This window comes from Adiantum capillus-veneris, chromosome 7, assembly GCF_014529385.1.
Source record: "Adiantum capillus-veneris isolate H3 chromosome 7, ASM1452938v2, whole genome shotgun sequence".
Classification (NCBI taxonomy): Eukaryota; Viridiplantae; Streptophyta; class Polypodiopsida; order Polypodiales; family Pteridaceae; genus Adiantum; species Adiantum capillus-veneris.
The window spans coordinates 26,749,778-26,821,866 of record NC_140937.1 but is presented as its reverse complement, the minus strand read 5'-3'; the positions used below and the strand labels follow the sequence as shown (position 1 = coordinate 26,821,866).

General features: G+C 43.1%; 3 pseudogenes; 2 read left to right on the top strand and 1 right to left on the bottom strand.

Moving 5' to 3' along the window:
* Positions 1-19,323: 19,323 nt before the first annotated feature.
* Positions 19,324-32,477, top strand: LOC147453594 (uncharacterized; annotated as a pseudogene).
* Positions 32,478-32,487: 10 nt separating this feature from the next.
* Positions 32,488-33,206, top strand: LOC147453593 (uncharacterized; annotated as a pseudogene).
* Positions 33,207-34,884: 1,678 nt separating this feature from the next.
* On the bottom strand, positions 34,885-37,182 carry LOC147453592 (uncharacterized; annotated as a pseudogene).
* Positions 37,183-72,089: the final 34,907 nt, after the last annotated feature.

The window sequence follows — 72,089 nt, the reverse complement described above, 5'->3', positions numbered from 1 at the left end:
GCTTAAAAAATTGTCCATTTTGATGATAAAGTTAATAATCGTGATTATTTACTTTTTGGCCAAAATGGGGATTTGCAATTTTGACATCATGGGACCAAAGCACATGATGTCCTAAGCCCACTAATCAAGTTTGAACAAATTTGGAGCTCAAAATCTCAAAAATCCTTCACATCTACTGTTTCAGAGACCTAAAGCCCAAATCTGGCACCATTTTCACCCTATGCACCCAAATGAGGCCATATTTTACTCAGAGTATTTAATTGATGTATACTTCAAGCCTGTAATGCCAAATTTGCAAAAAGTTGAAAAAAATACTCAGCTGTAAATAATTGCGATTATTTACTTTTGTTGCAATTTTTGTTTGAACTTCATAATTTTGATCTTTACATGTTTTTATGCATCTATGCATGTTCAAAAATTGATTTGAAGCAAATTGGACTCAATTTGTCAGCAATTCAAATTGAAGGACATTTTAGAGAAGAATCTGCCAAATTTGCTAACTTTGACACTCTATTCACTTAACAAGAGCCATGCAAGCTACAGAGAAGACCAAGAAGAGGGTCTCACAAAAGGAGAAGCTACAAGAACTACCACCATACCAAATGGAACCCAGTTTAGTCAAGCAACCTACCTGTTGAAAGAACAGCTTGAAGAGCATAACACAATGATTTTCACAGGTAGATTCAAAAGCGAAGAAGGACATCGGGTAGAACCGCAACTTCTACCAAAAGAAGTCTATGATGTCTCCGCAAAGCTCGAGACAAAAGAAGCCAACAGAAGGCTTGGCCTCAGAGAGTTTTACGAGCAAGAGCCATGTGGAGTGGATTCCCAAAAATCTTATGAGCTCTTGTCCACAATCAAAGAAGATGGAACCGCCCAAATCTCTGACCAGTAAGGGAACAAAGTCAAAGTGGCGATTACAAAAGAGATAGTGGTAGAAGCTCTCAAACTGCCAACAGAAGGAATGACCATGAGGGCAAGAGATAGAAAGACGGTAGGAACCTTCAGCAAGGAGACCGCTGCTGCCATGTTTGCCAATCTTATCCAGAAATGACCATGAGGGCAAGAGATAGAAAGACGGTAGGAACCTTCAGCAAGGAGACCGCTGCTGCCATGTTTGCCAATCTTATCCAGAAACAAGTGGAATAACCTACAAGATTGTATCACCAACACTTCCATTTCCTCGCCAAGAGACCGCCAAGGTACACGACACCCAATCATGTGGTTTCCACCACATTTACACAAGTTCTAAATTCCACGACCAGGCAACCAATTGACCATGCACAATATGTTTTTTCCACATTGAAAGGGACAAAGAAAGAGGGTAAAATCACATATTCTGGAGCACAAGAGGTTCTTACAATAATTGCCTACCATGCTGTCGTCATGGCAGATAATTTTCCACCTGCCCCGGATTAGAACACGTGGATACTGTAAGCACAAACATCTCCAAGAGCCACAAGATCTACCAAAAGAACATATAAATCTAGTGAAGAATCTGCCGAGAGCTCTCCAGAACGGCATAGCAGTGAAAGCTCGGACAATGAGGAGAAAAGAATCAGACATGAGGAGATGAAAATAAAAGCAGTAGCAGCAAACCAGGAGGAGCCATAGCATAAGAAAGCAAGATTTGAGAGAGAGAAACACTCCTATGAACGCAGCCACCAAGCTCAAGGCAAGGACCCTGCAAAGTGGGTACCTATTGAAGTGAAAGGACCAAGAACAAAGCACCATGCTAGGAAAGAACTAGAAGATCCAAAGGATCTATTAGAAAGAATGTATAATGAAGCAGAAGCATTGAAGCTGAAGGAAGCTTAAGCTAAAGAGATGGTGGAGCAACAAAAACAAGCAAAAGAAGCAATCGCACAAAGAGAAGCCCAATATGAACAAGGTGACATGTCTCCCTACAGAACAACATGATTGCCCCATGCTAAGGCCACCACCATCACCAGCAGATAGAACCACCAAAACTGAGCCCACAAAAGAAACAGAGCCTGAAAAAAAAGAAGCAGTAGAATCTTCACAACAAGGAACCACTACACAAGAGCAACACAAAGAATAAGAACCAGAGTCGAAAAGGGCAGCAAGTCCTGCACCAGAGGAGACCACAAAGTTTGAACAAACACAAGAACATGGAACAGAGGAAACACCTTCTACCTCCACACAACACGAAACGGTCGAGGCATCCACAAGGCCTCAGGATGCCAAAGCAGAAGAAGGCCAACCACATCCTCAAGGGCAAGAACAATCAGCCTCCACAACGCAGCTAAGAGAGACACAAGAGACTGTCGAGACATCTAGGCAGCTCACAAGAAATGAATATTGGCAATCCAATGATGAGGTAATCCTGCAAGTCAATGAATATGAAAAGCAAATGCAGGATATGACGGGAAGACTCAGATCAGCAGCACTTAGCCGCAACACAAAGGCTAAATAACTGGAGATGGTGATTGACACTCTCCAAGGAGAGTTAGAAGACAGATTAAATGTCATCACCAATCTACAAAAACAAGTGCAGGAATTGAATGCTAAAACGGAACAACACCAACTACCAAGGGACAAGCAGCAAAAGGAGATGGAAGAATTGGGTGAACTACATATGAAGTTGACAGATGCGTGCAAAGCCAAAGATGAACAGCTAACAGAAGTTACCAATGAACTTCTAACTACAACCCTATCACCCTCGAAGATTCAAGTGCAATTAGATGTAGTGAATGCCTCCCTGCAATACTCAGAGCAGAGGATAAATGATCAAGCAACCTTTTTGCGGCAAATATGAGAAAATCTGGCAGTAGCCTCGATCAAAGGGACAGATGAAGTGTACAAAGCATTAGAGAAAAAGAACAAAGACCTCAAGTTGGAGCTAAAAATGGAGTAGTCTCAACGCAGAGACCTAGCTTTAATGCAGGTACAATGAGAAGAAGAGCTACTAGAAGAAATAGCCGAGCTTAAAAGAGTCAACCAGCTACTGAGAGATGGATGGCCAGAAATGCAAGAAGAAGCAGAAACTTCAAAACAACCACAGATAGATATTGCCTCAGTTTTTTTCCCGAAGATGGAAACACAGGTAGTAGAAGGGCTAGGTGGAAAAGAGGATTTGAGAGTACCATTAACCGAAGCAAATAAAGTACCAATGGTCCAGGTAAAAGCAGAGGAAGATGCACTCAAAGAGAAGATTACCCAAGAGGTGGATGAGCACTGGAAAGCAGCGATGGATTGGGAGTTGAGAGTTCTTCACTCTGTTAATGTTACTCAACTCACTCCCAATCAAATCAATGCACAATGGCATCAACAATCCCTACCATATCCTTTGATAAAGGTGGAGTTGCTCCAAGTCAAAGAAAGAATTTACAAGGACATGCAATTAGAAGGTGCAGATGAAGACCACCCTAAGTGGCGGACCAACTGGTTGAACAAGAATCCAAAATACCTGATTCTATTCACAAGAGCACCTGCAATGCTACAAAAGGATCCAACTTTCTGTCTTGTACCAAGAGTAAGGACATGGCAATCACATGAGGCAATAACAAAGAAGCGGCCATCTTGGCTAAATTATCCGAGATTGCGAGCTCCAAAGAAAGGATCGCCCACAGAAGAATACATGGTGAAAACCCTAACGGGTGCCATGTCATTCTTCAAATGTCTACTTGATCTATCATGTGCGATGCTTTATAAAATCTGTTGAATGCTACTTACCTACATTGATGTCTTTCATGAGCCAGAGCAAGTAGGAGCCCCATGGATATCTTTCCTTGAGGGTAATAAAGGTTTATGCTACGATCTCAGTGTCCAACCTTCCGAAGAAGTCCTCTATGGTTTCTATGCCCGATGTATGTTCTTACCTTCTCACAATATGCTGGCATTTGAGGAAGCATGCTACACAGGGTTCTTCACCTGGCGAACGAATATTTTTGGGCCAGTGATCAGCAACTTGACTTTGAGATTTGTAGGCTACTCCGTAGTTGAACTTAAGAACATAGTCATTATGAAGTTTTTGCAGGTGCGAGATAAAGAGAGAAAGATTAGATACAAAAAGGCTCTACATGCACTTAAAGACCACGTCGCTAGCCATCAATCCAAAGACTATTTTAGCCCATAAAGCTGTGTCAAGGGACGACACAGGCGAGGAGGGAGGAATGTTAGCAGCAAGCTAACTCAGATACCATTTTTTGGAGCTCTCATTGTAAAAACACTTATTATTTTGATAAATCGGAAATATTGTAACTCCTATTTTACGGATAAACTTTGTAATGGATGAGCAGGGGCTACAAGCTTCTAGATTGTATAAACCTGTCATTACCCATCTTTAGTTAGAGCTCCCCGATTATTAGTTTTGACCACCAAAAACCTTGGCTAAGGTAGAAAAGCCAAATTTTGTAAGTTAATTTCAAGTTTTGAATAATGAAATACACAGCGTGAGTTAACCGCACTCACATCTCTCCTTCTCGCGCTTCCTGCTCCCTCCCTGGTTATCACATTGTAGTCGCGTTTGTTGCATTGCAACCGCAGGTAAGAGCTCTACGCATTGACTTAAACACTTCACAGTATTTCATAGCTTTTGGCGTCGCCGACCTGCGGCTTAATTTTATCATAAGTAGGAATTTACACTTCAAAATAAAAAACTAAGTATACGCGGGGTATTTGGGGCATCATTGCTAAGCATTTAGATGGATTCTGGGTCGAAAACATTTAGGTCAAAAATCCGTTGTTGTTAATAATTGTGATTTTTGCACTTGACCTAACGTGGGATTTGAGACCATAAGCAATGTTCTTAGGTCTTATAAACATGTCCTAGAAGTTTCGTTACGTTTGGATGTCATTTGATGTTGTAACGGATGTGATTTGTTTGCCGATAAGCGATTGGCTGTTGGTGAGTTCAGTCACTTGAGTGTAGCTTGAGTTAGATGCGAGTTGTTAGTTGTATTTTGAAAGATTGACAACCTCTTGTAGCCTCTATGCACTAGTCGAGTTAGCTTTGTCCCATGGATTGACAATTTAATCGTGGTTCTTGCTAAATCTGCAATAAGATAGGAGTGAGGTTAGACACCCGTCCCACAACTTTGAAGGACCCTCGCAATTCAATTGCCCCCCTGATCTGGCCAATTCTTTTGCAGCTCACACACTATTTTGCTATGGAGGTATAGGCATGATGACTTCATTTACGTCATGATCTCCTTGGAAAACATTTCCAAGGCCAAAAGAATGGTTATCTATCATTGAAAGAGAATAGATGCACCATTTAATTGTTGCAAGTGATCATGAAAATGTATGTCGGTACCAACATGGATGGTTAAGTAAAAACAAATTAAAAATAAGTTATAAACAAATAAACAAATTATAATTGAGTATAAACCTAGCCATGAGATGCATATAACATGGATATATAGGTGTCTTGTGACTGAAGAGATCTACTTCTCTTCTTGACTTCATGAAGCACAAGAATTGCTCGAGGAGCTTCTTGCCAATCAGAGAGAGAGGGAGAGGATACATATATTGAAAAATGGGATAAATATTTATATATATTGATATATATATATATATATATATATATATATATATATATATATATATATATATAGAGAGAGAGAGAGAGAGAGAGAGAGAGAGAGAGAGAGAGAGCTATTATCCATGAGAGATAGGAAGCTCCTCAAGCACTTTTTGTGCTTTATGAAGTGCATCATATTTGGCATACATGTCGACCAAGGAAATTGTGTAATGCCACATGCCTTTCACTCGACTTAAGTCTTATCGTCCAGGGCTTAAAACAAACTTTTTTCCAAAAACTTTGCAAATCTACATATGAGAAATTTTAGAGGTAAATCGTCTAAATTTTAAATTTTTACACTAAATTACACTAAAGTTTTCTATATTTTATAGACAAATAGACACTAAGGATCCGCTGTCGTGCTGTGACATGTACATAGTGGGAACGCATGCTACAAGATCTATCTTGTATTTTTTTAGATACATAATTATATTTCCTATAGTGTACATATGCATATTTAAGTATAATAATAAGCCTTCTATCTCATCCTATTATTTTTCTCAAGGGTAACATATCCTTACTTTACCATCAGAAAATACTATGGGAAAAGCATCAATAGCTCCGCCTCTTTAACTTGGGGCAAAAAGCATTGATTCTTTATTTCTACTATTTCATTATCATCTCACACCCTAGCTAGATCCTATATCTAGGGTAACTCCAATATATATATATATTCTATGTATACTTTTCTTATATTTCTTTTTAAATAGCTACTAGGAGAGAATCAAATCCTAGTGGGACACTAGGTAGCATGATTTCAAAGATACACTTATTTTAATACACTTATTTTAATGCATTATTGCAAGCATGATTACAAAACTTTGTCAAGGAGCAATGTCATGCTTTCATATGGCATGAGGTGTCCTTTGGAATTAAATAAAAGTCTAGGCTAAGGAGACCACATGAAGACTTTTGCTGCCATAAATGGACCCTATTTTGATGAATTTTTTACACAAGGTTCCAATCCAAATTGGGAAACGATTTTAAAATGAAAATCGTAGCTAATGAGCTGAAGTTTTTGCCCATATTTTTACTTTTTTATTTGGAGCCACGGTTGAGGAGATATGAGCAAAATACTGGACCCCAGTCTGCCCACATCATGCAGGGGCAGCTCATTTCCAACTTTTCCAATTCCTGTTCACACTGGCTCCTCTCTTCTTGTGTAAACCCTTGGGGGTTCCCTTCACCTATAAAAGGGGACCTCTTCTTCCTTGAAAAGAACTCAAGCATTCAAGCCATTGATGAGAGGAATTCTCAAGGGAGTGAGTAATAATGCCTAATTGTACTTAGCCATTAACATAAGCCCAAGCCTACACTTTCTCCTAGAGGGAGACTAGCCATTCTTGCAACAAGCTAACCTTGGAAGATCAACTCTAATCAAAGAAGGTCTTGCACTTGGTGTATCAATCAAAGTGGAATTATCCACTCTTCTTCTCTCTCCATCAATAATGGTGCCAAAGGGTTTGTCAAGTAAGATGTGTTCTACATTGATGTTTTCTTGATTTTTTGTTGTTTTCTTTTTCATCTGTAATCCAACATATATATATGTATCTAATCTCATCTCCTAAAGCAAACCTATCTCTCTCATTCTTAGTAATTCATCCTCTCTGTAAATTCTAGGTTCTCTTTTCTACAGGTACATCTCTCCCTGCAGTATCCTTATTGCCTACGGGCAAGAATAGGTCTTGGGAGGGAAACTTCTCATCTCTTCACTTCTCTCATATCTACATTTCTCACATACTATCGTAGATGAATAACCCACATGATGATCATTTCTATCGCTTTCACTCTGTACAATCTATTAGAATTAACATTTGGATTAGCCGTAAAATACACTTTCAACAATGTATAGTGTTTCTCTTTGTCCCAGAAAGGCTTAATGAAATACTTCTATCACCGCATCCCATCATACTACCTCTCATATACTATAACTTTTATTTTGACGTAAGCGTAGTTATCTTGCTATGAAGCAAGAGGATTTGTACACACAATTAATCCCAATCACTAGACAAAATATATATATTATGGTAAGCACAAAACTACAATTCCAAAGAACAATTCGTAGCCTATTTGGTCAGCCAAGATTGAATGCCATTAACTCATCCATTAACCCTTTCATATTACCCATGATACGATATGACCATAGCCTTGATGTTTTCATCCTCGTATTGTTTTGACATTCTCTTTTGCGTTCTTTCTTTGTGTGTGTGAATGCAAGAGAGAAAGAGTGAGTCTTCTTTGATTGCACTTCTTTCTAAACCCTAGTCTTCATGGCATCTATGGTTTAACTCCTGTATATAGTTTTTGTTGAGCTCTCTCACAAACTCTCACAGCCATAAGCCCGGTGCTTTCCTGGCAAGACTGCAAATTTCTCGACACCGCGTGGCTGAAAACTTTGATGGGACTAGATCAAAGTTTAGAGGTTTTCTCCAATAAGTGTGTCTCTTCATTCAAATGCAATGAGAGCGTTATCCAGATGATACTTCTCAAGTAGGCCTTATTGGGACCCTCCTACAACCTTTGGAGATATTGATAGAGCAAGGGTTACCGAAACCAAACTTCGAAATCTCTGCCAAGGGTCAAGACCTGCATCCATCTGTGCATGACCCTTATATGATTGAGTCTATCCTCTTTTCGGTGTTATGTACTATTACAGCCATCCAGATAAGCTCCCACTCCCTTTGAAGCGAGATAGCCATTGGGGCTAAGGAGAAGAGTCCCCTCGATTATGCACATATGCTTACTATAAGTTCAAGAGTGAGTATGAGTACCACAAATCACTAGACTAAGTTTTTGCTCACATCAAAACTTTCTTTCCTCCATTTTTAGCCATGCCTTAGACCTCCATACTTTCCTCTCCTAGCCACATTGTGGGCTCTTCATTGTTGTGACTCTCATCACCATGATCCTCAAGTATCAAGAGTCACTTACTAACCCCACACATAGTAGATCACATGTATCTTTGGTTCCATAGCTCATATTTGACCTTAAGACAATAAATATATCCTTCCATATCTCTCTCCTCTTCCTCTCTCTCTCTCTCTCTCTCTCTCTCTCTCTCTCTCTCTCTCTCTCTCTCTCTCTCTCTCTCGCAATGACTGATTTATTCAGCAGACTAGACCCCACATGAGCCAGATCAATAGCAACAGAGCCACTCCACCACATATCTTACACCCCCCAATCATGGATTCACACTCAACATCCATCGCACACAATCTGCTGAGCCCAACAAATGCACCCACCAGGGCGACACTTGAGAGGTGCATATTATGGCCAGATCAAAGCTATCGTAATGAAGCAGCGAAGACACAACACCTAATGCTTCAGTCAAAACAGCCTTGGACCACCTTATCCAAGGAGCTCATGGGATTATCTAAAGACCCAAGGAGAGAGAGTACAAGATCTCCCCCTCTTCTAGAAACTTGGCCCTTTAAATTTTCAGCTTCTACCTTAAGTGTAGGATGCTATTTTCAATTTTTGCTAAAGACAAGACTTCAAACATGGATGTAATCACGGGGAATTTACCACAGAAAACTTATTGCACCACGTAAGTGCAGGGGAGGGGTTTTTTTTAAACAAGTTACATAAGCGTATAAGTTAGGGGTAGGCCCCCAATAATTTATCTCCTAAGCTTAAAAATAAGGGAGGGGGTATCATATTTGTTGGGGAGGGGGGGGGGGGGGGGGGGGGGGTGAGAAAAAGGGGAAATGAAAGGAAGTTTTTGTGTTTCAAAATCATGGCCTCCCAAAAGAGTCTTCCCTCAAACTTTTGAGTCAATAGCTACCAAGATACATGCAAGAACCAACATTGCTTTGTATCGATTACTTGTTTTTTATTATAGCTCATTTGATGCGGGATGAAAGCAATAAAGAGTTTGTATAGATGCAAATTTACACGAAGAACCTAACACAACTTTATAACCATGTTTTTTGAGTAGTTTAGATGGGTCAGAATTGGATGAGTAGCTAGAGTGCAGGCTAAACGAGCACATAGTTTAGAAGTCAAACTAAGACACATTGAGGGTATATCTAGTTATCAACAAAAGTGGTTCCTTAGTACATTGCTAGTCACTATGCTACATGCTCTTTGACTAGTTTTACTCAATTAGATCATGTGAGACCTAAATTTTATATGTACAATAGGGGTATAATAGTTTTTTGCATTGAATTTTGTATAAGCGTAGAAAGGGGGGTCATATTCCATAATATGAGTCGTATATAGGGGTTTTATCAAAGTTGTCCGCTCGCAGGTGGCGTCCCATTTTGCATATAGAGTGAATCCCCCGGGGATGTAATTTGGTACTTCTCGTAGGTCGCATTCGCCTTTTGTAGACATTAATATTCCTTTCTTTCTTCACTCTCTCTCATTTATCCTATGGGATACGATTTGCTATTGGTTAGATACGCAAATCATCGTATCAGCTAAAGATTGAGCCTCTGTCACATTTAGGGGAGTACCATTAGAATCTAGGATATGCCATTTATGTCATATAGATCCAGAGACACAGTTACATCACATTGTCATTGTTGGATATACTACAAGATACGAGGCTGCTTTCACTTTCTATTTAGAGATAGAGTTACATCACATTTGTCATTGTCCGATATACTACGAGATACAAAGGCGCTTTCACTATCTATTCAGAGAGGGATTTGGACCATTGGCTAGATTCATGAGATATCGGGATCAAAGATGCCTCAAGTTGTTTTTTCTAGAGCTACGTAGACACAAGGAAAGTCCCTTGAGGAGACCAAGTAGTGGGACATTCACAGAGGGAGATCACTAGCTTCTTTAGAGCAGGGACTCAGCAGTCAAATGAGCATGCTTTGCAGCAGGCTTTAGTGCCCACTTCTACCACGCGTATATTAGCAGATAGAGCCACTGGGCTCGCGAGAGCTAGATGCCGATGTCTATCGGGGCGACCACAACATTGACGAAGGCTTCACTAGAGAATCATGACTATTCTAGCACAACATGGAAGATGTGTAGCAGACTTGGACACTCCAAGTCAAGAATAAATCGCGACAGCACCAAATAACCACTTCAAAACAATTCACAATTCACAATAGATTCAACACTGGCCCAGTGGAGTTTCGTGCCTAGAGATATTGGAGCGGGTTTCGGGGGTGGTGTTGTGGTTTTTAGCCACTGCTCGTGCACTTCCTGAAAAGAAGTTTCGCTCATATATTTTGCAAATTTTGGGTCCTTCGCAAAATTGAGCATCATCTTTGTTGCATCGCCGATCAATTGACGACGCTCCATCTCTTGTATCTCTGCCTGAGTAGGCTGAGGCGGGCCATACTCTCTGCCGGAATCTTCATTGTGATCCCTGCCCCCCGCATCTCCGGATGCAGTGGGAGTCGACTGATCATTGCGTGAAGCCATAGGTGCCGTGGAAAAAAAATTTGGGATCGGATTTTGTGTAGAAGAGAAATCGGTCGTGCTCTGATACCACTGTAATAGACTTGGACACTCCAAGTCAAGAATCAATCGCGACAACACCAAATAACCACTTCAAAACAATTCACAGTTCGTGCAATAGATTCAACATTGGCCCGACGGAGTTCCATGCCTAGAGATATTGGCCCCAAAGACTGGCACCCCTTTCGGTATATCTTTTTGTATTAATCAGTTCAAAGTACAAGAGTGGTTGGGTCTCACTCCCAGACTCTGTGTCCAGATGCTCTGCAGAGTGTGAGCCCTCACCACTTATTTATTTGTTTACAAGGGATGCCAAAAGCAGAGCCCCAAAAGCTTCAGATCAAAAGCCTAAAATAAAAGCAGAATCTCTTTCCTCTCTCAAGCTCTCTTGAGCTTTAGGAAAATAAAGAAAAAAAAAGTATCCTCTCCCTCTCTCTCTTTCTCTAATTTGCATAGAGAAAAACTGGCTGCTGGCTGCCGTGAATTGTGCGGCTTTTTCTGGGCCCTACCGTACGATGCCACATCAGCATCTCAACGCTTTTTCATTGCTGCCCTTTTAGGGTTAGGGTTAGGGTTTTTGTAGTTTTAGGGTTCTTGGCAGATTTTAGGGTTTGCAGATTTTAGGGTTAGGGTTTGTTGATTCAGGGTTTTCAGTAGCAGTCAAGGTTTCCTCTCGGGTAGCCACGTCATCACTTTGTGACAAGATGCCCAATATGATTATTTACGGAGGTGGAAATTGAAGAAGCTCTTCAATGATAGATGGCAATACTTTCTCAGACAACGCCCGATGCCAGGCATCCTCAGGCTGGATGATGATGATGATGATGATTTTCAGGCTGACAATTCGAGTCTTTTAGTTTTATTCTTTCACTTTAATTTATTTTATTTTTGTACCCAGACATTGCATTAGATCCACAAGGATTGTATCAGTTTGGTCTCATAGGTAATTTTGGCCCTTTGAAGACGTTTAATATAACATTTCATTGCCTCAATTGAAGAGCACAGCGCTCTCTATGCATTGATGTAAAAACAAAAAACTTCAAAGTTATGAAAGGCATTTTTCTAGCAGCATTTCTGTAGTGAACATGTTCAGGAAAGTTGACTTTCATATCTTATTTTACATACAATGTCTTTCGGCACTCACAAGGGTTCTTCTTCTTCAACAAGGTCCACAACCATTGTGGAAAATGATCCAAAATCTCCTAATTGTGGAGATAGCAACACAACCACCGACATCAAAAACCATGATCATGGCATACTTGGTATCATTGCAAGAGACCGTAAACAAACAAGGCGAAAACTTACGGGCACTTGCAATGGAGAATGGCACAATAAGGTTACCTGTGGTTGAGAATGAGAATCTCAAGAGGACACTTGAGATGAAAACAACACATTTGATGCAACTTGAAGAGGAATTCAAGGAATGTAAGCGGTCTCTTGTGGACTTGAATGCCTTGAAGGAGCGCATGAGCAAAGTAGAGCATGATCATGTATTGCAAGTGGAGAAATTTGACACCATGAGCTGGGAGGTATGCGACATGAAAAATGTATGCGCAAACAAGTTTTGGGCTGATGTATGTTGTAACAATGTGGTTCCTAATTCCTCACTCATGCAAGCTATGGTTCAAACAAAGAATGTTGAGAATGTGGATGTGGAGGAGTTGAAGGAACGGGAGCGATGTTCCAAGAACATTGTTATTCCTGGAATTTTTGAAGAGAATTTAGAGTCGCATCCTTCTCTTGCCATTGTTATTGAATATTTCTTCAAAACCCACTTCGGCATGTCCGGAGTTATGGTCTATGGAGCACATAGAGTGGGTAAGCAAGGAGATGATCCTCGCTCGGGAGAACGGCCAATTGTATGCACCATGTCGGATGAGACCATATGAAAGATTATTCTTGATAATAGCTGGATATATTTGAGAGATACAAAATGTTTTGTATGTGAAGATCGCACTCTTAAGTAGAAAAATATGTGTTGCAAGACATATGAGGAAAAGAATAAGAAAAACAAGGAGATCTCTCACGAAGAAAATGTTTCCAAGGAGGAGGCAAGTCCCTAGAGTAGATAGGGATGCGTGACCTATGAGAACCTAGGTATTGTACTACGGGTTCCGAACGAAGGCAGTAAATGGGAATGAGACCATGTAGTTAGGTGACAATTGTTAATCCCACATGGGATTCCTCTTGCATAAGAGATGGGGTATATATATTAAAATGCACCGTCTTTGTAGGCATCAAAAATGAGGAGAAGGAGCTCTCATCTCCCCACGAGGTACGAGCTACGGTTGTTGTGGCATCGTACGTTATCGGTGCTGCACTGATAGTGTAGAACGGTGGCAATGAAGTTCGTTGGTGGCATGAACGGGCGGCTTTTCATTAATGGTTCACACGGGCCTTGCCCATGTCCATGTCCATGAAAGGTCTAAAGTATTTTTGAAGACCCATGCCCATAAAAGGTTTAAAATATTTTTACCTTGATTATCTAAGAGCAATTTGAAGAATTGGGCAAGGAGAGGGGTGCCATTTGGCTTCCCGTGATTGGACAGAGACATTGGGAAAAGCGTTGGTCTATGCAGAAAGTGGAAAAAATGTTGTCTTAAAAAAGCAAGGTTAAAAATCGCATGAAATGAGCGGCCGAAGTTTGAGCGCATGAAAGCAGCAAAGCATATCATGAATCTCCTCACCATCGATTGCATAGAGATATAATCCGAGAGAGAGAGAGAGAGAGAGAGAGAGAGAGAGAGAGAGAGAGAGAGAGAGAGAGAGAGGTGAAAGGCAACTACGGGGCGGGCCATTGTTGCCTCCACTCACCCCAATCTTTTGAGATAAGTGAAATGCCTTAAAAAGCCGTGCATGGCATGCAAATGGAGAAACGAGTAAGAAATAAATAGAAGGGAAAAAGAGAGGTAATGTTCAAGAAAACCAAGGTTTTCTTCAAAAGAAACTTATGCTTTGGGGAGTTTGGGGGGGGGGGGGGTGGGGGGGGGGGGGGGGGGGGGGAAGAGAGGGGAGGGGGAGGCTCGATCTTGTGAGTAGGAAGAAGGGGAAACTAGTCTTGCTTGGTGGGCCTTGCTATATAACATCTATATAATATAACATGACATATGCAAATTGACTTTTAGCAGCTAGCATTGAAGGGAACAAGAGCAAGAATAATTTGGGAAGGGCGGCATTGCTTGAAAGAGATAGACACTCAAAAAATTCTATAATGTTTATGGGAGGATACAAAGTTAAGTGCATCAATTATTAGAGATTATAGGAGTGGTTCGAAAAGTATTTCAGAAAGAATTTTATCATTGAATGGTTGGTAGCACAACACATCGGCTCACATTTATGAAGGTTGATTTCGAGTGTGTTTTGACTTTCTTCTTTTATAGTTGTTTGTGTTTTGCCTTTCTTCTTTTGTATTTATTCCTAATACAATGAATGAGGACAATGATACATGTAACTTCACATTCTGTGTTCTGTGTTATGGCATCAACAGTGCATGTTGTACCGTTTTCCGCACCGACTGTCAAGTCGATATTTTCAGTGATCATGCAGTGCACGCACATTACGATCGAATCGAGCTCATTGAACTTAGGGTCTAGGAGCCACTATTGAAGGAAATTTATGTTATCCACATTCATCTTCATTTCAAGTTTTGTAATGTCAGTTTGATTGTATAATTTATTCAAGGCAAGGTTGTTATAGTGTTGGACGTCTGACATATGAGTACAGATTATCATAGTATAATTGTTGATGTAGTCATGCACATACATTTCATCTATAATACATGCATTCAAGGTACAATTGATCTTATCTATGACTGGTTTTCTTTCACAAAAAATGGTGAAGAACTGAAGCAATTCAAGGTCTGTTGCATGTCTTATAGAGCATGACATCTTGTACAAAGTTGCATGTAGCCAGTGGACCAAGCTTGTGATATGGCATGTGTTACAAAGCTCCCATGCATGACTACAAACTGGGGGTAGTTGGGCAAGATCACCGAGCAAGAGAACACATTTGTTGTTGAAGGGATCTACCAATTTACTGCTTGTTACATTGACATTTTGTCTTATGATAAGGTCAAAATTTGATTGGGCTAACATGGATAGCTTGTCTATAATTATAATATGTGCCTCTTTTATGTCCAAATATCTCTCATCGGTCTCATGAATAGAGAGAGGATACTATTGACTCGTGGTTGGTATCTTGAACTGGTAATGGACTGTAAATAGAATGCTACTAAGCCTTGTTGTTTCCGCTCCGATGACAAAACAGCCAACAATAATACAAAAGTGAGGGCAGCATTAATGTCTATTTTATTTATATGTCGATCTTGTTTATCGCTATATATGGGATGTATGTTGTCGCGTAGCAGAGACATATTTCTAGATTGTGAGCGAAGATGTCACATTGCATGCTTCAATCTTTATACAATGCAGTGATTTCAAACCACGACCTAGCATATGGATGGTAAGCTAGTTTCAAGTTGGCTGCAGTTTACTCTTTAGCTTATTGGCGCTTGGACTGTAATCTTCTAGGTCTTGAGAACTTCATATTGATACCTAGTACGGGAGAAACGAGGACATATATAGTATGGCATCAATTATTTAGACACCTAGTATGGTATAAATTATTTAGAGCGGTGAATTCACTACTGTGATACACCACATGCATTCACTACTGTAATACATCACATACATTTGGCAAGCAACCGTATGCAGAAATTTACCTGTGTGACTCACGTGCAAATGTTGATTGACATTGAGTGTATAGTTCTGAAAACAAGATCCAAATAAACCAAAGCAAAGGAAGTAATGCGGAAAATTCTAAAACAAGCAAATAGATAAAGCGTGAATGAATTGCAACAATAAATGAGGTGCTTTGCTGACCTGCAATCTTGTACTCCTGCTTTTTGATTGTCCAATCTATAGGCCGATATGTGAGTCAAGCTACAAAAAAGCAATGTGAATAGTTATACATATCGTCTTGCAATGAAACATCACACTAAAAGTGCAAAGTATGTTGTGCACGTCATACAGAGGTGCCATACAAAAGTATCGTGGAGATTTGGCACTGTGGTCTTTCCAAAAAATTATAAGAAATAGAATCCGTGCCCAACCCCGTAGCATTTATGTGTTGTGCCAAGCAAACGCATGCGCATGAGAAATTGGATGCAGATAACAAACCTTGCAATGTTGTCGAGCTGGAGTCGTGCTTGTGCAAATGGAACGTGCAGTGTTGTGAATATATGTCCTCCCTTCCATACACAAAACATGCAGATGTAACTTTATGCTCTATGTCCTATGATCAATACTACCTTCTCTCTCTCTCTCTCTCTCTCTCTCTCTCTCTCTCTCTCTCTCTCTCTCTCTCTCTCTCTCTCTCTCTCTCTCTCTCTCTCTCACTCAGAGTTGTAAGTTGCTTCGGTCAACAATTATGTCTTCTTGCCTCCTTGATGACTAACCTGTGTTATGTATCGATACCAAATTGATGTCTACATTTGCAACCATCTGAACTTGATCCGATAGCTACTGCGTACATAGACCTTTGCTTATAGGATTTGTCACCGAATTGTGGTTATTGGCAAGAAGGGAGTAACATCTATGCGTTCAAATCCACACCACCAACATTCTCTGCTTCATATGCATCTGTTGAAGAGAAACGTTGCAGTATATTGTTGTCGCTAATCTCAACTGCGGCCGCATTGGGTGCCACCTACACGCAGTTTAGAAAGAGAATCTCTTTACAGGCCGCAATATTGGCCATATTGTTTGTAAAAGTTTTGCTATCACACCCAGATGTTGAATGGCCAGCAGCAGTGAACTATTGTTGGAGGCTCATAGGTGCTGACATATTGGTATGTCTGTCTCCAGAAATGCCATTACTCTACATTCCTTGTTCTTCAGCTTCTCCAACATCAAAGCTATTTGTGTGGAAAAAAGAATTAGCTCCTGCTTCTACTCATTGACTATTCTTTTGATCCTAGTCGGTAGCGTGGGCACCTACATGATTAACTACTTGACTTCCACTATAATGCTGCTACATCTTCTTGGAGCTACACATTAACCAACTCCCATGAACACCATATTCTGCGTTGAATTGGTCATGAGAGATGTTTTTGTTTGTGTGTAGATCGTTCTCGAATGCTTGCCTCATCAAATTTTTGGATAGGCTATCAATAGAGTTCGTCGAGGAGTGCGATTGAAGTCAACAACTCATTAGACCATGACTTGCACTAGTGGCAATATTCCCCAATGCCTTTCCCTCGACATTGAGTTGTCTGCCACTAATCCCCTCACACTCTCTGCTAAAAGTGCAAGCAACTAGCACTGAAGCCGTTGGCTTAATTACTTGAGGATAACCATCATAAGCTTCGGTGTGATTGATCCTGCTAAGTTTTTCTACCCTCATGTCCACTTCGACGTTTATTCTTTCCATTTCTTCGGCCTCTTCCGTCTGCATCGCCAACACCCTGATAGCATCAACAGAAAAATGTGTTGAACGGGCGTGCGAAGGCAATGAGTTTTGGTGGTTCGACTCCAGATCACGCCAACTGATCATTAATTGAAATTTGATTATCTTCTGTTTTAGTAGCACTAGAACAGACCTCTACCATTGGTTGATCGCACGAAATATCTGATCTTTGAGAATGCTTAGCACTCGGCAAGCATCCAAAGTACCTTCTAGCTTGATGATCTACGAAATATAAATAGGGTTTGAAAGGTCTTTGGTACTCCTTTCTGGTTCTACTCGGCTTATTGCTACACAGGCAAACTGCGCGGAAAAGAATTGGTGTGAATCTTGAGAATTAGGCATGCGGACCTGCTGCATATCATTTCCATGGACATTGAAGGATGGCCGAGGGCACAGGGTTGTTGAATCTGCATGATATTATATACTTGGAGAGGCATAATGCTGTCCATAACTAGTTGTGCCTGGAGAAAAGAGTTGAGTAAGGTAGTTGAAGCTGGACATATTGTTCAACTAGCCACTGGGTCTTGTTGCACACAAAGCTGCTATGATCGCTATGTGGGGAACGCGCAAGTAGGCTTCATTGCAAAAGAAGGCCGATTAGGTATTGAGGCTTCACTACAAAAGAAGGTTGATTCGAAGCTCCGAGTTGCTTCTGGGGAACCTACGAACTACTTATGGAGCTGCTTCTGTACAAGAGCAACGGAGAGTGGTTTTTTTATTTAATTTACTTGGCAGCTTTTTGTGCAGGTTTTTTTTTAGAGCTTTTCATTAGAGTGATGTTTTTTTATAGAATTTAAATCTAATGCCACGTGGTGGCTTCTGCATTTAGATACTGCAAAAAGAACCTTGGGCTCACCAAGTAACGAGGGGAAAGAACATTGGCTCTCTCTCTCTCTCTCTCTCTCTCTCTCTCTCTCTCTCTCTCTCTCTCTCTCTCTCTCTCTCTCTCTCTCTCTCTCTCTCTCTCAGGTCAGATAAATCTTTAAGGTCTCTTGGGATAGTTTCCCACAATGTTAAAATTCTCTTCTTCTCGAGTGTGTGTGTGTGCGTTAATAAGAAGAGGAAATTGGTATAAACTTTCTATCACACAAGTATGGTGGATTGGTTGTGCCATTTCCCTCTTGAATAACAGGTCATGAGTTCAACTCTCCGCATCGGAAAGATCTTTAAGGTCTCTTGGGATAGTTTCCCACGACGTTAAAGTTCTCTTCTTCTCTTCTCTTCTCTCTCTCTCTCTCTCTCTCTCTCTCTCTCTCTCTCTCTCTCTCTCTCTCTCTCTCTCTCTCCCTCTCCCCCTCTCTCTCCTGTGCTATGTGGATCAATACGGTACGAAGAAGTACGAAAGGGATTTTCTCGGTTTTCTCTCTCTTGAATTGGGTAACGAACAAGGAGAAGAGGGGAGAAGCGACTCTCTCTTTCTCTCTGCCTTGTGAAAATAAGAGAATAAGGAAGCTGCAGAGGGAATTTTCTACCTCCCTCTCTGGGATGGAGAGAAATCTCAAATTCTATCTCTCCCTCGCAATCTTTTGAAGGAGTTTTTCGGTGATAACAAAGATGTGAGGGTAAGCTTTGGAAGACCGAGTATGTGCTTGATTTTAACAATCCTAAGGACCAAGGGAAGTCGGGGACTCGGGAGGCTAGGAAGACTTCTAAAACCCGGGGAAAGAGCAAGGTGCGAAAAGAGGAAGATTACGCCCTCTCCCGTACTCTCCTTTGTCTGTAGCTTGGCTTCTCTCACTTTCGCAGCTCGCTCCGAATCATGAAGGTGTAGGGAAAGGACCTCAAGTGTCCTTCCCCAAAAATAATTGTGACCACGTGGCGACCGAAGGAGGCCGAGAGCCACGTGGGAGCAATTATTTTATGGGGAACGATGGCGATGGTGTTTGAGCCGCATGGTCGCTTTCTGCTAGGGTTTGTGGATTCTTCTGCTTTCTACGAGGGTTTGTGCATGTTCTTTGCCTAAGGTGCTCTTTGCAGCTAGGGTTTGTGCAGGTTCTCCTAGGGTTTTTGCAGGTTGCAAGCTGCATTCTTCTCCTAGGGTTTGTGCAGGTTTTATGCGTTGCTTAGGGTTTTTTGTGTGTAGCGAAGAGTGTTTCAATTTGCCTAGGGTAGGCATGGATTTTAGGCTTTTGAGAGGTGGTGTTTTGAGGGGTCGAGTTCTGCACAAAGTTTGGTTGCTGGAAAGCGAGTGTGGAACTTTTTGTATGGTTTTATATGGGGTGAAACTCTTAGAGAGTATAGTGTCTTTTTGTTCGAAGGGAGATCTTGGAATGAGTTCGGAGTCGACCTTCTGCCTTCTGCCTGATGTTGATGAGGGTATTGGAGGAGGTGCATCTAGGCGTCGTGAAGCTGGAGGGCATCTTGGGGGTGGTGCAGTTCATGGGGGTAGTAGTTCTTGTCAACCTAATGAAGCTACTGCTGATGGTGTAGGTAAACTTGGAGTAGTCGTAGAACTTGGAGTAGATGAACTTGGAGCAGTCGTAGAACTTGGAGCAGATGAAGCTTCTGTAGCAACAAATATCAACAAATTTGGGGGTTCTGGGACAAATCTCGGATTTGTATCAGCTGATGGAGAAATTTGTCCTTCTCCAGAGCAACAGATGGAGGTTTTGGCTATGCTACAAGACCTGCTGGTATTTCTTAACAATTCTGTGTGCATGCATGTTATTGTTAGTGATTTAGAATATGCATGTAAGTAGGTTTGCTTAGGATTATTTAGATATGGATTTTTTTACTGATAACAGTGTCTGCATGCTGTTTTGTTTGTAATTTGTGTTTTCTGCTTTGTGTAGGTGTTGTGCTTTGTAGTATGCATTAGGAAATATCTGAGGTCATTTGGAGGACCTTCTAAGAAAATGTATTTTTTGCACTCTCTCTCTAGAAAAAATGGCAAATAATAGAGCTGGGTCTTTCATGGTAAAAGTTCAAAAAGTGTACTTTAAGTAGATTCTTTACTCTTCTGAACATTCGTTCGTAATGATTGAGGGATAATCTTCTTTTCAGCTGCATTGAATGAACCTCGTCAACATGGAGGGAATGAGGCTAACATGGAGGGACGAAGGCGCAGCCGCTATTCACTTTCCATTAAACCTGCACATTTGGCTAATGGCGCACTCCTCAAATGGCACAAATGTTACGCAAAAATGAGCCAAATATCACCTTCACATAGATTTGGACAATGAGTACCAACCATTGATTAAGCGTAGTAAAACAAACACACATATACCTCCCGCTTCCATAGACACGCTCGGAGCTCAGGGAGCTAAACACATAGATATCTGGACAAGAGGCTCTCTCTACCCTAAGAATCCAATGACTAATGCGTCTCCACCGTTTGTCAATCCTACAAGCTTATTGACCTTTGATGGTGATGGAGAAAAGGGCCTTCTGGGTTATTGTAAATCTCTTACAAGAGAAGCTGAAACTTATAAGAGCATTCTCCAAGCTCAACAATGTGAGATTGTTCGTCTTTCACATTTACATTCTATAGATCAGGTTACCATTTTGCAACACAAAACAGAGGTACAGGAACTGAAAGGAAAGGTACGAAGTTGTCAAATGAAGGACACCATCTTGGGTGGTCGTATCCGAAAGAAGAAATTGCGCAATCTTGAAACATTGTAGGTTGCATCCGGAGGTCTTAAGAAAAGAATCCGAGCATTAAGGTGATGCTTCTTGGTTGGCTACATTGTCTTAGTTAAGTAATCTTTTTGTTTTTTCTTGTTATGCATTGTTTTCATGTGCCTAAATAGTGTTAGTGAAGTAAAATTTCTGTTATTTACTTATGCATTGTCTTCATGTAGAGATTCAATCTATCCTGACAAGGAAAACATTGACCCCAAAGCCAATATAGGAAAGAGATTGAAGCCACTTATAAGTAGAAGCCTGGAAGCAGATATAGTACATGACAAGAAGTTTAAGGTCCTACAACGAAATGTAGTGGACCGCTTTATTTAAAAGAACTCAGTGCCTGCAAAAGAGATACAAGGCACACTTGATTCACTTGGTGTAAGCAAAAGAGAATATTCGGCTATACAAAAATCTGTCTCATCCATCTTTGTTAAGAAGGGTATAAAATCCAAACTTTTACCATCAGCCTCAAGTGTTTGGAAAGAGAGGCTTCAGCTTAACGAGGCACAGGGAGACTATCTTGGACATCCCTTTCATATTAAAGCAAATTACAGTGGCCATGGAGAAAACATGGCATATGATGAGTTCAATAATATTTTTATGGACTTGCAGATGTTACAGAAGATAATGGTGGAGTTTTACAACATCACATTTGAAGAGTCACGAGGGGTATTACATTTTGTGTTGAAACTGGATGAGTGTGAGCTTGTTAAAGAGAAAAAGCTAGAGCGTGTTACTATTACTTAAATGAATAGAGCCCTCTCAAAGTGTCCCAGTGATGATCCTTTGTATTTTAGTGCTCAATCAGAATCTAACATATGGTGGCTTGGTGCCTTTGAGGTAAGCGAGATTCTCAGGTAAGCTCAAATGTTCACATCTACTTAAGTCTCATTTATTTTGTGTTGCAGGTAAAGAAAGAAGATCATGAGATTCTATATTGGGTGTTCCATTGAACTAATATTCCGGAGGTGATTGATCGACAAACTAACCAGGGAGAGGTACTACGTCTAGATGGAAGGGGAGACTTTCAAGTTCAGTGGCATCTTGCAGGTGACCTCAAAACATTAAAGTGCATGTATAATTGTGGAATGGGTGCAATGGAAAAGTCGCCGTGTTTGTTCTGCATGGAACCTGCAAAGGTCATGGACCCAAAGTGGTGGAGGAAAGCTCCAACACGTCACATTGAGGACCCTGCTTTTCGACCGGTTTTGAAAATACCACTTGTGAATGTCCACATCTGTACAATGCATGCCCTTTGTAGAATTGTGGAGAAATTGGTCTACTTATATATCGGGTTTGCTTGGAAAATTAAGAACTCAACAGAGCGACAAGTAGCCCTGCAGTGCTTAGAATTGGTACTTTCGGATATGGGGCTTCATGGTGTCAATGTGAAAATCCAGGGGGATGAAAAGAGATCAACTACTGAGAAGGATGTCCCAGGTAGAGTATCAGAGCTGGAAAAAGCTACATATTGCAGTCAAAGACCAAGAACCAACTACTCGTAACGCGAAGGCTGAGGTTTGGCGATCAATAGACATCCTATTTTTTATGTGCGACAAAGATGACTGGTCACAAGGTGATATGAACAAGTTCAAGGAGAATCTCAACCTTCTCAAAAAATCATTCAAGACAGCATGGACAGACGCCCAGATTACTCACTACATGGTATTATCGTGTATTTGATTCTCTTTTATGTGCAACTATGTGAGTGTAAAACATTCTAACTAATCTGTTTTCATATCCAGCACATCATCTTCAATCATTTACCATATTTTATACAAAAGTATGGGAACCTGGCAATATGGAATACCCAAGGGATGGAAAAGTCTCATTACATGGCGAGAAATGATTATTTCAGGCACACACGACATGGTGGCTCTCGAATCAAGGCTAATAGTTTGAGAGAACTATTTGAATGGTTCTATCGTAGAATCATTCATTGAATGCAGGCAAAAGAAGTCTTGGCCTCTTCAGCAACAGCACAAGACATCAGACATTTACAACAACAAAGAGTTAAAAGATCAATGTCATACAACAACTCCGGTGCTCGTGAAAGTCAACAAAGGTGGAGAGAGACAATGGTGTATGTGAACCACAAGTGGAGAAAGATACTATGAGTGGATGACATTGTACAAAATTTCTGTAATACATGATCTTATACAATTTCTACTTGAAGTGTATCAAGATTTCGAAGGTTCAATTTTGTTTTTTGGCACATCACCCTTGTAACGAATCATGAGATATTTGCCATACTCTAAAAGTTCATCTGGGTTTTGTCTACCAAGAACTAGTGCCATTGCTGTGTGTAGTAATACGCTGCCCAACCACCTGTATAGCCCGGGTAGTAACCAAAACAATCTCTAGCAAACACTTTGTCCACAAGAATGACTTTATTTGCACTTTTGGGCAGCACGGGTCCACCCAAGAAGCGTGATAGTGTCTTTAATGTGTAAGTTGCTATTGAACCCTCTTGTGACATGGAATTGTGAAAAACTACTATCGGCGACTCGCAAAGCTTTGAAAGGTACTGCGCTAGGGCCGCATCCCTTCCACCATACTCTCGAGTCCTCCGCCGAAGGAAGTCATCCTTGTCAGCAATCCAAGACTGCACATATCATGTCTGAGTAAGTGACACACACACACACAGAGAGAGAGAGAGAGAGAGAGAGAGAGAGAGAGAGAGAGAGAGAGAGAGAGAGAGAGAGAGAGAGAGTTACCATGAAGCTCTCATCCTACAGAAGGAGGTTTTCCTGCCACCACAGGTCTACAGATGTAGTTGACCCCTGACCTGAATGGTTAAACCAATCCTCCACTTCTTTGTTACTTGTTGATGGTCTTAGGCTTTGTCTTATTGCTTGGAAGGTGGCTTCATCAGGTAGTGTCTCCTTGTATTTTTCAGCTTTCTCAAAGCATCTTTTGAGGCATTCCATTGGATTGCTGGATGTTTCCATTGCCTCATCATCACTACTATCCTCTGAAACAAATCCACTCCTCTCCTCTTGGACTCTGGAAATGATAGCCAGGGAGAAGTCCTCCCTTAAATAAAAGATGCTTTGCACCTCATGTAAAAAGATATAGGTCCTGTCTCCAATCCTGAAGTCAGGCATAGTAGGCAGCATCATCTGATCATGCTTCTCAGTGAAGTTACTGACATCCAAAGGTACTTTGATTTCTGTGGTTTTCACAGAGAGCATCTTACTTCTTTGTACTTCAATTGCCTCAACCTCAAGGTCGACTATATCTTCGACCTCCTCGACTTCTTGTATATGTGTTGTCTCCTCGCATTCTTCATCTGGCGTTGCATCCTGCTCCTCTAACACCTCATCAGGATTCTGCATGAGGAATCCAAACAGGCTGTTCAGGTAAATCATAAAGTCAAAGGATTCCTGAATAAGTTTGCACTCTTTTTGGTGCAAAGGGTAGGCTGAATGTCGGCAAGCAAGTGGTAATTCCCTATACTTCTTCAGTCCCTGTCCCTTTCCACCACAGTCATTTAAATGCTCAACAGTCATACTGGGCAGAACAACCCTCCCTACCTGCACCATCACTTCAAATTTATCTCTGTAGGACTGCAAGAATTCACTGTGCTGAGCTAACACGTCTTCAATGTCAAATTTTGGGTTAAACATAGAATGAACTAGATCATATTTGTCCCCATCGCCACAAGATGCTGCAAAATCAAACAGCCTCTCATCAGTCAGCTGGGTCTTCCAGAGAAGACACATCCTCTTTGGCTTTACCTTTACTTGCACAGGGACTGCTTTCTAGGACATCTGCATCATCTGAGAAGTCTATATTCCTCTTTCTTGTATTTTTTCTTGACAAGTACTGTAGAGGGTGAGGGACCCTTGTAGGGTGAGGGATCCTCTTGGCCTGGTGACCTCTCTGACTGATCCTCACCAATTGACTCTTCTTCAGATATGTCCTGACAAAAGTCAACAGTTCTTTTGGCAGAAACATTAAGCAACTGAGCCTGCAAAGGCTGAAATCCTGGCACAAGCTCTGGGTCTGGTTTCAGCCTCTTCTGCCTACTGAACCTTGATCCTATTCATCAGGAAACATGACAAGTCTCTCTCTCTCTCTCTCTCTCTCTCTCTCTCTCTCTCTCTCTCTCTCTCTCCAAAGAACATAAAAAAAACACACAATGACTTTGTGTGTGTGTGTGTGTGTGTATGTGTCTCTTTGTACTAAAGGCGCGCATAGAGAAAAACATACTCTTTGCAACTCTGTACGCGTGCCTTGAGTACAATTGAGAGAGAGAGAGAGAGAGAGAGAGAGAGAGAGAGAGAGAGAGAGAGAGAGAGAGAGAGAGAGAGAGAGAGAGGTGGCAGGTGTCATGAAGGTACTATAGGCGCATAGAGAGAGCTGCAGCCAGTGTTTGGTTGGCTCTGCGCGCCGCTAGTACACGGGGAGAGAGAGAGAGAGAGAGAGAGAGAGAGAGAGAGAGAGAGAGAGTTTGTCTATGTAAGTATGTGTTGAGGTCTGTGTGTGTGTGTGTGTGTCTGTTGAGGTGTGTGTGTATGTGTGTCTATGTGTGTGTGTGTTGAACAACAGTATGGGTTTTTCTTTGTTTCCACACACACACACACACACAATTTTCTACCTACCAACTGTTGGAAATACAGAGAGACAGAGTGGATCACCTTTTGTTGGTGGAGTTTGCAGAAACTCCATGTGAGGTGTCTCCTCCATTGCTTTTTCTCTGTCAATCTCTCTCTCTCTCTCTCTCTCTCTCTCTCTCTTTCTATGGTTCTCTCTCTTTCTCTCTCTCAAAATCACACTTATAACGGATACACACAGCGGCGCCACACGTGTTACTTAAAAGTAGAATATAATTGAATGATGCCACACGTGCGGTCATTATTGAGCCCATATACTTTCGTACGTCACATATAATGGTGATGAGAGAGAAAAACCACACCGCGTCAAAGAGAGTGAGAGAAAGAGAGAGAGAGAGAGCCGTCGTCTGTGTCTCCGACAGAAAGTACCTGCAAGATTGACTTGACCCATCTTTGACATAATGCAGGTTTGCGTCCTTAGAAGGTTTGGCCCTCTCTCTCTCTATCTCTCTCTTCCTTTGCTTCTGAAATGTCCCTCTATATGTTCCTCTACCTCTCCCTCCCTCTCTCTCTCTCTCTCTCTCTCTCTCTCTCTCTCTCTCTCTCTGTTTCTCTGTCTATTTTTCTCTCTCTGTTTCTTTCAGAGTATATTCCATATCTAGCTATGTCTTAACAAACAACACACACATACACACACAAACACACACAAATACAACACACACACACACACACACACACACATAAATACAACACACACACACACACACAGACAAACACACACACATACACACACACACACACAAATACAACACACACACAAACACACAAAATGCACACCAACACACACACACACACACAGCCCCCCCCCCTCTCTCTGTCTCTCTCTCTCTCTCTATACTAAAGGCGCGCGTAGACAGGCACGTCCAGTTTGTATGTCTCTTTGCGCGCCTTTAGTACTGTGCATCCACGAGTGAGAGACATGGAGTGTATCCACGAGTGTGTGTGTTTGTTTGTGGATGTGTGTGTGTTATAGAGAGAGGAAGAAAAAGTGTAGAGACTGGGGAAGGCGGGAGAAAGAGAGAGAGAGATTCTTTCTGTACCCTTATACTAACGGCGCGCGGAGGTGTGTTTTGGGGTCAAAACATGTTTCACGCGCGCCGTTAGTAATGGGAGTCTCTCACTCTCTCTCTTTAAATATGCTAGGCTATAGAAAGGGGAGAGAGAGAGAGAGAGAGAGAGAGAGAGAGAGAGAGAGAGAGTCCTCCATTTTTATATAGTGAAATGGCTAGAACAAAGGCCACTGCAAGGAAGGTAGGCAAGGGACTAGGATTAGCAGCTAAGGCAAGTAGCAGATCTGCAACCCCAAAGAAGAGACCTGGAAAACCAAATAAATTTTGAAAGGTCCAAGGGTGAAGAAGTTACAGAGCTGCATGGGACTTTTCAGAGAAATCAGAAAGGCAGAGAAATGTGTAGATTTTTTCATACCAAATCTTCCCTTTCAGAGGATGGTGAGGTCCATATGTGAAGAAGCTACCTCGGGCACTAAAAGGTGGAAGGTGGTGGCATTGATGGCTCTACAAGAAGCAGCAGAGGACTTCCTACTCGAGTACTTCAGTGACATCACCATCGTAGCAGCCCATGCCCACAGGGTTACTGTAATGGACAAAGATAGTGAGACACTAAAAAGAATAAGGTGGAGGTATGAAAAACTACTGGTCCCCAATGTCTGCAGGGATAAGAAAATGAGGGAAATTTTGTTATACCCCCCTGAGCTATTTCCACAACTCACAGTTGTAGATGTCACACATGATGTGAATACAAGGGCAAGGGCAGAGACGGTTGCTCGCCAAACAGAGGACATGAGGGAAGTAGAGCTTAAGGAGAAAGCAAAAGTAGTAGTGGAGTCCTAGAGGCAAATAGAATGCAACGTGACCCTGTCCATAGAGGCAAGCAATAAAGAAACTCTACTTTCAATGAAGGATGGTTTGCTTGCAGAGATACCATTTGTAGATGGAGCCAGAAAGCCAGCTCTGGAAAAATTGGACATTAATTTATTGCTGAATCCAGATGCTCAGATCTCAGACACAATTATCTATGCTTGTCTTAAGTAAGTGTTACTATCTTGCTAACTTTGAAAACTCAGATAATAGGTTTACTAGCTCAGGTATACTCTCTGCAGCTTGATCAAAAGTCAACTCCCACCGCACACCCACATGGAGGTGTTTCTTCTTGATCCACAAATGTCAGTGATTATTAGACAGAAGAACAGTCCATCAAGGACATCTGAGAGTTGGTTTCTCCACTGTGCTATGCTGGAAGTAACTGTCGTCATCTTTCCATATGAGAACAACCATCACTGGAGTCTCATATGCCTTGATGTTGACCAACCAGCAGTGTGGGTGTTCAATTCAATAAAAGGAACCCACCCTGAAATTAGGTTGTAAGTGTTATGTATCAGAAAGTGTTTCTTATAGATATCCATGTAAATTTGAGGCATCAAGCTAACATCTTGATACTGCTTTGTGCAGTTGTATAAAGAGGTTGTTGCTTGCTTATGGAAAGCTATGTGGAAGGTATGAACTATACAAGGCCCCAATCAAAGATGTACCTATCCCAAATCAAATCGATGGAAATTCTTGCGGCTGGAGATGTCTTCTCCATGCAGAATATGTCCTACAAATCTACTTTGCATTAAAACCTTTCATGACTAAGGTAACCATTTGGCAATGCATTCAATCAGTTTTGGTTTAATTTATACAAGACTTCTCACCATGTGGTCTTTCAATTTTGCAGAGTGCTTTAAAAAACTACACATGATTATTTGCAAAGATACCGGGTAAGTTTAATACAACACCTTCTTTTACTATGTCGAGCCCCAGAGAACCTGAAGATAGCGGCTTGGATGACCGCACAATTGATATGACAATACATGACGTGCCACCACAACAAACCCCTGCATCAGATACAATGGAATCACAACGGGCCGAGGGGGTCATATCAGTTGAAGATGAAAGAGCCGAGGATGAGGAAAGATCAAATGAGCATATGGAAGGTGCTAGTGTACAACCAGAGGGGCTTATGGAGGAGACAATGAAAGAGCCAAGTCAGCCAATGGAGGAGCCAAAAGAGCCTATGGATGAAACCTTGGATGAGGAAAGCAGGCCTAGGGATGAGCAAACTGATATGGATGAGGCAAGGATGGATGATGCAATCCGGCCAACCGAGGCAGAGGAAAAGACCTTGGAGGAAACCCTGAATGAGGCAGAAAGAGCCATGGGGAAGACCCTTGATGAAGATGTGAATGATGACTATGAAGATGTGAATGATGAAGCTAAAGCAGACGAGAGCAACAACGACAACAACAGTACAGAGACCCAGTATGGACCCTTGCTACCTGTAGATACGGTTGTTCCGTAATGTCTATTCAAGTATGGAAAAATATGTTCAGCTTCTAACTACTTATATGTACTTGTCAAATTTTACAGAGGTTGATTATCTTGGACCTCAATGGATTGCTGCTGATGCGCGTGCCTCTCGGTGACACACAACCCTTTGAGGATTTACAAACATTTCGGATGGGAACTTGTCGAGTCGTGCTTCGCGTCCAGGAACCAAGGAATTTATTCAGTTTCTTCTTCCGCACTTCAGAGTTGCCATATGTTCTTCAATGCAAAGGCAAAACTTGTCGCCTCTAGTTACAATAGTTTGTGGTGTATGCGGCGCTCACACGTCACATTTTTCCTTTTTGTATGATCAAAGAAAATGTGTTACCGTCGAGGGCCACTACAACCCTAAAAAACCACATTTACCTCTTTTCTACAAACTGTTTAGCCAAATCAGTGTACCCTTTGATGCAACTAATACATTACTAATTGATGATACTCCTGAAAAGGGAGAACTAAATCCACCGAGAATAAATATCTCACCACCTTCTTTCGAGGGGCATTCCTTTGATTTTTACCTTGAAGACATTCTGATTCCATACTTACACAAATTGTATCTCAGTCCATTGTTCACGGACGAGTTTGTACTTTCTAATGAATTAAGATGACTCTTCTATCATGTCTTTGTCTTGTCTAACATTGAGAGAGAGACAGAGAGAGAGAGAGAGAAAGAGAGAGAGATTTGACATGCTAAAGAAATGTATTTCAAGCACACTTATATTCACAGGGCACAATTGACAAATGAGCTCAAAAAACTTCATGTATTGAAAGTCATTCGTATACACTTGGGTTCACAATAATCTCTGTTACATTGACACTATTTCAACCCGACCATCCAACTCTTTGCACAGAATATCTTTTTCCCTTCGGCGCATCAGCTTATGGCCAGCTAGGAAAAAGGAAAAATCTGATAGGTCCCTTTCCATTGACTCTTCAATTATGTCATGCCGCAACTGCAGAAGACTGCATAGCTCCCTTATTGTAACCGCCAACATTAGGCCATTCTCTTTATCAATCACTTCCACATCCACAGAAGGATTATCTTCCAAACCTGCAGAAACCTGGTCCATAGGAATGTACTTACCTTTGAGCAGTTGTGATCGCATATACCAAAAGGAGACTAACAGTGATTGGCTTGCAATCATGTACTTGACAACTAGAGTATCAAGCGCGACCTCGCACCATAAGCCAATCTCTTCCTTTACATACCATCCTCTGTCAAGAAGTTTGTCACAGAATGACTGCTGAAATGACTTGCACATGAACATAGTTTTCGTAACACGGATATTGTAGCTATGAAACAACTCTATGAAGAGTGCAGCAGGACATAAGTTTGCAATTCTAACCAGTTTGGTGGGAATAGAGCTACGTAGAGACCTCTGTATATCCTTGTAGAGCTTACTTTACATTGACCCCACCATTGTTTCCTCGGAAACTGGCCAGTCCACAGTGTTCCAATCGGTTGGTAGAGGCAGTTTCACCAACATGCCATTCTTATTCCCTGAGCTGAGTTGGTAGAAGTGGTCATAGAAAAATATTCCTTCATCAGCCAGGCTTTTGCTGCTCCTCCCTGAATACTGTAGAGAACCAATGTGGGCATGAACAACAAGGAAGAGGCCTATTATGCACTCCACAGGATCCCATTGCTCATAAGAAGAGGGATAAACATCTGCAATATATATAACAAGAGTTAAACTAAGAGTATCAATAAGTAAAAATGACAAATCTAATGTAGTTAAGATGTGAAGAATGGAGACATTTCTCATAAGAAGAGGGATAAACGTTGCAAAATATATAAGAAAAGTTATAATGAGAGTATCAATAAGTGAAATGACAAATCAAATGAAATTCAAATGTCAAGAGTACTTACAATTGCAACGTGGTTGATGTATATCTGATACATTTCCACCGTTTGCTATCACGTCTGGATGGGTAAACACATGCTGAACAAGAACTTCCTTTACAGATCTTTTGCCGATTTCAACTTTGAAATCCAACACTCTGGCCTTCCATGTTGAGCGGTAAACATTGATACCACTAGACCTCTTGGGTCTTCTTGGTTGCATGAGGACACATGAACCTTTGTTTATCCTTTGTCCAACCCATTGGTTCTCTGCACTTATTGAAGTTGATATTGTAATTGAGGATATGCTACTACTCGGCCTTCTAGGCAAAGTTCAGTTGTTGGTTGTTGGTGCACCTAGAGTTTCTTAGGCGAGAAGACGTGGAAGCTATAGCTCTCAGAGAAAAGCTTTAGTGGAGGGAGATTCACTTTGAAAGCATTCTAATGGAAGGACAGTGTTTTAGAATTCCAATATCTTGTGCGGGCTTAATGGTCACCCTCCAGTACGTTAATGACCATAAGAGAATATCAGCAGTGGGACCACTGGCAAGCACCTAACAGCTCAGTAAAAGCAAGGAAGTTACGATGCCACAATCCTAGATTCGTGAAAGTTTTTAGGCTATTTTCCTATTTTTTGAGTCTTTCCATGTACTTTCCTACGTAACGTAGCCCTCCTGCTCATTGGACGCGCTCTATTTTTCTCTCTCATCATATGGGCCTCCAAATGACCTCCGAAATTTCCTAATGGTTGAATGTTCTAATGCTGGTGGTGTACCTATGCTGGATGTGGAAGCTGGCAGCAATACTGTGCTAGGTTTTCTTGTTGGTAATAGCAACCTTGAGGAGTTGTTGAGTGTTGGGGATAGTGGGGCCACAAAACACAAGGATAATTGGGCACGTAAAAAGTTTGACACATGGAGGAAAATGTCTAGTGTGGATTGTGATATTCCTCTTGAGAAGTTGGATCTTCGTCAACTAAATGAAATGCTTGCTAGGTCTTTGGTTGTGGTATGTAAACAGGATGGTGGCTTATTTCCATCAGACACATTGATGGGAATGTTGCGGTGCTTTGGTAGAATGATAAAAAAGGAACAGGATTTGAGAGTTGCTTCTACTGGTATTGTTGAGGTGCCGTTTGATATTGTACGAAATACTATCTTTAAATCTACTCAAAACGCTATTCTGGCTGCAATGCGAAGGTCGGTCACTGCTGGAGTTTTCAAGGAGAGGAAAAAATCTTCAGTGATTGGTGTTAGTTTGCAGCAGGAGATGCTACAGAATGTTGATTTCAATATCCAGCATGGTCGTGGGTGTCAAATGAGATTTTCTTACTTTTGCATGTTGCATTTCTCAATCATGGGTGGTTTAGAGCTCTATAAGCTTGAGAGGATGATGTTCTCGTGTGGTAAAGATGAGCTTGGAGAATATGTTAGGTTGGTTTGTGAGTTTTAGGCTTATAGCGGTAAGCTTCTTAGTTGGCACTTAGTGGCATTGAGTTTTTTTGTGCTTGCAGGTTTTGTGAGCGTGCTAGCAAAAATTATAAGGTTGACTTGATGAATTTTCAGCCGGAGCACTTTCCACCTCTCAAGTGAGGTGCGCATGGCTGCTGCGCAAGATATTCTGTCTCAGCCTTTTCACGGGTGTGGAAGACTAAAGGCCTACAAGTAGGTTTTGGAGGAAAAGTTCTCAAACTTTTGTCAGAATATTGAAGATTGTGCCTTTCGTGTGTTATTGTAAGTTGATGATTGTTGGTGTTGGTAGTGGTTTTATGGTTTTTGGTATGTGGTTAAGGTGGTGGTGCTCGTGGAAAGAAGCAAGATGTTGCAGCTGTTGGTGGACAGGTTGCTATTGTTTGTGTTGGTCCTGCTGGAGGGTTATCAGCAGGGTTTGCTGGTGGTTGCACCGCTTCTAGTGTTGATATGTCAGTTGATGTTGGCAGTTCTTGTGCTTCAGCTTGTAATATTGGTTCCACTGGAAAAGGGTGTTCAACTAGTATTGTTGGTTCAGGTGGCAGTAAGAAAGTTGGTGTTTCTAGTAAAGGGTGTTCAACTGGTATTGCTGGTTCAGGTGGTGTTCATTTGAATCCAAGTGTGCCTTTTGTTCCCTACAGAATAGGGAAAGACATTCCTTTTGATGAGAGCCTTCTGTATGAGCTTCCGCCTGAATCGGCCAGAGCTCTAGGTATTGGTGGTCGAAATCCTCCCGTGTCAGTGTTTCTAGTTTGCAACATGTCAAATTGCGTTGTTAATGTGTATGTCGCGAAGGAAAATATTCCCTTTGTACCTTTGGAGAAGAAGTAGTTGGACTGTTGGAAAGTTTGTAGCTTACGAAAAGTAGTAGTTGTGCTGCAGAGAACTATGATTAATCTTGTTTTGTTGGATTAATTTTGTTAATGGAAATCGATGTTATATTCTTTTCTCTCTCTGTGTAATAATATTTCTACAAAAGGGAATGCTTTCTACTGGTTATAGGCAGCATCTTTCTGACTTCAGCAGTAGTAGCAAACTACAAGGGCAGTAGGTTGAAATTCTGCTTGTTGCTGATGTGTCGCCATTAGATTGAAATTCTGCTTGCTGATGTGTCAACACTAGATTGAAATTTTTTTTGCTGATTTGTCTGTCCTAGGTTGATGTTCTGGATGCTGATGTGTCTGTCCTAGGTTGAAGTTCTGGATGCTGATGTGTCTGCCCTAGGTTGATGTTTTGGATGCTAATGTGTGAATAGTTGTTTGCACTTGGTGACAGTGTGTGTTCACTGTCATAGCTGACTGTGTTGTAGCTGACACGATCAAGTGGGGTGGAGCAGTCTATACCCTCCATTTAGTGTCAATTATGGATTTTAATAGACACTAGATGGAGGGCCAAGATGCTCAGCCCCTTGGCCCTGGACTTTGAGGAATTTAAAGAGCACACATTCTTGTAAGTAGATTTCAAATTTATGAAGCAGTATAATATTTGGGTTTTCAAAGTCTCTTGTGCAAAATTCTCTCTCTATGTCTATTCTTTTATATCTAGCATCTCTCAGAACCAGCAACTCGGTCATGTCCCGGCTCATCCCTATCCCCCGTCTAGTTGGAAGTGGGGAAGGGAAATCCAAAGGACATGTCCGTCGGCCATTACCAGGAAAAGGAGCAGATTGTGCGATCCTTGGAAATTTGCATCAGTTTTACCATTTAATCCTAAGACTAAATTATGGAAGAGGGAGGGAGAGACAAAGAATGGATTATAACACACGGAGGGAGGGAACTTGGATCGAATCATCACACAGAGACAAAGTAAGGAAGCCATATTAATGAATATTACATGAGCCTTGCTTGCAATGAAAGATGGAGAATGGAAAAGAGAGGGAGATGGATAATGGTGTATGAAGAGAGCTAGAAGAAAATAAAGAATAAGTTATGTTAGCTAATGGAAATAGAACCTTTCTTGCGACTATGGGGTAGGGAAAAGACCTCCACTATCCGTCAAAGTCTAGGGTCAGGGGGCTGAGCATCTTGGCCCTCCATCTAGTGTCTATTAAAATCCATAATTGACACTAAATGGAGGGTTAGGATGCTCCACCCCACTTGATCCTGTCAGCTACAGCACAGTCAGCTATGATAGTGAACACACACTGTCACCAAGTGCAAACAACTATTCACACATCAACGTCCAGAACATCAACCTAGGGCAGACACATCAGCATCGAGAACTTCAACCTAGGGCAGGCACATCAGCATCCAGAACATCAACCTAGGGCAGACAAATCAGCAAAAACAGAAATTCAATCTAGTGTTGACACATCAGCAAGAAGAATTTCAATCTAATGTCGACACATCAGCAAGAATAATTTCAACCTACTGCCCTTGTAGTTTGCTACTACTGCTGAAGTCAGAAAGATGTTGCCTATAACTAGTAGAAAGCATTCCCTTTTGTAGAACTATTATTACACAGAGAGAGAAAAGAATATAAAATATAACATCGATTTCCATTAACAAAATTAATCCAGCAAGACAAGATTGATCATAGTTCTCTGCAGCACAACTACTACTTGTCGTAAGCTACAAACTTTGCAACAATCCAACCACTTCTTCTCCAAAGGTACAAAGGGCATATTTTCCTTCCCGACATACACATTAACAACGCAATTTGACATGTTGCAAACTGGAAACACTGACACGGGAGGATTTCGACCACCAATACCTAGAGCTCTAGCCGACTCAGGCGGAAGCTCATACAGAAGGCTCTCATCAAAAGGAATGTCTTTCCCTATTCTGTAGGGAACAAAAGGCACACTTGGATTCAAATGACCACCACCTGAACCAGCAATACCAGTTGAACACCCTTTACTAGAAACACCAACTTACTTACTGCCACCTGAACCAACAATACCAGTTGAACACCCTTTTCCAGTGGAACCAATATTACCAGCTGAAGCACAAGAACTGCCAACATCAACTGACATATCAACACTAGAAGCGGTGCAACCACCAGCAAACCCTGCTGATAACCCTCCAGCAGGACCAACACAAACAATAGCAACCTGTCCACCAACAGCAGCAACCTGTCCTCCCCACCAACATCAGCAACATCTTGCTTCTTTCCACGAGCACCACCACCTGAACCACATAACAAAAACCATAAAACCAATTAGACTACCAACACCAACAATCATCACCTTACAATAACACACGAAAGGCACAACCTTCAATATTATGATAGAACTTTGAGAACTTTTCCTCCAAAAACTGTGGCTAGGCCTTTAGTCTTCCACACCCGTCAAAAGGATGAGACAGAATATCTTGCACAGCAGCCATGCGCACCTCACTTGAGAGGTCATACTTCTCATATGACGTAGGACGCTTATGTCCTGTCACCATCATTCCAACCTCGCAAGGCACTTGTCCAAGACTCATTTGAGTCACACAAGTGCTTCGTAAGCTCTTATTACTGAAATTTACACCAACTCCTCTCCTATCGCCAATTGACTTCACAATATTGCTCAACACCTTCACCGACACTCTGTTACGACTATATCAAATCTGCAAGAAATTTAGTAATCGATAATTGACTCAGAAAAATGTAAAAATTGCACACCAAAAAATATGACAAAAAAACTTATTAAACCTGTGTTGTGCGAGGAGAGTTAATTGGCTGCAAAAACAAAAATAGTAGATTCTTATCACCCTCAACAATACACGGCATGTGACGCATCAGCTGATCAAATGTCAATACAACATCATCATCACGAACTGTAACAGCAGGTCGAAAGTGCTACGGCTGAAAATGCATCAAGTCAACCTTATAATTTTTGCTGGCATGCTCACAAAACCTACAAGCACAAAAAAACTCAATGCCACTAAGTGCCAACTAAGAAGCTTATTGCTATAAGCCTAAAACTCACAAACCAACCTAACATATTCTCCAAGCTCATCTTTACCACGTGAGAACATCATCCTCTCAAGCTTATAGAGCTCTAAACCACCCCTGATTGAGAAATGCAACATGCAAAAGTAAGAAAATGTCATTGGACACCCATGACCATGCTGGATACTGAAATCAACATCCTGCTGCAAACTAACAACAATCACTGAAGCTTTTTTCTTCTCCTTGAAAACTCTAATAGCGACCGACCTTTGCATCGCAGCCAGAATAGCGTTCTAAGTCGATTTAAAGATAGGATTCCGTACAATATCAAACAGCACCTCAACAATACCAGTAGCATCAACTCTCAAATCCTGCTCCTTTTTTATCATTCTACCAAAGCACCGCAATATTCCCATCAATGTGTCTGATGGAAATAAGCCACCATCCTGTTTACATACCACAACAAAAAACCTAGCAAGCATTTCATTCAATTGACAAAGATCCAGCTTCTCAAGAGAAATATCACAATCCACACTAGACATTTTCCTCCATGTATAAAACTTTTTATATGCCCAATTATCCTTGTGTTTTGTGGCCCCACTATCCCCAACACTCAACAACTCCTCAAGGTCGCTATTACCAACAAGAAAACCTGGCACATTATTGCTGCCACCTTCCACATCCAGTATAGGTACACCACCAGCATCAGAACATTCAACAATACTACAAAGCACAGCACCTACACAAAGCAAAAAACACAAATTACAAACCAAACAGCATGCAGACATTGTTATCAGTAAAAAAATCCATATCTAAATAATCCTAAGCAAACCTGCTTACATGCATATTCTAAATCACTAACAATAACATGCATGCACAAAGAATTGTTAAGAAATACCATCAGGTCTTGTAGCACAGCCAAAACCTCCATCTTCTACTACAGAAGGACAAATTTCTCCATCAGCTCATACAAATCCGAGATTTGTCCCAGAATCCCCAAATTCGCAGATATTTGTTGTTGCAGAAGCTTCATCTGCTCCAAGTTCTACGACTGCTCCAAGTTTACCTACACCATATGTAGTAGCTTCATTAGGTTGACAAGAACTACTACCCCCATGAACTGCACCACCCCCAAGCTGCCCTCCAGCTTCACGACGCCCAGATGCACCTCCTCCAATACCCTCATCAACATCAGGCAAAAGGCAAAAGGTTGGCTGCGAACTCATTCCAAGCTCTCCCTTCGAACAAAAAGACACTATACTCTCTGAGAGTTTCACCCCACAAAACACCTGACAAAAAGTTCCACACTCGCTATCGTGGAACCAAACTTCTTGCGGAACTCGACCCCTCAAAACACCACCTCTCAAAACCCTAAAATCCATGTCTGCCCTAGGCAAAGCGAAACACTCTTCCATACACACAGAAAACCCTAAGCAGTGCATAAAACCTGCAAAAACCCTAGGAGAAGAATGTAGCTTGCGACCTGCACAAACCCTAGGAGAACCTGCACAAACCCTAGCAACAGAGAGCACCTTAGGCAAAGAACATGCACAAACCCTCGCAGAAAGCAGAAGAATGCACAAACCCTAGCAGAAAGCGACCATGCGACTCAAACACCATCGCCATCGTTAACTCAAAATGTCCCCCTTCCCCTAGGCGTTTGACGGACGGGAAAGGACCTCAAATATCCTTCCCTAGGAAATAATTGCTCCCACGTGGCTCTCGGCCTTCGCTGGTCGCCACTTGGCCACAATTATTTTTGAGGAAGGACACTTGAGGTCCTTTCCCTACACCTTCACTGTCCTTTACCGGCCTTCATAGTTGAGGAGAGGGGGGCCAAGCAAGTGTGAGGTCTGCACTGTGAAAATCCGTTAGATTTCGACACATCAACAGGCGTAATTCTGGCTGCTAAGTTGGAGTGCTCTCATTGCAGCATGGCGCATATATTCCAGGTGATGAGGTAGGGACATTTTATTGGCTATGTGCAGAAATCCCATCTGTTGAGTTGCGACGATGCTACTAGAGGAGGCTTAATCCCATGACGATTGCTGACATGCCCAAAATCTGTTGGGGTATAAAGCCCAATGTGGTCGCCCAGGTAAGTGGGCGGGCCGCCAGGTATGTACACATATTCTTTTGTTAAAACCTAATAAGAACTCACTATGCTCTACACATTACAGTAGAGCGAGTTCACCATATCCTCGTGCTCTTCTTCTCGCACTCTCTCTCGCGTCTCACTTCCGCTCATACTCCTTCAACTAGTATCACAGCTCAGATTGAGGCTTGGGGCAGCATTTGCAGGTATCCAGTCACCTGCTCATATTGGAGTGAGATTCGACAGGCGAAGACACGGCCCCAACTCTTGTGGGAGAGCTTGACGGGCTTGGTGTTCTCAGAATTTCATTCTGAGGTCATCTCGGCCACCGTTTGGCTTCCACAAAGTTCTGCGCAGGCCATTTTCGACTACGTGGTCTCAGCGGGTGCAGATCCGACTCTGCAAATTTGGGGTTTCGGCCTATGACTGCAAGTGCTAAGGATATCTGCACTTCCAGAGTGCTGATTTGTGGCTATCTACACAACGAAGGACGGCTTACAGTTCTTGGAGGCGTGTCACATACGACACGGGCGCACCTACACACAAACTGTAGGCGACATCCACCAGTTCATCAGGTAGCTTGTGTTTACTGCTTGATATTCCAAATTTCATCCTGACATTGCAGGTACTTCCACATGGAATGTATTGTCAGATATGATGTATGTCTGTTGAGGGTTTGCTGGTTGTGAGTCACACAGCAAACAACCGCCGCAACGGTTACATCATACAGTGGGAAATATGTGGATGTATGACTTTGTGGGAAGTCTATGTACTGTCAGATTTACTGCAGCCTTTATTGAGGGTCGAGTGAGGTTTTATTAAGCTGGGGGATTCTCAAATGTTGAGATCCTTTCGGTGATACAGGTCTTGGAGCGATCCCTCAAGCACCCTTAGATAGGCAGCTAGGATTTATTGACTGTGATTTAGACAGTTGGGATTTCATCTTTGCTTTACTGCCGTTGAGGCATTGTCGCAGTCTATGCTTAAAGGACAGTGAGCAGGACAGTGAGAGACAGTACAGGTGCAGGACAGGTTTACCCACAACTTACAGTGTTAGAGAGAGAGTGGTTTTTTGAGTTGTTTTTTGTCTGTTTTTTAGTACACCAGAGCCATTTTACAAAGGAGACTCTGCCAAAATTTCTACAAAATTTGAAGCTTTCTTGGTTCATTTGACAGGTTGATATCGGTTAAGAGATCAGTTTACAAGGAAAACTCTGTCGAATTTTTTCCAGGAAAGTAAACTACTGTGAAGCGTAGCTATGGTTGGATCACAAGACACTGCTCTTTACAATATCAAGAAGCTGGATGGAACCAATTTCCCATTGTGGAAGAAGCAGATTTGGCACGTGTTGGTACAAAAGAAGCATATAAAACCTATAAAGATCAAGGGGATAAAACCACAAGATATGGACGAAGATGAATGGAGCAAAATTGATGAATTGACACTTTCTACCATTATGCTGACTTTGGCAGAAAGCGTTTACTTCAATGTAGCAGACGAGATGTCGGCTTATGAAGCATGGACAAAGCTGAGTGATCTTTATGAGAAGCAGCGTGCAGCTTCACAGGTATACTGGCTTAAGAAGCTTGTTGACTTCAAGATTAAAGAAGGGACCCCTATGTCCAATCATCTGAATGAATTCAACACCATCTACAGTCAGTTGTCAGCTCAAGGTGTCAAGTTTGATGAACCTGTTAGAGCTATGTTCCTGTTGATTACATTGCCGGAAAGTTGGGACACTTTTCGCACAGCTTTGAGTAATTCTGCACCTCCAGATGGTTTGACCATAGTAGGTGTAGAAGGCAGTCTTCTTACTGAAGAAACCAACATAAAGACAATGGAAAAATGCAAAGGAAGAGCCTTAATTGTCAGGCGAAGGACCAAAGAAAAGTACAAAGGTGGAAAGAGGGATCAGTCTCGTAGCAAGTCCCACAGTGCTAAAGGCAAGAGTGACATAGAATGCTACCATTGTGGCAAGAAGGATCACATGATCAGAGACTGCAGAGAATGGAAAACAGAAAAAGACAAAGAGAATGGCAAGAAGGGTCACATGAAAAGAGACTGCAGAGAATGGAAAGTTGAAGACCATGGTGAGAAGAACAAGTCCTCAGTGAAGATTCAAGAAATAAATGTGATAAACACTGTTGCAGAGGATGACAGTCTAGTGTCAGGAGACATCTACTTCTTGAAGAATACAATGGACTCAGCTCTTCTTACAGCATCTGATGGAAATGCACTGAGTGACTGGATTATAGACTCAGGGGAATCACTTCATGTGTCTCCAAACAAGGAGTGGTTTACTTCTTATGTGACCACTAAAGATCATGTTCGGCTAGGCAATGGGCAGGCATGTGAGATCTTAGGTGTTGGAGATGTTCAATTGAAGTTTCAGAATGGCTCTTCTTTCACGTTGAAGAATGTGAGACATGTTCCCGCAATTACAAAGAGCTTGATCATCACAGGTTTACTTGATGATGCTGGCTATGTCACCACTTTTGGACAGAACATGTGGAAGATATCCAAGGGTTCTATGACAATAGCACATGGAGTAAAGTCTGGCGGACTTTACATGATTTATGTATTAAATGTCTCTAAAAATGTAATCAATGTAACCGAGTAGCCGAACCTTTCTTTGTGGCATAGCCGGTTAGGACATATGTCCAAGAAGGGAATGGAAATCTTGTCTCATTTTGGTTATTTTCCTGGCTTGTCATTTAATGATTTTGAATTTTGTGAACATTGTCTGTATGGTAAGAAAACACAGCAGCCACATAAGCGTAGAAGCAGTAGAAGAGATACACAGTTGGCACTTGTTCATACTGATTTGTGTGGACCTATGCCTAACCTATCTCTAGGGGGAGCTTCTTACTTTATGACATTTATAGATGATTACTCGAGGAAAGCATGGGTTTACTTTCTCAAGCACAAGGATGAAGCGTTTAGTGTTTTCAAAACTTTTGTGACACTTGTGGAGAATCAGAGTGGCAAGAAGCTTAAATGCTTACGCACTGAAAATGGTGGAGAGTATGTTTCAAAGGCCTTTCAGGACTTTTGTGAGTCAAAAGCTATAAAACTTGAACTTACTACTCCTTACAATCCTCCTCAAAATGGTGTTGCTGAGAGGATGAATAGGGCCATACAAGAGAAGGTCAGAAGTATGTTGTCTAATGCACAGCTACCAAATGGGTTTTGGGGTGAAGTTGTATCAACAATTGTTCATCTTATAAATAGATCTCCTAGCAAGGTTTTGCAGAAGGATTTACACTACAAGACGTTATTCATATTAGCCACGCTCAAAAAAAAAAATCCCGGCGACGCTCATAGCGACGCCGGCTGGGCTAAAAAAATAACAGAGAGCGCCCAAAAACTCAAATCTCAGATCTGAGTTTTTCAGCGCCCTCAAGCAAGGAGCAGGTAACGCTCTCCCTCTCTCTCTCTCTCTCTCTCTCTCTCTCTCTCTCTCTCTCTTTCTTCTCCACACACACACACACACACACACACGAGGAGAGGAAGGAGAGTCAGGTATGCTCCTTCCCTCTCCTCACTCTCATGTTCCCTTCCCCTCTTTCTCTCTCCCTCTCTCTCTCTCTCTCTCTCTCTCACACACACACACACACACACATAGTGTTTTTGAGAGAGAGAGAGAGAGAGAGAGAGAGAGAGAGAGAGAGAGAGAGAGAGAGAGAGTACAAACATAAACAAAAACGCACACACACATACATAAACAAAGAATGCACACACACATTGAGAGAGGAAAAGAGAGAGAGAGCATGCATAAACAAAAAACGCACACATTGAGAGAGGAAAAGAGAGAGAGAACATGCATAAACAAAAAATGCACACATTGAGAGAGGAAAAGAGAGAGAAAACATGCATAAACAAAAAAACGCACACACATTGAGAGAGAAAGAGAGAGAAACTAATTTAACGTCGTAGGAAACTAATTAAAATTAAAAGACCTAAAGATCTAGCCGACGAGGAGTTGAACTCAAGACCTATTATTCAAGAGGGAAATGGCATAACCAATCTATCATACTTGGCATGGGTGATAGAAAGGTTATACCATTTATCTCTTTTTATTGGCACACACATCCACACACGCGCACACACACAAGAAGAAGAGAGTTATAACATCGTAGGAAACTATCCTAAAAGATGTTAAAGATTAGGTTAGATGTAGACTTACGTTAAATTAGATTTAGGTTTATTTAAGTTAAATTAGATTAGATTTAGGTTTATTTTTAGTTAGATTTACGTTTATTTACGCTAGATTTAGATTTACGTTATATTAGATTGGATTTAGGTCTCCATAGACTGCGATGCCTGCATGAAGCGGGTGAAGAAAGCCCTCAATGGAATATAGGGTATTGCTACCTTCACTCATGGTGGGCTCCGTCGATCCAAAAGTACTGGTGAAATGTCTTCAGAAGATAGGGAAGAAGGTGGATCTTCAGGGCGGCAAGAGTCACTACATCCCCGACAATGACCATCTAGACAACCTCTAGTCATTCAACAGCAACTTCAAAGTTAGTAACAAGAGCAAGAACGGTCCAAAGGGCCAATTGCTGTCGTCAGATGTGGATGGAGATGAGGCAGCGTCACCGCCGGAAGTTAACTCTCACATCTTTAGTGATGAGAATGCCAACTCTTGCCGAGTTATGTGAAAAATTATGTGTTAAATCAGTTTTAAGGTTCTTATAATCCCTGTTAGTTTAGTTCTTTGTTTTTAATATAACATAATTTACGTTAGATTTAGATTTATGTTATATTAGATTAGACTTAGGTTTATTTAGGTTTACCCACACACACACACATACACACACAAGAAGAAGAGAGTTTTAACGTCGTAGGAAACTATCCCAAAAGACGTTAAAGATTAGGTTAGATGTAGACTTACGTTAAATTAGATTTAGGTTTATTTTTAGTTAGATTTACGTTTATTTAGATTTACGCTTATTTCCGTTAGATCGAGTCCACGCAAGAATTACTTACAGTTTAGGGTTTAGAGTTAGACGAACAGTGAAAAGATCTACTGTGAAAAGATGTTAAGATGCTGTGAAGTGATACAGCTAGAGAAGAGGCAAAGGGGTTTTTTCCACTACATGCAGTATCATGTAGACGTGGGTCTGTAGATTTCTTGTACCCACAAATATAGGTATTGACCAATAAAGACGAGATTATAACCCGGTGGTTCTGATCTCCGTGCACCTCTAGACCGAGGTGTGCGGGGATTGGACATGACTAGAGAATGTGAGGTAGAGAGAGAGAGAGAGAGAGAGAGAGAGAGAGAGAGAGAGAGAGAGAGAGAGAGAGAGAGATAAGACGACGAATTCCAATAGAATATTAAATTTTTTGTCCAGGTTATAAGATTTTTATCCTCATTATGAGTAGTGACGAGGATGTGGGACCGTCCAACCGAAACACCTATCTCTCAACGAGGGTCTTATGTCCTTGTAATCAATGCAAGCATGCTGTGCGACGGACAAGACGTGTTTCTTTGCAGCACGTTCGCGAACCATAGATGATGAGCGCATATCTGGGATTGTCATGTGCAATCTCGGTGTTGAGAAGAAGATGACGAAAGATCTAGAGGCTAAAATCAACCGATTTTGCATGCTTCACAATCCAGTGATGCAAAAGTGGATTTCACAATATGAGGATGCAAAGCAAGAGCGACAAAGGGCACGAATCGAGTGGAGACGGGGAAGACGACCACCGATGCACTATCCGACGGTTCTGGAGAGCCTACCAACATTCATGAGCTTAAGATGGTTGCACAACCAATTGAAAAGCGCACAACAATGCGGTGACAAAGTGACTGAGGAAGAGTGGGAGTACTCTCGGGGTTGCGCGACCAAGGTAAGTTTGCAATGTATGACTAGCTAGTGACTTTATTTATAAACGTTTGAACGGCCACTCATAATCTTTGTTCGTTGAAGTATAAGTCATACACAGCCGCATGGTGTAAAGTTCGACATTTTAGGGTGGAATGGATCGACAAAAAGCGTTTTACTCAAGATTGTGTAATCATGGCAAAATTTGAACAGTCTAGTCGACGACGTTCCTCTGATGCAGATCCTGTGGTGGCGGAACTCACTTACTTCGGCACGCTACAAGAGATTTTGAGGATTGATTACAGAGGATTTTTTGTCGACTTGTTCGACGTGCAATGGTTCAAGATAATCATGGAGGGTCGCAACGCTACTGTGCGTAGAAGAGAGTCTGGTTTTCTTGAGGTGGATTCTACTAAGAAATGGACTGACCTAAGAGACACTTTCGTACTACCTGAGCATTGTGAACAAGTAAGTATGTAAATAGTTAACATGCCCCTTTTACAAGTTATGCGCTTGAAAGCTCTCATGTAAGTTATGTGGCTCTGGCAGGTAATATTTCATCCTACAAAGTCTACATCAAACTGGTGGTACGTCATAGAGGTAGCCCCTCGTAGTGCAAGGACGTATGAAGGCTACCATGTGCCAATCCCAACGGCATCAATGGAAGAGATCAGAGAAGATGCTCAATCAGAAGCCGCTGCGGTGGTGCCAGACAAGCATCAAGATGCTACTACTCTATATGGGGTGCATGCAGAGGAGCTACAAAATGAAACAGAGGATATGTGTTTAAACGGACAGCTCTATATAGATATAGGAAATTATGCTGAGTTATGCGAGGATGAGAGAGAGATCTCTTAAAGCCACAAATATTGTATTTGAACAATTTTACTCCGTGTTGTAAAAGCTCTGGCTCTCTAAGTACCTTCCATGGTGTATAACGCTCTTTTCTACTCGCGCTCACATCTTTTGATTGAAAATTCTGATTTTTCGACTTGCCTCTTCTATCACTCAATTCATTGCGTCATTGTATTTATATGCGCCATTACGTCATTGTATTTAATGGTCTTTGCATCATTGTCTACTCTATTCATTCAATATTAAGTTTAAATATTCGTGTGTTTAATGCAGGTATGGATGATGAGGAGTTTCTTTCTTCTTTGTCACCGCAGCAGAGACAGTGGTACGTGGAGCGTCATCGCTCTGGCGCATCATCGCGCGTTCCTACTCCATCCACATCTCCCTCTCTTTCGAAGCATTCGGCGCGCTCCGAAGCTTCGGCGTCGATGAGACGATCTTCACACTCGTCTAGACACCGGCTCTCTAGTGGTGGCGGTGGAGGTTGTTGTGGGGATTCCGCCGCCGATGCCTCCACACCGCCTCGTGTTCGACGAGGCTCTTTACCCTCCCCTTCTTTGCACGCCCCCACACCAGCCACAGCATCGCCATCTACGCCAGGTTTTGCGCGGCTGACTGTTCCTAGCAGCTACACACCTCTACCTACTCCGCCAGGAGCCACCCCACTCGACACTCCTCGCTTCGGGGCCCAGACGCCGGTGGAGACACCTAACGTCCGTACCCCCATCGACGCGCCGCTAGAGACCCCTGCCGGGACACCCAGGTTCATGCGTCACCGGCCAGAGGGCTTGCCTTACTCTGTCGACTTCAGCGGCGGCATCATCATGGATGATGACGGCAAGAAGGTGATCTCGCGCATGCGTGGTCTTTGCTCTCAGCTGTTTAGACACTACATACTAAAAAAATGGAGTGAAGTACCAAGTGATTTAAAAAACAGAGTCATCAGCATACTTCATGATGAGTTTCCCGTTCCAGCACGGGATCAGCGCTTCAATGAAGACCTGATGAAGATTCGAATGCGCGAATACTACAAACACAAGCGTTCCGAAGTGCAAAAAGCAATCAAGCATGGGTGGAACAGGCCAGATTGGCTGGCCAAAGAAGATTGGAAGAATGCGAAGAAAGCAGCGCGCGAGAATCCCGACAAGTGGAAGCAACAAAAGGATGCAGCCAGAGCGCGAGTAGAGGCAGGGAGCTCGCACCACTTGGGGAGCGGTGGATGGGCATCAGTTGAGGCCGATTTTGTAAGTGTTTTCGCATTGATCTTTATGTTCGATAGTTTAGGGTTTATGAGTTTTTTAATTCTAACATAATGAAATCTTTGTATGTTTTGACAGTGGTCGATGATAGGACGTGATCCCACACCGTACGAGCGCGAGTACGCAGGCAGGAAGGGCTTAAACGCCCTGATGGACATTCTCAGTTCTCGCGGCGACATGGTTAGTATTAGGGTTTACTCTTTTCTATTTTTTGTATTGTTTTATAAATGTCGTTATATGTTTATACTTACTGAAAGTTGTCTTATTGTCTTTTTTTGCAGAATCCGACAGATACGCCGCTTGGACGCGATGAGACGTCTGACTAGACGATGTCAGTTTAGCCGTAGCTAGATAGCATTAGTTTAGGGTTTCTCATAGCTTATGTATCATGAGACGGATTTTATACGTCTTTTTGAACCATGTATATTATTACATTTGTCACCGCATTTCATTTTGCCAATCAATTCTTTATGCCTATGATGTTGTACAATTGTCATTATTACATTTGCCAATCAATTCATTTTGCTTATGATGTGTACAATTGTCAATTTTACGCTTGTCAATTTTGCAAACAATGCGTCTTGTGGGTGACTATTTTGGGTCTATTATCTACCCTTGCACTTTTTTAAAAAAGTGAATCAAGTACAATATGGTTGATGGGTGGCAAGGCATTCAATGCCCTGTCACCAAAAATTTCTCTCGGGCGTCGCTATAACCGTCGCTATTTATGGCTCTGTAGCGTCGCTATGAGCGTCGCTATAGACTTCTGTGTAAACGTCGCTATAACCGTCGCTATGACCGCCGCTATGAGCGTCTCTATATAGCGACGCATATAGAGACGCTCTCGTAGCGACGCTATTAGCGACGGTTTTAGCGACGCCGGGGGTTATAAAAACCCAGTGTATTTCCGTCGCTAACAGCGTCACAAGAGCACACAACCTCTTGTAGTGTTAGTGGCAGAGATGGTATGGTCAGGCAAGCTGCCCTCATACAAGCATCTCAGAGTCTTTGGCTGTGAGGCATATACTCACGTTGCAAAGGAATTTAGGAACAAACTTGAGCCAAAGAGTAGAAAGTGCATCTTTCTAGGCTATGGTAATTCTGGTGAGATGGGGTACAGACTTTGGGATCCCGAATCCAGAAAGGTTATCCGCAACAATGATGTTCACTTTAATGAAGCCAAATATCATTCTAAACCAGAGAGGGTTGAGGAGATTAGAAGATTTTTCTTCTAAGAAGATGGACCTGCACGTGCAATAAAAAATGTCAGGGCTCAAGAGGAGCAAGGACAGGATAGAGTGGAACCACAGGTTGTGGCTGAGCCTGATCCACCTATTTTGCATAGATCTGGGCGGGCCGCCAGGTATGTACACATATTCTTTTGTTAAAACCTAATAAGAACTCACTATGCTCTACACATTACAGTAGAGCGAGTTCACCATACGTCGTGCTCTTCTTCTTGCACTCTCTCTCGCATCGCACTTCCACTCGTACTCCTTCAAAATTAGTCAGCTGCATCCATAAATTCCATTGTGGAAGCTGCTGTCAATGTACGGCTCAGATGCCGTGCCCCCTGACCTCGACTGTGACGGATGGAAAAATGAAAAGACACTGTTGGAAAATGGACTATGAAGACAGCTAAGTGGAGCATGTAAACTTACTGCTTCCTGGAGGCTTGAGAGATGGATAACTAAGAGGGAGAGCGGGGAAATAGAGCGTAGAAGATATATAGAAGGGCACTTAGATCACTACTTAGAAAGTAGAAGAGAGAACATAATTTTTAGTGTTATAGGAATCATTCTAGAAATAATTACAAGGGATCTCTAAGTTCTATTGAAATTGAAGACCTAGTACTCAAAGGGGAATGAAGACTTACAGCACTTGGCGAATGAAAGAAGCCATGTCAACATCTAGGAAACATCAAGACTACGTTAAAGACACTTTTTGGGAGAGAGAGAGAGAGAGAGAGAGAGAGAGAGAGAGAGAGAGAGAGAGAGAGAGAGAGAGAGAGAGATGAAATGAAATGATATATTAACGTCTTCAAAAGGCCAAAATGACCTTCAGATACAAAGTGGTGAATCTAATACAATGTCTGAAGTACAAGTACAAAAAGTACTGAGTGTAGAAACTGAAAACTGAAAATGAAGTGTGAAATGTGAAAATGTAGAGTAGGTCCTCAATGACATTGTGGGTGTCGTGCTAGAATGCCTCTGATCCTCTGCTGGAGTCTCCGTCGATGGAGTGTGCTCCTGTGTCTCGGTCGTGGTCGTCTCGATCTCCCGAGCTCAGCCGCCCTGTCAATGAGGGTGCCTCTGGTATGAATGTGGGTACAACCCTTTGCTGGTGGTTGGTCTCCTAGATCCCTCGATCCAAAGAAGTGTGTGATCTGTCTCTGTGAGCTGTCGTACTCCATGTCTCCTCAGCAGACTATCTCTATGTCGGTGTAGCTCAAGTAGATATAAGCCAAGGCATCTCTGATCCTGATACCTCATGACTCTATCTAGGGGTCCAAAACCTTCCTTGAATAAGCAATGGAAGCGCCCTGGTATTTCATAATACACAGTGCAGTGGCATATGTAGTGTAGCTCTGTCTCTGGCTCTCTATCGCATAGTTGGCATATCCTAGACTCCGGTGGTATCCCTCTGAATCTACCCATCTCAATCTCCACCTGGTCTGAAGATGTGCGAATCTGACCAATAGCACATCGCAGACCATGAGACAAGTGAGTGTCCATGTAGCTCGGACGAATCACAAACCCATCTCCCAAAAGTTGGAGAAGATGCTCTTTGTAGAAAGCCATCTTCGTGCCCAACTTCTGCATCGGCTCTACCCATGTCCTCCTGGTGTCCAACTGTATAAGATCCTGACGAATGAGTCTAGTGATATTCTCCGTCCGTGTGACTAGCATGGAGGGTGCATCCAGGGAATACTGAAAAGGAGGCAATCTATCCATGTTGAAACCATGAGTCAACATGATGCGTCTCCCTACATCGCTAACTGTCTAGAGGACTCAAGAGCCAATCTAGTATATCTGCCTCTATGTGTATCCCATAGATTGTGCATAAAGGACATTGATTTGGTAAGAGCCTCAATCTCTATAGGAGGGGCGGCTATCTCCGCTCGAATAATTGCATGTGGTACGGAGGCCTTTGCTCTAATCATCCGGGATATCATAAGTACCAAGGGTCTCTCCATGCTCCTCCAACTGTCATGATTCATAGATGGTCCCCAAACTGGACCCCATAAAGCATAGCTGAAGCAACCAAAGTATCAAAGATCCATAGCTTTGTTCGTGGTTCTTGAAATTGAACTACGAACACATCCTCTCTAGCCCTCCCAATGCCACATAGGCTCTGGACAGTCTAGTCTCTGCTGCTCTCCTCACAGTAAACCTTGGTCCTGTGATTACCACCCCTAGGTATGTATTAATATGTGTACTCCACAATATCCTGGTCAACCATATATGAGTGCACGTGCCAATCTCTTGATCCACTGTGGTGTGGTGTTAAACACCATAACCTTGGTTTTACCAAGGTTCACAGGCAATCCACTATCCTCTACAAAGCTGTGCAATGCATCCAATTGTCTCTGCATGCCCTCTGGTGACTTTGATATCAACACAATATCATCAGCATATAATAATAAAGGGATCCATGTCCCTGCTACTTGAGCGCCTCTGTCACCCTATCTGTCAATGTAGTGAGAGACTTCATCTACATACATACCAAAAAGTGTAGGGGACAAAGGACACCCCTGTTTCACTCCAATAGTGGAATGAAAAATGTCAGAAATCCCCTCAAGAGTGTGTACCTGGCCAGTCTCACTAAGCCGTATAAAGCCATGATCCCCCATATGATCTCTGTCGGTACTCCCAACTTCAGTAGCCTACGCATCAATCTGGCCCTCGGCACTGTGTCAAATGCTTTGCAGAAGTCCACAAAGAAAAAATACATTCGTCTTCCATGTGCCCGACCCTCCTCAATAATGGTTCTGAGTGTAAGAATATGGTCCAAAGTGGAGAAACCCCTCTTGAATCCAGCCTGTCCTGCTGCTCGTATGCCCTCATTTTCTGCCCATTTACTCAGTTGTTGTTCAAGAATGGATGCATACAACCGTGCCAATGTGTGCCCTATCATAATAGTACGGTAGTTCCCTCGCACCGTGGGGTCCCCTGTCTTGAAGAGAGGTACAATAGTAGATAATCTCCAAGAATCGGGTAGTCCCTCACATATGACACGGTTAAACAATCGTGCAATAACCTTTGACAGTAAATCTCTAGCATGTATCAAGTGCTCTGCCACCAAACCTTCATGATCATATGCTCTCCTAGTCCTCATCTTTTCAATGGCGTTCTTCACCATCTTAGTTGTAAAGAAGGTGCTAGTGGCTGGACATGGCTCTAGAGGGTCTGGTAATGGTGGTTGCCCAGGTACTGTATATAATGATGCTGCATATTGACCCCAAATCTCGGGAGAAGTAATCACTGGAGGAGGTCAGTGCTCATGGAAGAGATACCAGGCCTCACCAAAATCTTGACTCAAAAAGAGTTGATACAAATCACGTTCCATCTGGGCTAAAAAGGCCCGCTTCTTCCATCGCACTAAACGCCGAAGGGCAATCCGAGACTGTCTATATGTAATGACTCCAAGTATAAGCTCGCTTTGAATCTGAACTCTCATCTCTCTGAACTCCTCATCATACCAACTATTTTGAGGTATGTTCCCAGAACGTCTTCTCTGATCTGGTTGAGTGTGTGGGTATCCCTCTGCTGCTGCCCCATGCAAGATCTCTGTCAATAGAGTGGTGATCTCTTCCACGGTATATAGGCTCATCTGCCCATATCCGCCTGTAAATCTCCTCCACATAGACTGAGTCCGTCTCTGGTGTAAAAGTATACCGTGTGTGTGCAATCCTCCGTGGTGTCTGAGAGGCGTTATACTGGAAAGAGACTGAAAAAGTCAGGAGAGCATGGTCCACTGCTACTCCAATAGGTCTAGGTCCCACACTGAGATCCTGAATAGTAGAGATGAAACTCGGTGAATTCATGACATAGTCCACTGTACTGGCCTTATGTCTGTGTGGAAAGCATGTGAATCCCCCAGACGAAGGAAAAATCTCTAGACCATTAAGTATGGCCAAACCATGCGTAGTCGTCATCTCCATGAGATATCTCCCATACTTTGTGTGCTCTCTGTCCTATGAGTAGATGTCTGTCAAGCCCCATCTCCAATATATCCATCTCTCTAAGCATCTCCTCCGAGGTATCATAAAATACCGTTTGGGAGTTGGCCGTCCTGGCATTAAAGTCTCCCAAGAGAATGATATCTCCATCTCTAGAAAACTCCCATATGTCATCATCAATGTAAAGAATGAGGATGCAAGAGAGCTACAGAAGACAAGCACAAAGCACACAGAGATGGAAAGCTTCTTCTTCTTCTTCATAGAAAAGAGAGTACAAAATGACTAAGTGCTAAAGCTGAAAAGTAGCACATATGTACATGCGGTCACTAAGTGTGAACTCGCTAGAAGTGTACTAGGCTGGCACAATATGTGTAGTGCAGCTGTAGAATCACTGGCAGAGATCCTCCGTGTCGGTCACCTAACGCGCCAGTGAGTAAATGCCGTAAGCGGCCAAGACCCGTAGTGGATGCCAGCTCAAGGTGTAGAGCTTGACATCTCAACAATCAAGTATAGAGAAAGGGGATTGCCCTCTAGGTGAGGTATAGACTGATCTGCTAGGGGGAAAGTAGCATACATCAATGTATAAGAATCTGCCTGTCTCAGCTGATCTCAGTCTCACCCACATGTATCTCGCCTGGCCATCTCTCTCCGGACAATCTATAATAGCGGCTGCAACTCCTCCCTGAATAAGATTGCTACCCCTCCTAAACCTCGACTCCCATGCTGGGATCTAGTGTCTGGCTGACAAGCTGTCTCCCATGAATAACTAGTCACACTTGGCATCAACTGTCTAGATTTCTGATGTGTCTCTAAGTAAAAGACAATGTCTCTATCTCTGAAGCTATCCTCAAAGGCACCCACATCCACCCTATATTATCCATTACAATTCCATGCCGCCATCCGGAGTGTGGTCCCATATGTCTCACACCGTCATGTTGTGCGTCTTTCCAAAACCACTACTTTCCCTCCTCTATAAAAGGAAATTTTTCCCTTCTCCCTTGCTTCTTTGATCTTTGGCATCAACTCTTGCATATGGATGTGCTATTTGTGCTAAAGTAAGGTTATCCCCCATAAATATCCCACTTTTCTTAAGTGCTGGTCTCTTCTTCAGGAATTCTTTCCTTGTTTCCAAAGTTGGGAAATGCAAAATAAGTGCTCGCTCTTTGACGTTTCCCTTCTCATCCACTCCCTTCTTTCATACTCTCCAAGCACCTGTGTGCATAGGTTCTGGGATTCCCATTCGCTACAAGAGTTCCTTCGCTTCTTCTTCTACATTTTTGGTGTCTTTGATACCAGTAATACGCACATGGAGGGCTCTATTCCGCCTCCTCTGTTCCTCCTCAATGGTCATATTGATGATGGTAGAAGTCTGTGCGGCTTCTGGCATCCGGGCCTTCCCTTTCTTTGCACCTTCAATCCATTTTTCTGCTTCGTCAACCTTCTCCTGTGTTTTAAAAAGGCGCTCCGTCCATGAGGAAGCCTCTTTCGAGTTTTGTTTCTTCCCTTCGCGCAGAGTTTTCACCTGCTCCTTAATTTCTTCGAGCTCCTTTAGCATCAAGGGCTGATTTCCCTTTTCCATTTTGGGCATAATTTTGCAAGTTGCAAGTTCCCCTTTAAGCTCTTCAATCACTGTATCTTTTTCCTTTACGCACTTTTCCACATTGGTTTTCCAAGATTCAAAGCTTGCAATTTCCTCATTCAACTTTTTCTGCATAATACATTCCATTCCATTCACTTCTGCCCGCATTAGAGCCTGCATCTCTCCTTTCACAGATAGAAACATCTCATCATGCTTACCAAGCATCGCTTTATCCAATTCTTTCCTCATATCTGCATACATAGAATTCTTACAACTCTCTACGTTTACGTACATCTCTTTCCTGATGTCATCTCTCATAAAGCTGAGCTCCGATTTAATCATCACTTGAACCCTCTCCATTATTAAATCATCTGGGACTCTGACGGTTTTCCCTGCCCGCAGAGAGATTGGCGAGAGTATACTATCTCTGTTCCTCCGCTTGAATGTCGCTTTCACTTTTTGTGGGCTGGTGAAGCCACTTGCATCACCATCCTCGACTCGTTGGTCCATCCGAGAGAGGAGAACAAAGCAAGCACTGAGTCAAGGTGCTCACCAGCAGAGGTCTCGCCCTCACCCTGGTTGGCCTCGCCCTCGTCACTAAGCCCTTGCCCTCGCCCTAGTTGACTACTCTCGTCCTCGCCCTCGCCTTGGCAGGCTGGTCTTGCCCTCGCCCTGGCTGGCTGCCTTCGCCCTCGCCCTCACCTTGGCTGACTCTTCCTGGCTGGCTCGTGTTATGAAATTGATATTTATCCATTTATTGCAGCTGACAGGTGGCAAAAGCATTAGCAGATAATAGATTATGAAGAAGGATATTATATTTTATGTATATTTGATTATTCAAGTGCTCTTTATGAGCTTTGGCCATTTATGACCGGTCGGCCAATTTTTACTCACTTTGAGCATTCAAGAAATCTATAAATGAAATACATGCAAGAGGGAAATGGTCACTCTTGCACGAGGGGAGATTGCACCGAGTGTTTGCGTTGTTCCTCTCTCCTCTTCCCTCTTCTCTCTCTCCATGCCGACGTAGCACTCCGCTCTATGAGGTCTGCCTATACGCGCTCTCTTACTCTCTCCCCCTCTCTGTCTCTCTCTATTTGTGTTGTGCTCAATTATGATTTGTGCGAGTCGGCATGTACGTAGATTTAGTCGTTTATGTCTTGCTATGTGCATTTTGCAGGGCAGCCAAGCTTCCGGTAGCAGTGGTATCAGAGCCATGGACATGTTGTCTAAATACGAGAACTCAGAATCAACCTGCCAAAGCTAAGTGTGTTTTATCATTATGTTGGCAACTTTTGTTTTTCTTTTACTTTTGATTTCCCGCCTTTACATGGAGGCTAGGTGTTTATGCTTGAGAAATTCATAGCTAGTATGGCTAAGTTAACTATATAGCAGAGAAATTCATCATTTATGATAGGTGACAATTAATTGTCTTTGAGTTGAAGCATCAATGAGCATTCTATTGCGTTTATGGTTATATGAAAGAAATACATGTATAATAGAAAAGAAGGAATAAAGATTGGAAATCCATGTAGGATGACTATGATTAGATGCAGGTATGATTAGATGCAGGTAGTACTGGTACAAGATGGATTTTTTTAAAAAAAAATTTAAAAAAAATCTAAGTCCATCAATGAGTGGCTATGCCTGATGCCCATATTGCTGCCATTCCTTCAACATCAACGATGCATTTTGACCCCTACACACGATCAACTACACTGTTGATCTGAGAAAATTGCGTCATCCAATAGCGTCATCACGACATGTTAGTATGCTCGCAATAGTTCAGCCGATGGCGGAGATGGGTACTGCAAGGATTTGCAAGGAGCCCTTCCACGTAGTCCAGCTTTAGGATTTTCAGGTAGTGACGCCCTGGCCCGCGGAGCCAAGACCCTTGCGAGTGCAACACCAGGGCCAAAGGGCATGGGCAATGTCAGCTACGGCAAGGCCGACACTGGAAATACGGCACCTTGTCGTCACCACTCACAGCGGCATTAACGTGCAGCAATTTCAGCATCGCTTCGGCATGGCAACAAACTCTCCTCAACCATCCACTGCCTCTCACAGTTCTCGTTCTTGCATGCAATAAGAGGACTGCACTTTTTTTCGTCTATTTTTTGGGTTAACTCACAGTTCACGTCGCCATGCAACATCGCCACAAGCTCCCATGCTACCATTAGTGTTTTTTCTTCTTCTTCTCATCAACCCCCCGTCCAGCTCTCTCTCCCGCTGACTGCAGTTCACCTGCCCCTCTTTCTCGTCATCAACTACCCCCCCCCCTCGTCGTCATTGGCGGCCATCACTGACGCCCGCAACCGACTCTTGGTTTTTTGCCTACCACCAGAGCCGCCACAATGAAAAGTGCGGCCCTCAACTGCACATCTATCATTTCGTAGATCCTCACCTTTGCTTTCGCATGCAGCTGGTGTTGCTCACACCCATGCATAACCTGCAGCCGACCTTGGCCACACAGCCAACTCTCCTCGCATCCGACTTTGCCAATCTCTCGCACACACACCAACTGGAGTTCTCTCCGCCAGACGCATCGCATGACAGGCGCCGAAAAGGCCAACCCTGACAACCACTCGACCCTCAACCACTAGGATACATCTAGTGTAACAAAACAACTTTACTGCCATGCTGAGCGGCCACACAGGCAGTCGAACCCTCTCTCTGTCACGTTCACAAACCGCTCTCTACAGCCGTGCCTACCCCACCAACCCTCGAAGTCGCAATCACCCACACTCGCAGTCGCACCCACCATCTTTTTGATGGCCATGCAAGAGTGAAGTTGATGGCAGCACACGTCTTCAGCCCAGTTTACAATGCTCGCGTTGCTACCAAGGATTGGTATTAGGAGCTGCAGCGAGCACCCACTACTCTAGTTATACTTATGTTCCACGCAGTGTTGTCCGCGCTCAAACCATGCAGACTCCCATTTTTTTTTCTTTTTTATACTGCATAGAGTATTTGGAGTAGCAAATGCTGGGTAAGAGACAGCAGCTCATGCACAGATGGAGACCATCAGCCGGCGACACACTTTTCGAGGTAACCTGCACGGAGAAATACCTTCAACTTTACTGCAGCCTTGCATTTGGAGTACATGCAGAGAAACTGTCAACACAGACACCGAAGAAAAGTGCGCGTGCAGAACCCTTTGGCATCTGAGGTCACAGTAGACCTGAAAGCGACAACAGGAAAACAGGGTTAACTCAGGAAGAATAGGAATCCAAAGCGGCATATTTGTGCTACCTTTGACGACCTTGTGAGTTGTGAGTTCCGCCCAGTCTCTCTCTCTCTCCCTCCGCATCTCCCACTACGGGGCTGCCATAGAAGAAGCATGGGAAAAGCTTGCAACACGTTGCCACGGACCTAGTTTGTTGCCAATTGCAGGTTGAGCTCCTTTCTCAAGTGTTTAGTATTTCTCAATGTTCAAGAGCTGGCATCACAGTAATGCTTGCACAATGCACTCCAATATTAAAATCTGCCCAGCTTGCATGCACGATGAACGAGACTCAGGGAGTTTTTAGTGGGCGTGTCGTCGACGGGCCACAGCTTGGAAGCTTGACAGAAGGGACATATGGGAAGTTCAGCTCTAAGAACCGCAAAACACAAAGCATACACACTAAATTTGTGGGGCGGTTCAAATTTTCCATTGTCGATTGTTTTTTTATTATTTATTATTATTATCACGCCATCATGTACAATCCCAGTCACCATCATCGATCTTGGTCCATCTCGGCAGTTCCTGTGCTGAGCTGAGATAGCGTTCTCGATTGTTGCATCACTGTGAATTTATTTTGATAATACATATAGATATATATTTGCAGACCATCCTTCACCTTTGAAGTTATCGCACATGATTCTCCACTCATTCGGTGATTTCTTAAGGTCTCCTAAGATTGTTCCAATGCTGCTAAATTAACCACATATGGTATGTTGGTTATATTGATCCTCTTCCAAAGGCCCAAATGACCTATGAGATCAATGTGCTACAATCTTGTTGCATCTTCTACCATGTCTGGGTACGAAATAAAAGGCAGTAACATAACGGCTACACTGAACATCACTGTCTTATGCGACTGGCTTGCATCGGGCATTGTCTCGGGACGTATTGCATCGGTCACTGAAGACCATCGACTCCACAATAATATAGTCATATTGGATGTCTCCTATGCCTTGCTAAAATAGTCCAGATCCTCTGTTCGAGCCTCCATCACTGATGGGATGGCCCTCATAGACATAGGCATCTTATTGCTCCCAAGCATCATGACTCTATTGATCCATATCCCTCTCGTATAGGAGGATTCTGACGTCTGTTGTACAACTTTCTACTCCCAATGTCGAGTCTCTTCTTCTATCCTACTGGGATCCACCAACAAGTCACTTCACATTCTTGACTCTCACAAGGCAATATTCACAGTCCCACTACTCTCTTTATCTTTTCTCCTTGACAAACACAGTTCCTCCACTTACTAAGCATGACTAACACCTAGATATGGCCATATCAATATCTCACTTGTATGTTTTCATTAGTGTCATAGAAGTCTTCCACAAGTCTTCTTGATTACACAATGTTAATGTATATTGAGACTGGCAAATAACTGTGATTGTTTTCAACAAGTATATAACGCGCTCTTGAAGCATCTTTTAGTTATTTTTGTAAACCTTGTCAAATTGATAGTGATCTTCATTACATAAGTTTTGCATAATTCCTCCACTAGTGATGCTATAAAATATTGTAGGATCTAACCTTTCTGCATACTACAAAGTTGTTAAATTTCTCTTGTTGACACTTGCATTACCAGTGGTCTAACATTGTACTTTGCTTTAGTCTATACTTTTTATTAGATAATCCAATTGTCTATCTTCAGTAACATTAACCAACTAATATTCTGCTATTGACCTTCGTTTTTAACTACTTGTTTCACATTTGACAATTTAACTCCAAGTTCTTCCTTCCAACCACCCCCAGGTACGTAATTTTGCAATGTTTCGCTAAAACATTTTAATCCTCTTTAATGAGTAAGTTCTTCAATGTATCTATTGCTATAATTTGCCTTAACCTCTCGTCATTATGACTCCTCTCTCACATATGATTACATTGTCATACATTGGATTCACATACTCCTATGATACAACTCACCCTCTCTACTTCCTTCTAAGTTGTTCTTACTTCGTACATGACACAGTTAGTAGTTTGCAACCAGCATAATCCAAATGGATAATTTCAAAGGAACGAGATCTTTTGCTCTTTATTATAGTATGTGAAATTACCCATCCTCACATTGTCGCTTGCTGCTTCCCCTGAATGTAAATTTAAATTCATGAGCAACTTTATCATCAAGCTGATATACAACTATACACAAGATTTGATATGGATATTGAGAAACAGTTTTGTGCAGCACTATGGGACTGCATCATACTCCAATTTGGCACCACCAGCTAGTAAATGTTTTGTTTTTTTTTCTTTGTCTTGTCTCGTCCATTGGTCACTGCACACAGATTCGCCGATTTAGGCAGTGTGTCAATGTTCATCTAGTGCAAATTTGTCGATTTAGGCAGCACAACCAACAAACTGTAGATTCACAATTTTTAACAATACTAAATGCAGATTCGCCGATTTAGGCAGCACGACTTCTTGGTTTAGACTTGCCAGTTGAGGCAACACCAATCACAAAATCATGCTGTAGTGACTGGCCACCACTGTAACTGGTATGATTTTGTTACCCGAGTACATAATGAAAGTAATTTGGATTTGGACTTATATTGTGGAATTAGAATTGGATTGGGATTTGGTATCTAGTGATTATTACGACAGTGTTTATGTGATGGGACTTGACATTATGAGATTGATGACGAGCGTGACCAATGATATCCTGATTCATTAGCGTATGGCATATACTGCTTATTCTAGTGGTATGGGACACTAGAATAGGTAGTATGTGGATGACGACAGGCATAAGCAATGTTGTCTAGTTTTATTAATTTTTTACTATTTGATATAGCAGATTTCTAATCATTGTTTTTGCCAAGTATTGTTTGCAGATTTTTATCTTCGCAACTGAGGACAGTTGCTTTCCAACGGAGAGGTATGTTATGAAATTGATATTTATCCACTTTTTGGGGCTAACAGGTGGCAAAAGCATTAGCAGATAATAGATTATGCAGAAGGATATTATATTTTATGTATATTTGATTATTCAAGTGCTCTTTATGAGCTTTGGCCATTTATGACCGGCCGACCAATTTGTACTCACTTTGCCCATTCAGGAAATCTATAAATGAAATACGTGCAAGAGGGAAATGGTCACTCTTGCACGGGGGGAGATTGCACCCAGTGTTTGCGTTGTTCTTCTCTCCTCTTCCCTCTTCTCTCTCGCCGTGCCGGCATAGCACTCCGCTCTAGGAGGTGCTCCTGCACACGCTCTGTTGCTCTCTCCCGTTCTCTCTCTCTCTCTCTATTTGTGTTGTGCTCGATTATGGATTTGTGCGAGTCAGCAGGTACGCAGATTTAGTCGTTTAAGTCTTGCTATGTGTATTTTGCAGGGCAGCCAAGCTTCCGGCTGTAGCAGCTCGTCCTCGCCCTTGGCAGGCAGCAGGCAGCTCGCCCTCGCCCTCGCCCTTGGCAGGATGCTCGCCCTCGCCCTTCAGAGCTCAGGGCCCTCGCCCTTGGCAGGCACAAAGAGAGAGAGAGAGAGAGAGAGAGAGAGAGAGAGAGAGAGAGAGAGAGGTGTAGCGGAATGAATGTTTGCGCTTTGCTCAAGATGAGTGGTCCATAATGTGCTCAAGGTTCCTTTTGGTTCTTATGGAAGGGAGAGCCTTTCGTTCTTAATGAGAGAGTGCCATGATCAGAACGAAGTGAATGGACACTGTGGGTGCAAGTGAATGAGACTGAGAGATAGAGAGAGAAGAGAGATATGACATCAGAGACGTTTTAAAACCCTCCTCTGAAGGCCCCACTCTCGTCGGCGAGAGTGGTCTACTTATGATTGCACAAACTGGTACAAACTTAATATTTTTAAGTGACTTTTGTTGGAAAGTAGGTAGGGCAATTTTGCTAAGTTTGTATATAAGAAAGCCTAGCGCTAGCACTTTCTGGCAGAAGAGGCAGATAATTACGATGAATTGCATGATAATGATGATTTGAATGATAATGATAAGCGTGATGCTTTGGATGACAATGACAAGCATGATGGTGTTTGCATGATGATCAAGATGTGATTTCTCACAAGCATGATGATTTGCATGAAGATGATGTGATTGTTCACAAGGATCATGTGTTAGTTGATACTTTCTCTAGTGAAGCTAACCTCATTGTAGATTCAACCAATCACGAAGAATCGATCTTGGCTTTTGAGTCGAGGTCCACAGAACCCCCACAGGAAGATTCGATCAAACACGACAAAACGATCTTGTCTCTCGAGCCTAGGTCCAAAGAATTCTTACAGGAAGTACTATGTGTTCGAATGATTCGTCAGCACGCATTGTTCCAACGTTTCATTCGTGATCGTTTCTTGTATTTTAGTCAGCGTCTTTATGTGATCCCTTTTCCTAGGCATGAAATATTGTACATTGAGCACGTTTTACTCATGAATGACCACGAATGTATGCGGATTGTTCATGAAAAGCTGAAAAGTATGCATTCAAGGAAGTCACATTCCATGTCTCTTCCTTGGCACGACACAGTTGTAGAAAGAGCACATGACAATATGAGCACCAAGCATCGGCATTTCCGTTGTGAATTGCCATAGTTGATTGATTTGGATCAGAAAGACAAGATTCGATCTCATTGTTTGCGTGTGTGTGGTGAACGGTTTGGCACTCTGTCTATTTGTTCATCTATATTGCATGCACAGTCTTTGAGGAAGACAAACTTTACATGGAATGGGTATGTTCATGTTTTTGTGTTGGAAGTGGTTTCAGGAACTTTCCGCCATGGAGATTCTTGAAGAAGGAAGAAGCAGGCCTCTAGATGAAGTTGAAGCATCGAAGGAGCCACAAAAGACTTTGTGTCTCTTTCGGCACAACCCAAAAAAGAAAGCGTTGCAGACCTTTATGAAGTTCAAGTATCGCATGATCCATGCATCAGAGTGGGCCGGCGAAGAGTCCTTTCGAGGATTTCGAATGTTGTTGGCGATCTCCCTCGACGCCATACAGTTCGGTGCCAGTACCTCACTTTGAAAAGGAGGGGATGTCACGTGACACATCCAACCATATGTGTCTGTGGACAAGCTACAGCATGATCAGGGTTCAGTCCTGTCAAGTCAGTCTAGAATAGGAAGTGATCTGGCACTTTTGTGAGTCTGTTCGCAGACCATGCATGACCAGTCACTTAGATTAGATGCTAGGTATGGGGGGTGTGTGGGCGATGATCTCTTGATAGAAAAACACCAGGTTGATGCAGATTGTTGTGGTGACTACTTGTTGCAAAAACTCTAGCTGAGGAGAGGTCCTTGCTTGGAGGAAAATTCACCAAGTGTCTTGCTTGAGAAGTTGCCTGCTGATCTTGGCTCTTGTTGCCTCTTCTGCCACTAACTTGGGTTTGCTTATATATTAACTTACCCAATTTTCCCTACTCAGTTTCCAACAAAAGTCACTTAATAAATAAGTGAAAAATGTCAAAAATAGGAAAAATAGGCTAAAATCATTGGAAAATTCCCCTGACTGATTCTGATGGGAATGCTTATAATCATGCTGTGTGCAACCAGAGGATATGCATCTACACTAAGTGACCGGGCATGCACGGTCTACGAATAGACTCACAAAAGTGTCAGATCACTTCTAATCTAGACTGATTGGACTGACGGAACCCTATTATGCTGTAGCTTGTCCACGGACACATAGGGTTGGATGTGTCACATCACACACACACACACACACACATAGAGATGAAATGAAATGATATATTAACGTCTTCAAAAGGCCAAAGTGACCTATGAGACAAAAGAGTTTACAAATGGTGAATCTGATACAATGTTTGTGTAAACGACTGAAAAACTGAAACTGAACTCAGCTAAAGTGAAATGGAACAAAATGAAATGGGATGAAATGAAAGGCTGAGATGCTGGAAACAAGATCCTATCCTATGATATCTAGCATCGGTCTTTGGCGGAGTTCATCAATGTCCTCCTCGGTTAGTACTCTGACTGGGCATCTCCCATGTCATGCCAAAACAATCCGGACCATCTGATGCAGTTTCCCCCGATCCCTCGAAATTGTGGGCGTTTGGATCTCCCAAGCTCAGGCCTTGTCAGTCGATGTACCTCTAGTACAAGTCGACTCTGAAGTCTGCTACGATGCCTGCTCATTTGAATGTCGCGCATGTAGTCTTTCAAAATGAGTGATCTCCCTCTATGAGTCTCTTACTGTCTTGTCTCCTCAAGAGGCTCTCCCTATGTCTGTGCAGCTCCAATAAAAACAGCCCAAGGTATCTCTGATCTTGATATCTCATAACTTTGGCGAGTGGTCCAAAATCCTCTGTGAATAGGCAATGGAAACAGCCTCGTATCTCATAGTAGACCGGGCAGTGGTGACAGATGTGATGTAACTATGTCTCTGGCTTTATATGACATAGCTAACAAATCCTGGCCTCTGCTAATACTCCTCTAAATCTACCAGTCTCAATCTCTAACTGATGTAAAGATATGCGCATCTGTCCAATAGCACATCGTAATCCATGGAATAGATGAGCATTCATGTAGACGTGTCTGATCACAAAACCATCCTCTGTAAGCTCAGGGAGATTCTCTCTGTAGAAGGCCATCTTTGTTCCAAGCACATGCATAGGCTGTATCCATGTCCTCCTAGTATCTAACTGAATCAATTCCTGTCTGATGAGCTGACTGATCTCGGTCCGTGTGAGAGACAAGGAGGGTGCGTCCAGTGACTACTGGAAAGGGGGTAGTCTATCCATGTCAAAACCATGCAGCTTGAACCAAGATGTCATCTGTGCATACAAACAAGATGTGTCTCCCTGTGAGGCAAGCTATCGAGAAGACTCCAAAGCTAGATGGGCATATTTGTCTCTAGGGAGATCCTAGATATTGTGCATGAAAGAAACGGATCTGGTGAGTGCTTCGATAACCAACGATGGAGCAGCGAGCTTTGCACAGATAATCTCATGGGGTACAGAGGGCTTGGCCTTAATCATCCGAGAAATCATAAAGACCAGAGGCCTCTCCATGCAATTCCATCCATCAGTACTGCCAACCCTCCGGCTATGGCGGTCCACTCATGGCCTCCAAATCTGCATCCCATAAAGCATAGCTGATGTGACCAAAGTGTCAAAAATCCATAGTTTCGTTCGAGGTTCCTGAAACTCAACATGCGAACACATCCTCTCCATCTTCCCTAAAGCCACATACGCTCTCATTAACCTAGTCTCTGCTGCTCTCCTCAAAGAAAACGTTGGGCTACAAAAGACCACACCAAGGTAAGTGTATGCATTTGCATACTCCACCGTCTCCTGACCATATGCAAAGGTAGATACAGATCGCCCAACCCACTGTGGTATGGTGTTGGACACCATAACCTTGGTCTTGCCAAGGTTCACCAATAAGCCGCTATCACTAGCAAATGTTTGCAATGTATCCAAATGTCGTTGCATTCCCTCTAGTGAATGTGAGATCAACACAATATCATTTGCATATAGTAGCAATGAGATCTAGGTCCGTGCTAACTATGCTCCTCTGTCGCCTCTCCTCTCAATGTATTCTGAAACCTCATCCACATAAATACCAAATAAAGTAGGGGAGAGTGGACAACCCTGTTTCACCCCAATAATGGAGTGGAAAAGCTCATACACTCCCTCGGGAGTGCAGACCTGACCCACAATTGTCCTGTATAGGGCCATTTGAACATCAATGCAAGAAGTTGTGCAAGCATATCTTGGGCATGTATAAAGTGCTCCGCTACCAATCCATCATGATCATATGCTCTCCTAGTCTTCATCCCGTCAATAGCTTTCTTCATCATCTTAGCGGTAAAGAAAACGCATGTCTTTGGACATGGCATCGGGGGTCTGGTACGATGCTTCATATTCACGCCAAGTCTTAGTGGATGTGATAGCGGGTGGAGGGGAGTTCTCATGAAAGAATCTCCATGTCTCACCTGAGTCTTGGCTCAAAAATAGCTTATACAACTCTTTCTCTAGCTGAGCGAGATAAGCCCTCTTCTTCCGTCGCACAAGCCGTCGAAAGGAAATCTCTGATTGTCTATGAGTAATGACTCCCAAAGACACCTCTCTTTGAAGTGTGGCTCTCGTTTCTCGACACTCCTCATCATACCAACTATTCTGGGGCATGCTCCTAGAACGATGTCTGTGCTCAGGCTGGCTGTGTGGGTATGCCTCTGTTGCTGCATCATGTAATGTTTATTTGCATTTGCAAAAGGCCTAAAAGACCTATGAGACCAAAAAACTACATTATCGTCCTATGATCTTGTCACGTGACACATCCAACCTTTGTGTTCGTGCACAAGCTACAGCATGACCAGGGTTCAGTCCGTCAATTCAGTCTAGAATAGGAAGTGATCTGGCACTTTGTGAGTCTGTTCGTAGACCGTGCATGTCCAGACACTTAGATTAGATGCATATCCTCTGGTTGCACACAGCATGATCATCAGATTTCCATCAGAACCCATCAGGAGCATTTTTACAGTGCATAGACCTATTTTCCATATTTTTGACATTTTTCACTTATTATTTTTAAGTGACTTTTGTTGGAAAGTAGGTAGGGCAATTCTACTAAGTTGTATAAATAGAAACCTAGCGCTAGCACTTTCTGGCAGAAGAGGTAGCAGGAGCATTGCTCACAGGCAACTTCTCAGCAGGACCCCAAGTTCTCTAGCGTTTTTGCACCACGGCAAATGGGCTAGCGTTTTTGGATCAAGAACCTTGATCAGCCAGCGTTTTTGGATCTGCATCAGCCTGGTGACAGAATCACAACAAATCAGTCCCAGCGTTAGCAAATTCCCACCGCAGAAAGACATTTAGCCCTGGCGTTTTCAACATCCTTTTCCCTCGCCAGCAGCCCCACCCAGTAGTGTTTTTGCAGTAGTGAACCAGCGTTTACATCAGCATCAAGTTTTCAGTCCCATCAGATCTGCGTTTTGAACCCAGCAGAGCCAACGTTTTTGAAAGATAGCCTTCGGCGTTTTACTTCAACAGTACGACAGCAGCAGATCCAGTGTTTGTAGATAGCAAGGACAAAATTTTTGCAATACCAGATCAGTCTGGTCAACTTCGACAATTGCAAATTCGCCAAGCATTCAATTTTCAGCCATAGTCTCGTCATCGTCGGCATCACCGTCGGCCTTGACATAGCATCACTTAGATTTGCATCAGCCTATTATACCAGATTGTGCAATCAATAGTAGACCACTCTTGCTGAAACCGGCCTGTGGGGCGGTAGGCTTTGGATTTCACCCGAAATTCTTTACTTTAGACACACACATAGAGATTGTGCGAAGGAAACCTGTGATGGGAATTAACACTTAAGTGCACACATGGCTCGAAAGCTAGAATGCCCTGAGCAGACACGGACAACCTGTAGGCCCCAAAATTGGCGCCCCTTTCGGTATTTCTTTATTCTTTAACAGAGGGAATAAAACTTGTGATCTCCTACGAGCTGCCCCGCATAATCCAAGCTGAAAAACACCTATTCTGGCCCGATTTTGGTAGCATAATTGTACTAGGACGCTTCATAGTCAGTATCCCCACGCAATAGATGACTTTCTCGACGCATACGGACACTTTGCAAAATCTGGCGAGAATCTGCAGCACGCTCAATTCTCTGTTTTCTGCTGCGACGCAGACGGGGAAACATGGGGCCTGGAAGTACCTAACCTCCTCAAGAGAATTAAAGGACTCCTTTTTTTTGACGACCTGGTTTTACTTGCTGACTCTCCTAAAAGCCTACAAATGAGCCTTGACAAGGTAAGTGAATGGGCAAAGACCTGGGGCATGACCTTTGGAATTGATAAATGCATGGTCACGGTGTTCCACAGAGACCTGCAGGATCTCTCTATGAGGATCTTTATTTTGGGTGGTGAGATGGTTGCAGTAGGTGAAACGTACAAGTACCTTGGCATCGATGTAGACTCGACCTTTTCCATTGAACACAACGTCAAGGAGCGAGCGGAGAAGGGGAGGAAAAGCCTATTCGAGTGGCAGCACCTACTCGCAACGGCGAGCCATCCCTATATGGTCTCGACTGACTGTTTTTAAGGCGTGTGTGTATCCAGTGATTTGTTATGGCGCGGAAATTAGGGGGGCCCACGATCAGCGTGTCCTTCACTCTCTGCAGCACCTCGTCGCCACCGAGATGCGAATGTTACTCGGAAAGGGAGCAAGGTCAACCTCTATAGGGACGACAACTCTCCATCACGAGTTCAACATACCACCCATACCTGCCTTTTGTGGGGGACAATGAGCAAGGGCTTTTGACAAGTACCGCTCAATTTCATCTACCTGGATAGGCTCCTTGGTAAACAAGAAGCCTAAGAACCAACCGTTCAAGAAGTGGACTTGGACGACAAGAATCCACAACTGGATGAATAAGTATATTCCAGCGGCTAACTTTAGCTCAGTGCGCTACCACGCATGGGACAAGTGGGATGAGAGGCATTCGTGCCTGGCGTTGGAGCCCTATAAGCTGGCCGGCTTTGGTCAAACATGCGGATACCTGCTGCAGCTCAATAGGAGAACTATAGTGAATAGGAAGGAGGAGAGCATGCTGGCTCTCGCGAGAGTAGGTGGGCTCAAACTGGCTGATAGTTATATGCGCGGACCCAACATTTGCACGCTGTACTCCCAGTTAGAGGGTCGTTCGCTTTCGCATTTGCTGATGAACTACTTGGCGGTTGATGATTCTAGGGGGTGATGGCTAATAAACCGATTCAACTCCACCTTCAATGCAATCGACCCTTCGTGGACCCTGAAGAAAGGACCGTTATCCTCCTTGGTGGGGAGGTTCGCGGGAAGCGGATGCCCTTCTGGTGTCACAAAATGATGACGTGGCTGCCAAAAACCCTAATTCTGTTGAAACCCTAACCCTGCTTTGCTAATGTGGCGGGCTGACACGTGGCCTGCTGTACGGACACCAACGCGATTTACGGAAAGTTGGGCAGATTTCTGGCATTGCTTTTGCTTTTGCATGGACTGTTTTTTATTTCAGCTTTTGGCATTGCTTTTCCACGCAATGGAAAAAGAGAGAAAGCCTCTTTGCTTTATTTCATTTAAGCAAGAGAGAGAGAGAGAGAGAGAGAGAGAGAGAGAGAGAGAGAGAGAGAGAGAGAGAGAGAGAAGAAACGCCTCTTTGCTTTATTAAAAGAAAGAGAGAGAAAGAACTTTTGCTTTATTTTTCAAAGCTTTTGATTTTCAGCTTTTGGGGCTCTGCTTTTGGAAACCCTTGTACTCTTTAAATAAGTGGGTAGGCCACTCACAACTCAGAGCATCTGAACGCAGAGTCTGAGTGTGAGCGCCTGCCCGCACTCTTGTACTTTGAACTTAGATTAATATAGAAAGAAATACCGAAAGGGGCGCCAGTCTTTGGGGCCAATATCTCTAGGCACGGAACTCCGCCGAGCCAGTGTTGAATCAATTGTGAACTGTGAACTATTTTGAAGTGGTTATTTGGTGTTGTCATGGTAGATTCTTGACTTGGAGTGTTGAAGTTTGTTACATCTGGGTACGACATGATCCGCACTTGAGGGATGGAACTGCAGGGCACGTGCCTATGGCGAAGTTCCTCAGTGAAGTTGTACCCCGGTACTTGGGTGCTCTTCATAGGCGGATGGGGAGATAATGCTCCCCTTCCTATGCTATATTTTGAATCCGATCCCTTCTGGGGAAAATGACGTAATTCCCCCAAGCGAAGCCAGATGAGCTACAAGAGCGCCCAAGTGCCACACTCCCCGGGGGGGGGGGGGGGTCAACTTCACCTAAAAGGGGTTGGGAGGTGCAAAAGGGAGACACCACCAACCTCAGCGGACGCCACCTGTGAGCCAACTCACTTCCAAGAGGATATGGCATTTCCTAGGGGAAAACCGTCGGGTTTCAAAGGCAGTTTAGTGAGGTGAGCAATAAGTTACCTGGAGGAGGCAACTCCAAAGGGAAGACCGAAGCAAGTCCCACAGTACCTGGGGCTCTAAACAAAGGTACTTGGTCGCTGTCATGCCCAAATCAAGTTGGCGAAATGGGTCTTTCAAGGGAATAGTCATGGCCCTAAGAGTGTAGATAATTCTGGCCTCTCACAGTCCAGAGGAAACTAGTGACAAAAGAGTCTGGCTTCGGTTTCTGGGTGCATAGTCCTGATCGTTCTTCTTGTGCACTTTTATGGTGTATGAAGAAAGTGGCCGGGCATGCCCTACCCGACTCTGAAAACAAAACAAAACAAAAAACACTCCAAACTGGCCCTGGTTGCACTGAAAACCTTGCTACATGCCGATACTACCATACATGGGGTTTGGCATGATGCCTTGCAACACTGTTCCTGGCATGTACGGCTAACTTCTAGGCGCATAACCAGCCATACTTTGGAACATTGATCCACCCCCGAAATACCGAGGATGTACCGTGAGCGGTGGACAAACTGGGTGCGTTTCCTGGTAACTAGTGTGTCCATTCAAGACAGCATGCGGGTTCTGAAAGGTGGCGGGCTGAACTGGCATAACCTGTGGAATAGCCACTTGTTCCAGCACGGGAGGAACCTTTTTTGGAGTCCCTGACTCCGCAACATGCGAGTGTTTCCTATCCGGCTGAGTCGCATGAAGTACTTGGGCTTGAGCTTCAACAAGCTCTGTACGCGGTGTAGGTTGCCTATTTTGCTGTTGCACTGGTGGCGCTTGCAAGAACTCCATAAACCTTGGATTCTGCACCAGTTGTGAGTCCTGAATTCATCATCCTCAAGTTGCCCAGTCACAAAGCCCTGTACTACTGGAGGGACATTCACATTGACAGGAGGTACAAACTGACGTGGCGGTGAGCTCTTGCCAATCTCGAAAACCATAGGGATTTCATGTCTGTCCTTTGAAGAGGAACCCTCTTCCATTGTGACCTTCCCTTTGTCGGCCATAGTGTAATCCCGCGTTCCTGCACTCTGTGTCTTTACCCAAAACAACTGAGGCTTACTCTTTGAGGAAAAAGTGATTGATATCCCGGCAATGGAACCTTGAAACCGGCCCGTGGGGCGGTAGGCTTTGGCTTTCACCCAAAATTCTTTACGTTAGACACACACAGAGAGAACGTGCGAAGGAAACCTGTGACGGGAATTAACACTTAAGTACACACACGGCTCGAAAGCTAGAATGCCCCGAGCAGACGCCGACAACCTGTAGGCCCCAAAATTGGTGCCCCTTTCGGCATTTCTTTATTCTTTAACAGAGGGAATAAAACCTATGATCTCCTACGAGCTGCCCCACATAATCCGGGCTGAAAAACACCTGTTATGGCCCGATTTCGGCAGCATAACTATACTAGGACACTTCACAGTTAGTATCCCCATGCAATAGATGACTTTCCCGACGCAGACGGACACTTTGCAAAATCTGGCGAGAATCTGCAGCACGCTGAATTCTCTGTTTTCTGCCCCGAAAATGCGCCAGATCACCTCCACAGCGGTCCCCTCACGTCCCTGAATGTCCTGGGGGTATTAGGGACCGTTTAGGGCCGAAACCCTAAACCTGCAAAAATACACAGCAGGCTATAATTCCCTATTTTGGGCTTCATTTCGCGTGTCGGTCAAATCTGTAACAAGTCCTCGAGCTCCCGCACCTGTAGTGCTACTTGCCCTTTGAATCGGACGAGATTTCTCACGTGAAACCTCTCTGAATTCACTTGTACGTGCGGGGGATTAGCCACTAGCTAATCCAGTACCTGTGCAAGAGGCTCTTGCCTCAGCAATCGCGCATGAACCCACACAACTGTACATCAGTCAAATGAAAAGCCCTCTTGTGGGGCCTCACATAACTGCACGTAAGAGAGAGAGAGAGAGAGAGAGAGAGAGAGAGAGAGAGAGAGAGAGAGAGCAATGTGTAGCGTGTAGGGAATCACTCCTAGCACCACATTGTACATAGAGGGAAAGGAAGCACTTCATAGCTCTTAGCATGTGACAAAATGCATAATGAGGCCTCTCCCAACTTAAATTTCAGCGCCACTTTTTCTTGCATGAGGAAAGTGCACAGGAATGTGCCACTTGGCGCATTTACAGACCATTTTCCATTTCGGGGTTGCCGCCTAAAAATCTCCCGACTGGTTGCCCAGTTGACTTCACGGCAGAGTTGTAAAATGTTCCCCTAGTCATACCATAGGTAATGATGCGAACACATTTCACGGCCCAAAATAGCAGTTTCCTGAATTTTAGGAGATGCTTCCGTTGGGCTCCCACTCGTGATCTGACCATCTATCCTCATTGGAACGCATCCAAAAATGCAATGTGGCCCAACTGTCAGATACTTTCTGTTGGTAGTCCCACCTTGACTTTATGCCTTTATTGAGTTTACTTCCTACTGTCCACCAACATCCACCAACTTGCTAAGTGCGACGGGGGGACCTACATGATCTTGCACTGAGCCTAGACAGTCTCTTACTATACGAATTCCAGTGCCCACCACTTTTCGTTTGCGGGTGAAACTACCGTTCACATTGGCCATACAATGTCCAACCGTTTTCTACTTTCGAAAAGAGGGTCTCAAAAATAAAACAAAAATCATTGGAAAGAAACCAAGAACTAAGGTTAGCAGTTGCCACGTCCTCATGACATAGTTAACAACTGCCATGTCCTCCTGACACTCGCCATCGAGAGTGGGGCCCTGGAGGAGGGTTTGACAACCTCCCGGTGTCGTATTCTCTTCTCTCTCTATCTCTCAGTCTCAGCACCTTCACGCACAGTGTCCATTCACTTTGTTTGTGTCCATTGCACTCTCTCATTAAACAATGGAAGGCTCTCCCTTCCCTAAGTAAAAGGAGCCCTTGAGCATAGTTCGGAGCACTCATCTTGAGCAAAATTCAACATTCACTTCCACTACACCTTACATTGGTATTAGAGCTTTGGCAGTGTTCTGTATCACTCAAGGAAAGAACCACATAATTTTTTTTGCTTGTTGCGGTCGCATGCAACCCAAGTCCACTTGGGCGTGTCCATTCCTAATCGTGTTTTTAAAGAGTGAGAGGCAACCCAAGAAAGAAGGGCTTGTCCAGCCTCCCCTTGTGCCTCTTTTCACTCATTGAGAGCGGACCGTGCACTTAGCGGCCGGCCAATCGATGTGAGGTGGGAAAAAGAAACCTTGGTGTGAGCGCAAGGTCGCCAAGGGGTGCGCCCGCGGAAAAGAGCAGAACTCGGGTGAGGAGAAGATCCTTCTCTAACACAGATTGCAAGCGAAAGAAGAACCTCAAGACCCTCAAGAACCTCAAGAATCTAAGACCCACAAGAACCCAAGACTTTAGTGGATGGTCATCACTCGAAGCGGAATGGATACTTCGCTTGGAGGTGATGAGCATGGGAGTGGCGAAGAAGAGTTTTCCTCACCAGGAGGTTTTTCCGACCCTTCCCCATCTACGCTCAGGATTGCACTAACTCCTATGAAGGAGTTGACACAGTTGTTTATGAAGAGGAAGTTAGAACACGAAGACAGAAGAGCAACCATAGATCGTGACTACGAAGAAAGAGTGGCAGCCATAGAGAGTACGTACGACTTGGAAGCCCAAGAAATACAAGCCAAATTTGATCGTGAGAACAAAGCAAGACGAGAAAAGAGAGACCAAGACATGAAAGAGTTCTTGTGACTCTTTTCTATTGTGCACGCACAGTTTGAACAGAATCAGGAGAAGGAGTCTCTCTCCGTCTCTTCTTCTCCAAAGCATGATACACAGGATTTGCATGATGATAAGCATGATGAATTGCATGATGAATTGCATGATAATGATGAGCATGATGATTTGAATGACAATGACAAGCATGATGATCATGATGTGATTTCTCACCAGCATGATGATTTGGCTGATCAAGACATGATTGTTCACAAGGATGATGGT